Source organism: Gambusia affinis, linkage group LG22, assembly GCF_019740435.1.
Source record: "Gambusia affinis linkage group LG22, SWU_Gaff_1.0, whole genome shotgun sequence".
Taxonomy (NCBI): domain Eukaryota; kingdom Metazoa; phylum Chordata; class Actinopteri; order Cyprinodontiformes; family Poeciliidae; genus Gambusia; species Gambusia affinis.
Window position 1 is genome coordinate 3,720,551 of NC_057889.1, and position 68,523 is coordinate 3,789,073.

Sequence of the window (68,523 nt, forward strand, 5' to 3'; positions counted from 1 at the left end):
ATTTGACTCCACTGCGCCCACTAGGTCAATCAATCCGCTATATCTCCGCCGTAAATGGACCCGATCTGCGCCAGATTTTTGTGAGTCGTCGGAAGCGCTGCCGAACGCATTGCGTGTGTCGTGTGGCGGCGATCAGGCGGGAAAGGTTCGACGGCTCCGCTGCGGCGGTAGGGCGCCCGGCTCTGGAAACGGTGCGAGAGCTTCCGCGGCTGCTGTAACTCCGCGGTGGCCGGCGAGCCGGAGCAGCGCTTGCTGCGAGGGCCGCACGAGGCTGCTTGCAGCTTTAATTGCTTATTTTTTCTGATGTTTCCTTTATAGACTTTAGTAACATGATTTTCTCTGTTCCTTTAATATATTCTGGAGTTTAGATAATCTCCTGTGTTTTCTGATTGACATCTGATGGCGTTGGGCCCGGCGCTGTTCTTCGCCCACTTGTAAAGAGGCTGGCCTTTGGGAGCGTGTGGATCCGCTCCTCCCAACACTAGGGGCGTCCTGCTGATGCGGCCAGTGGGTGCAGGCCAAGCAGTAGTTTCTGTTTTTTGTTGTGATTTTGGCCTGGTGAGACCAGTTGTCCTATTTTCACTTCTTTCTGTGGCTGTAGGGTCTTTTTGACTTTTTGCTTTAGTCTGGTATTGGCAGAGGCTTTGTGGGCCCGGCAACGGGTCGGCCCGCTGCTGAACCTTTTCTGTTTGATCGTCTCATCAGCTCCACCCTTCTGTTCATACTTTGGGGTTTCGGTTTGGACACGGGAATTGAGGGTACCTAAATTTGTCTTTTTCTTCCAAAAAAGTTCAATGTAGCTGAACAAAATAAGGATTCAAAAAAAAGGGTAAAAAAAAGAAGAATGTTTGAACCCTAACTTTTGAATCCCAGCCGTCTCCCTGATGTCCGCCAGCCGTCTCCAATGTCCTGATGGGGCTGGAGGAATGGTGAACCTTGTGTGTTTGGGTCCAGAACGTCCTGCTGCTTCCTGCCACGGCTCAGTTTCACCACATCCTGGACTTCCTCTCCCTTTTCCTGTTGAAGCTGAAAGTTGGTCTGCAGTGCATTGTGGGCGAAAGAGTCCTTACAGCCCTTCAACAATGACAAGGATCTGTTTGTTAGAACAGCTGGAGGTTTACCCGGAGGCAGCTCCTGATTGGCTAACCTCTTGTCCCTCCCTCTGCAACAGGCGCTCTTCGTCCTCTTCATCCTCGCCTACATCCATATCGCTTTCTCCCGCTCCCCCATCAACTGCCTGGAGACGGTGCGGGATCGCTGGCCGCGCGATGGCATCCTGAGGGTGGAGATCCAGAGGAACTCCAGTCGCGCCGCCGTCTTCCTGCAGCACTACGACTCCTCCGGCCTCCAGGGGGAGCTGCAGGCCGAGGAGCGGCAGGCTGAACCAGGAGGAGGAGCAGCAGTGGCCGGGATCAGCCTGGGAGAGGAGGAGGAAGAGGACGACGAGATGACTGTGTTTGAAAACAGCTCAGTGCAGGTAAGTTACTGTCTCCTCACCTTCCTGTCCTCACCCGCCTGTCCTCACCTTCCTGTCCTCACCTGCCTGCAGTTTGAACTGGACATTGAGCCCCGTCTCCAGCCGTCTGTGATTGGAGGAGGCTCTAGAGGAGGAGCCAATGACAGCCAGGACGTGTCGTTTAGCCCCCCCTCTAAAGGTATGCAGCCGCTGCAGGACTCAGTGTCTGAGCTGGAGATGATGACCAGAGCAGGTAAACTCACCTTCACCTTCTGTCAGTCCTCCCCCTCACTTAGACTCCCTCCCCTCAGTCGATGGAGAGATCTTCTTTCTATGGCTGATTATTTACTTCGGGTTGTTGTTGTTTACACCCTGCTGCTCTCGTTGTCATGGTTACAGTGTGGCCGCAGGACGAGTACATCGTGGAGTATTCCTGGAGTATGGCTTCCCTGCGGCTATATCGCGAGAGCACCAGGCAGAGACTCAACATACCCGTCATGGTCGTCACTCTGGGTCAGCTGCCACGTCACGTGATCCCGCTGATCCCGCTGACCCCACTGACCTCTCTGCGTTCTGTGCAGATCCCATCAAGGACGAGTGCTTCGGAGACGGATTCAGTCGCTTCCTGCTGGACGAGTTCCTGGGCTACGACGACATCCTGATGTCGAGTGTCAAGGCGCTCGCTGAGAACGAGGAGAACAAAGGTACTGAGGCTCCGCCCACTCTGACCACCTGTGTGTAATCTACCTGGTACCAGGTAGAGGTGGCTGTCAGTAGCTCTGCTCTTCTCCGCAGGCTTCCTGAGGAACGTGGTGTCTGGAGAACATTACCGCTTTGTCAGCATGTGGATGGCCAGAACGTCGTATCTGGCTGCCGCGTCATCATGGTCATATTTGTACGTTTACTCTCGTTTCTGATGTTAAAATGCTGCTGGAAATATTTCGTCTTTCACTTTTTTACCAACAAGAATCTGGAAGAGGAGAAAACAAAAACTCTGTAAGAAGTAAAGCTGAATTAAAACTGCAACTGAATAAAAATTTAATAAACTACTAAAATTAAAATGATTAGAAACATGGCCAAAATGTTGGCCATTTTGACCTGTCAATCAAAAAGAAATCAAATTGTTTGTCCATTCCTACAGCGCCTTGTGAAAGTATTCAACCCCTTTGAACGTTTCAACCTGTTGCTCCTTTTCAGGCTTCAAACATAAAGATCTAAAACATGCAGCCGATGGTCTCAGGTTGTGCTTAAAGCTCAGAGAGCATCATGAAGACCAAGAAACACCAGGACAAGTTTAAAGCAGGATTTAGAAACAGAAAGATTTCTCCAGCTTTAAACATCTCAAAGAGCCCTGAGCAGGTCATCATGTTGAAATGGAAAGAGTGTCAGACCAAATCCACCGAGACCCGCCGTCCCTCTAAACTTTCATCTGGAACAAGGAGAAGATCAGAGATGCAGCCAAGAGGCTCATGATCATTCTGGATCTACAGAGATCTACAGCTGAGGCGGGAGAGTCTGACACAGGACAACGACCAGTGGACAGTGGATTAATAATTTTAACAGATTTTATTTAAAATCTCATTTAGAAAAAGATATAGAAAAAAAGTTTCAAAACTAAAAACCTAAAAGCTCATTATTTTATCAGCTGGTCAGAAATTATCATCCCAGATTTTACTGAATAAATATTCTGCGAGAAGAAGGAAAATATTTCTGTTTAAGATTAAAAAGCTTTGACTTAAGATTGGCATCTTAAGTCAACTAGAAGTGGACCGGCTGCGGCTAAACAACTCCTTCTGTTGTTTAGAAGAACAGAAGGAGTTCTTCTAGAACCCAGATCAGCAGAATTATTTGGATTCAGAACCGCTCACAAAATAAAGTCGTGTCTCGGTTCTGTCTTTCAGACGCTGTCGGTGTCGATGCTGCTCAGATACTCGCACCACCAGATCTTCGTCTTCATCGGTTTGTTTACGCTGCTCGGGCCATTCCGACCTGGTACAGCCTGGTCTGGTTCTAATCTGCTCTGTGTGTTTCAGTGGATCTGCTGCAGATGCTGGAGATGAACATGACCATCGCTTTCCCAGCAGCCCCTCTGCTCACCGTCATCCTGGCCCTGGTTGGTGAGTTCTGCATTGGTTCTCCTTCTGAACTGGTCTGGATTTACAAACCGTTCTGGTTGTTTTGTATCTGTGATGTCACTTCTTGTTCGCAGGCATGGAGGCCATAATGTCAGAGTTTTTCAATGACACGACCACGGCTTTCTACATCATCCTGATCGTCTGGCTGGCCGACCAATATGATGCCATCTGCTGCCACACCAACACCAGCAAACGCCATTGGCTGCGGTGAGTCCCAAGCAGGAAACCGAAAGAAGCAAAAGAAAATGGGAAACAGAAGAAACAAGAAGCAGCGGGAAATAGCAGGAAGCAGAAAGAAGTAACAGGAAACAGCATGAGAAAACAGGAAGTAGCAGGAAACAGAAGGAAGCAGGAGAAGCAGGATATAGGAGAAAACAGAAAGCAGCAGGAAACGATATGAAGCAGCATGAGAAAGCAAGAAATAGCAGGAAGCAGCAGGAACAGCCTGCTCTGATTGGTCAGCTCCCTTTCAAGACGCATCCCTATCATACTTGTGCTAAAACATGTGTGTGTCCTGATCCAGAGTTCTGACTGGTCAGCTCACCTGGTAACCATGGAAACTAGTTTCTGATTCAGTACAGATAAATGTCAAAATTGTGGATTTCTTCCTCCTGAAGAGAAAGTTTTGATGGCTCCGTTTGGTTCCAATAGTTCATATGGTTCCAATGATTCTGTTTGATTCCGATGGTTCTCTTGGCTCTGGTTAGTTCTGTTGGTTCCGATGGTTCGTTTGGTCCAGATGGTTTATTTAGTTCTGAGGGTTCCATTTGGTTCTGATGTTTCCTTGTGGTTTCGTTTGGTTTCATTTGGTTCTGTTTGGTTCCGATGGTTTGTTTGGTTCCCACAGTTCCGTTTGGTTCCGATTGTTCCTGGTGGTTCCCAAGGTTCCGATGTTCCGATGGTTCAGTTGGTTCCGTTTAGGTTCGTTTGGTTCCTATGGTTCATTTGGAACACATGGTTCCGTTTGGTACAGATGGTTCTTTTGATTTCATTTGGTTCCAATAGTTTGTTTGGTTCCCATAGTTCTGATTGGTTTTGTTGATTTGTTTGTATCCATACATTTGAGTGATGGGTGGCGGCCGAGTAAGGGGACCCTGACGGTCCGATCCTCGGTTGCAGAAGCTCTTGGGATGTGGAATGTCACCTCTCTGATGGGGAAGGAGCCGTAGCTAGTGTGTGAGGTCAAGAGGTTCCAGCTAAAACTAGTCGGTCTCGCCTCGACGCATGGCTCTGGTTCTGGAACCAGTTTCCTTGAGAGGGGTTGGACATACTTCCTCTCTGGAGTTGCCCAAGGTGAGAGGCGTTGGGCAGGAGTGGGCATACTTGTTGCTCCCCATCTCAGCACCTGTATGTTGGGGTTTACCCTGGTGAATGAGAGGGTAGCCTCTCTCTGCCTTCTGACTGTCATTTGTGCTTACGGGCTGAACGGCAGCTCAGATTGCCCACCCTTCTTGGAGTCCTTAGAAGGGGTACTGGAGAGTGCCCCTACTGGGGACTCCCTTGTTCTGCTGGGGGACTTCAACGCTCACGTGGGCAATGACAGTAAGACCTGGAGGGATGTGGTTGGGAGGAACGGCCCCCCTGATCTGAACCCGAGTGGTGTTCTGTTGTTGGAATTCTGTGCTTGTCACGGATTGTCCATAACGAACACCATGTTCAAGCATTAGGGTGTTGTGCACTTGGCACCAGGACACCCTAGGCTGCAGTTTGATGATTGACTTTGTCATCGTTTCATCGGATCTGCGGCCATATATCTTGTACACTCGGGTGAAGAGAGGTGCGGAGCTGTCCACTGACCACTACCTGGTGGTGAGTTGGCGCCGCTGGTGGGGGAGGATGCCGGTCAGACCTGGCAGCCCAAACGTGTTGTGAGGGTCTGCTGGGAACGTCTGGCGGAATCCCCTGAGCTTAAATTCCCATCTCTAGCATAACTTTGAACACACAGGCGGAGGTGGGGGACATTAAGTCTGAGTGGACCGTGTTCCGTGCCTCCATTGCTGAGGCGGCTCATCTGAGCTGTGGCCGCAAGGTTGTTGGTGCCTGTTGCGGCGGCAACCCTCGAACCTGCTGGTGGACACCTTTGGTGAGGGAAGCCGTCAGGCTGAAGAAGGAGTCCTATTGGGCCTTTTTGTGGGACTCCAGAAGCAGCTGATGGGTACCGGCGGGCGAAGCGGCATGCGGCTCAGGTGGTTGCTGAGGCAAAAACTCGGGTGTGGGAGGAGTTTGGAGAGGCCATGGAGAAAGACTTCCATACGGCTTCTAGGCGATTCTGGTCCACCATCCGGCGTCTCAGGAGGGGGAAGCAGTGCAGCAACAACACTGTCTACAGTGGGGATGGTGTGCTGCTGACCTCAACTCGGGATGTTGTGGGCCGGTGGGCAGAATACTTGGAAGACCTCCTCAATCCCACTAACATGCCTTCCATTGTGGAGGCTGAGCCTGGGGACTCTGGATTGGGCTCTCCAATCTCTGGGGTCGAGATCGCCGAGGTGGTTAAAAACCTCCTGTGTGGCAGGGCCCTGGGGGGGGATGAGATCCGCCCGGAGTTCCGTAAGGCTCTGGATGTTGTAGGGTTGTGTTGGTTAACGCGACTCTGCAATATCGCATGGACATTGGGGGCAGTTCCCCTGGATTGGCAGACTGGAGTGGTGGTCCCCCTGTTCAAAAAGGGGGACCGGAGGGTGTGCTCCAATTACAGGGGGGTCACACTCTTCAGCCTCCCTGGCAAGGTCTATTCAGTGTTTCCTGGAGAGGAGGGTCCATCTGATAGTCGATAGTCAGGAAGAGCAGTGTGGTTCTGGTTCTCGTCGTGGAACACTGGACCAGCTCTACACCCTCAGCAGGTCCTGGAGGGTTCTGGGAGTTCGCCCAACCAGTCTACAGGTGTTTTGTGGACTTGGAGAAGGCGTTCGACCATGTCCCTCGGGGAGCCCTGTGGGGGGTTCTCCAGGAGTATGGGGTACCGGGCTCCTTGATACGGGCTGTCAGGTCCCTGTATGACCGGTGTCAGAGTCTGGTCCCCATTGCCGGCAGTAAGTCGGGCTCGTTTCCGCTGAGAGTTGGACTCCGCCAGGGCTGCCCTTTGTCACCGATTCTGTTCATTACTTTTATGGACAGAATCTCTAGACCAGCCAAGGTGTTGAGGGGATCCGTTTTGGTGGCCTTAGGATCAAATCTCTGCTTTTTGCAGATGATATGGTTCTGTTCACAGCCCAGTGTGAAGTGGCCGGGATGAGGATCAGTGTCTCCAAATCTGACACCATGGTCATGAGCCGTAAAAGGGTAGAGTGCCTTCTCTGGGTCAGGGGGGGTGTCCTGCCCCAAGTAGAGAAGTTTGAGTATCTCAGGATCTTGTTCACGAATGAGGGAAGAAGGGAGCGGGAGATCGACAGGCGGATTGGCGCAGCGACTGCCGTCAAGCGGGCGCTATGCGGTCCGTTGTGGTGAAGAGAGAGCTGAGCCAAAAGCGAAGCTGTCGATTTACCGGTCGATCTACGTTCCCACCCTCATCTATGGTCATGAGCTTTGTGTAACCCACGTTGCATTCAAGGACTAACAAGATTTTAAATAATCCGATTTTAAATAGTCTAGCTAGGTTCGGCTACGAGAGGAGATGGCGATTTGTAAAACACAGAGACCGTAAGATGGTGCAAATTGGTGAGTTGTATTTACAATATATATATACAAATTAGTCCATAATTTGAAGCAAAAAAAAATTATAATAGAAAAATTAAAGTCCTTATGCCAAGGACGACCACCAGTCTTTGTTGATGATGGAAAAACCCAAAATAGTCCACTTCCTTCAATGGGGACTTGAGCTGATCCTCCAACTACTTCGGAAGAGTGTTTCCAGATGATAAGTCTTGTGTTTCTGGATCCGCTTATTGTAGCTCGCCAGTCTGGTCAGTAAACCAGACAATCCTTGCTATGGTCAAGGTTCCTTCAGCCACTCCTTTCGTGAGGGATCTCCAACGCACCTGGCCTGTATAAACAGGCCTAATTAATCAGTTACATGTACAGAAGTTTCATAAGTAAATATAACTTATGCAACTAATATTGTTACGCAACAAATCAATATACAATCATAATAGGCAGGAAGACTAGCGCTAGCATACTAGCTCGATCCACACTCACCAGTTCCTCTTGACTAACTGTGATTCTGGCAACGCGTTTGGTTGAGCGATCATCCAGCTGCATCAGAGTCCAGCGCTTTCTGGCTGAGCTGCGATTTGCAGCCATATCAACTGTGCTGTCAATTTAGGACGCTGACGTGCAGCTGTCACATGACGTCAGAGCCGCGCGAGAACACTATTGTTCTCGCCTGGTTGGTGTTAAACAAATTAAAGGGGAGAAAAAAAAAGATTTTAATTAAACCTTTAAATAAAAATAAATAAATAAAATTAAATCTAACAAAATGGAAAATAAAATAAATAAACTAAATCTAATACAGAAAAATTATCCTGGTTACATTTGGGACATGACCAAAAGAACAAGATTGGAGATATAAGCGGCCAAAATGGGTTTTCTCCGTAGGGTGTCTGGGCTCTCCCTTAGAAAGAGAAGCTCGTCATCTGGGAGGGACTCAGAGTAGAGCCGCTGCTCCTTCACATCGAGAGGAGCCAGTTGAGGATCATCTGGTCAGGATGCCTCCTGGGCGCCTCCCTGGTGAGGTGTTTGGGCGTCCCACTGGAGAGGAGGCCTGGGAAACCCAAGACACGCTGGAGGGACGATGTCTCTCTGCTGGCCTGGGAACGCCTTGGGATTCCTGGAGAAGCTGGAAGAAGAGACTGGAGAGGGAAGACTGGGCCTCCATACTGAAGCTGCTGACCCCACGACCCGACCAGGATAAAGGGAAGAAGATGGATGGATGGTTCATGTGGTTCCGTTTGGTTCCATTGCTTCTGATGGTTCTGAGGGTTATGGTAGCGTTGTTCCTGATGGTTCTGTTTAGTTTTCTTGGGTTTCATTTGGTTTCGATGGTTCTCTTGGCTCTGGTTAGTTCTGTTTGGTTCCGATTAGTTTTGATGGTTCATTTGGTTCGTACTGATGGTTCCGAAAGTTCAGTTTGGTTCTCATGGTACCATTTTATTCCGTTTGGTTCCCATGGTTTAGTTTGATTCCAATCGGTTCTGATGGTTCTGTTGGTTCTATTGGGTCCAGGTTCTTCTACCTGTACCACTTCGCCTTCTATGCCTACCACTACCGCTTCAACGGTCAGTACAGCAGCCTGGCTCTGGTCACTTCCTGGCTCTTCATCCAGGTAAGGTCCCTCCTCTTCTCCTCTTCCTGTCAGCCGTGAGGTTCCGCCCCTTCCTGCCCAGGTTGGCTCTGATTGGCCGGTTCTCTGTCTTCCTGCAGCACTCGATGATCTACTTCTTCCACCATTATGAGCTTCCTGCCATCCTGCAGCAGATCCGGATCCAGGAGATGCTGCTCCAGAACCAGCAGGCGGGTCAGAACCAGACTGCTCTGCAGGACAACCTCAACAACAACAACGCCAACCCTGGGCCGGATCCAGCTGGGACTGGTCAGTCAGCAGACAGCACCGTTGAGCCACCACAGGCCGAGCCGCTTCCATCATCCTCTGTGGCGGTGGGCGGAACCGGCGAGGTCAGAGCTGAGCTTAACTGGGTCGCTCAGACCGCCGCTGTCATCACAGAGGCACTCGGCTCCTCCGTCGACTCGGGAGAAAGTCAGGGATCAGCAGAGATCAATGTTGAGTTCTGGATGGGTGGGGCAGCAGGTGAAGCTCCTGACGGCACACTGGAGAATAAAGCTCCAGGGGGCGGAGCTGAAGCCTCACCTGGTGATAGCAGGCGTCAGGGGGCCGAGCCTTCTGAAAGCCCAGCCCTTAATACAGACTGCCCCGCTCCTCAGAGCTCGGGTACAGACAGCGAGTCACCTGGGCATCAGAGCTCCGCCCCCCGCGGCATGTCATGAGCGTCCAGGTGAACTGATGACTTCACGGCACTAGCTGAAGGCTATGGACCGTCAGCTGATCACTGAGCTGCACTTTACTCCAATTAATCAATTAATTAATTAACTGATCCATCAATTAACCAATGAATGAGCTGATCTGAGGTAGCCCCGCCCCACCCGACACTCAGCAGGATGACCTTCTTCGAGGTGTGACCAATAGGTGAGCTGAGATTCTGACCCTTCTGGACACCCACAGCTCTGAACCGGTTCTCCTGAGGGATGATTGAGCCGTCAGGTTCTGGTTCTGACCCGTTCTGTTGGACTGAAACCCAGATGGAACTTTAATTCTACTTTTATTGTGTAGAACAGGAAGATGCTGATTGGCTATTGCTGATTAAGCTCCGCCTCTTTGAGGCGTGTCTTGTGTTTACGTATTCAGGCTGCATGAGTTCACCTGTTCAGAACCAGAACCTCATCACCTCCATGTTCTGATTGTGACATTGAAGGCGGGGCCTCGTGGTGGGCGGGCCTGTGTGGTTCTTGATGCCCTGCTGGTCGACTGGAGTGTTAGGAACCAGTGGAACCAGTGGAACAGGTAATGCCTCCTGCAGACGGATCAGACTCACCTGAAGGTCAAAAATAAAGAGTTGTGGAACCAGCTGGCTTCCTGTGGTCTGTATCTTACCTGGTGACCGGGTCAGAACCGTGACCCAGTTTGAAATGGCTGAATGCTCTAGAAACAGATGACCCGGTTAACCGAGCTGGAACCAGGCAGAACCTGTTTGGATTGGGCCGGGCCTGCTAGGCCAGTCTATTTCTGATTCTGCTGATAGCCCAGAGATGAAAGTTGGTGAAGGTTAGGGGTTATTTAAAAGTTCGGGTTCATTTAAAGGGCCAGCACTGTGATTGTAGAGCAAAATCAGCTTCCTGTTGTAAAAATGCTGCATTACATGTGGCTGAAAGGGTCCATGATGAGTTGAAATAATCGACTCTAATAGGGAAACATTTATTTTGGATGTAAAAACAGTACAGTGATGCTGTTTTCATACATTTTAATAAAATATTGTCGCATGAAAGTCGCCATGTTGTTCGCTGCAGCTGGTGTTTGCTGCTGCTGCTAACTTCGGCTTCATAAATGAAACCATGAATGTTACGGACTGGGTGACCTGTGTTTCCCCATCAGATACCATTCCTGCAGTGACGTGCGGTGAGGTTCATGGCTGGTGAGGCAATCAGATTTACAAATATAGACCTCCAGCATGTTATTGTTTACATACCGAGATTTCACGCACGCAGACAACGCTGGAGCGCATAAACTATTCTTTTACATGCCATGCATATAGCTGCGCGGCCACGGTAAAATAATTCCGTTAATGAAACTCGGACATGTAGGCCCTCTAGTTCTGCTAACAATGTGGACCGGCTGCAGTCAGCAGTCCGATCATTAGAACATTCACACACCTGCTATAAACTTACTGCATCTCTGGCAGTGCTGTTTATATTATATACATGTAGGGATGTAAGTAATTGAGTAATCTATCGATTATTTTTATGATTAATCAGGTAATCAGATAAAAAACATTTTTAATGAAACATTGGTAAATCTAACATAACAGCAGTATTACTATCGCATATCAACATCAGTCCAATTTTTCACATTTGAGTTTCCCTAACAATAACTTTTCTGTAGTTTAGAAAATTAACCTGTAACAATAATAGCCCACTTTCAAAGTTAAACCTGAAGAAAAGTGACACAAAAATCAATAATGAAAAAGCAATAAAAATATAAAATTATAAAAATTGTCTATGCTCCAGCTTTCCGTTTATGCATTCATCTTTAGTCAATTTAATAGTTTAACTCTGACCTTGCCCAGACATTTATAGCTTTATGTTCATGTTAGCGAAAGTTTTTGACACCTTCGTTCGTCACACACAGAAACATTTACCAGATACGCGCGCTCCGCTACCCATTTGTTGACACCAGGAGGATATAAAATAAATGTTCCGGTTCATCGTAAAGCTACATTTATGCAAATTATCTAATGCGCAGCGTTCAGTCTATCCGCTCACCTGTATAAATACACCTGCAGCTCTTCCCCGCTGTTCGCTCTGAACCGCCACCAGGCAGCAGAAAAGCTGCTGTCATTTTAGTCATACATGTTGCTGGAGAAGCGTGCGGTACCTACCGTGGCCACCAGGGGGCCCCAAGAGCAATTTATAAAATTTGTTTTTTTTATCAATAAAATTATGATTTCTACATCATTATCAAATATATATTATTGTTAAAACAAATCATTCATAGTGAAATTGTGTGCGTTTGATATTTTAAAGACAGAGAAATTGTTACTATAAGAAAAAAGAATCCTCCCCTACGTGGCCTTGGGGCCCTAAGCGGTTGCTTAATTTGCTTATACCTTGGTCCGGCCCTGAATGTAGGTATTATTAATTTAGTGCTATGATCCACAGCAAATGGAAAAACCGAAGCACAACTCTCAATCACTTCTTTCTCACTCTGTGTTTTGGTCAAGCTACTCAGGTCTACTACTAGTTCTTGACGTCGGGGTGAACACCCTCACTTTTCCTGACTCCCTTTCCAATAAAGGTCTGAGAGCAGCTAGTCCCTTTTTCTGCTTCACTCTGCTGACTGGAACCTTATCCAAACTCCAGCTGCCTCACTGCCAGCTGCTCCCAGGTCAGTAAAGCTCACCTGGACAGGATTTTTTCCCGCTATATTGCAATTTGTGTTTTCCAAGGTGAAACAGGGTAGAATGTAAAACTGTCCCTGATTTTTTTGTGTCTCTGGTATGTTAGGAAACATTTTCTCTCACATCTTGGTGAAAAACTCGATTGATCTTGTTGTGAGACCTGTCTGATCTGAGTTTTTTCCACTAGCACCTCTACAGCTCAGCTGAACTCCACGGTTCAGGTGGTTTTCCACCATAGTTGCGCATCAGCCATGGTGCGCAACTATGGGGTAGTGGCTGGGTCCAACATGTAGTGTGGCACCCAAAGTCTGGAAAATAGTGAGATGTGATATTAACTCAACACAAAAACAAAGGAATCTGTGATAAACTTTCTGCTCAGTATGTGGCTTTTGGTATAATGCAAAAGAAAAGACCCAGGAAAGTCCTCAGGCAGCGAGATACAGGAGAATATGAGCCACTTTAGTGATACAAGCAGTGAATTTAATTTCTGGTCAGTCGTTGCGTTTTCTGCTTCATTCTGCATGCTTGTGTAACATAGTTAAAATGGTTCAGATTAAATCCTGCTAAAATGCACCATCTGCTGGTGTAACGGAGTATTACATTCACCCTAGAAAGAGCAGGGTATTATGGGTAATCCTCAGAGCCACGAGGATCACTGTCGAGGTAACGTGTCTCTGCAATGTGATAAAGAAATATTATATATAAAATATGTTTATGTTTTTTTTTTTTTTGCATATTATTGAAATATGTTTTATGTAGGTCACACTGTTTTGCTCTTATATTGTTTTTGTTGCGTTTTAGAAATGTTTAGTTCGTGAGAAAGTGTGGCGGGAATTTCCCACATATTAACATTATGGCTGCTCCTTGCAGGAGCCTGTTTTATGCTAGAGACTGACTTACCTCGATGTCCATGTGTGAAATACAGGTATGTTTTACTAAATCTTGTAGCAGATGGTTAATATAAGGCTGAGTTTTATTTTAACAGTTTTATATGAAGATAGGTTCATTTGTGTTTTTGGTTTTTCAAGATACAAGTTTATATAAACTAAAATATAAAAATGGCATACAGTAAATAAAATGTCAGCATTTTATTTTATTTATCAGAGCATTTTAGTTAATTGCTTTACTTTCTTTAAAAAATGACACTCGCTGGTTGTTCCTTTAGTGTAAACTAAATCCACTATGCGATCACTGTAATTTTAAATGATTTTATTTTAATTACTGTATTATGGGTAAACCTCCGAGCCACGAGGATCACTGTTGAGGAGTGTGTTTTATGCTAGAGACTGACTTTACCTCGATGCCCATGTGTGAAATACAGATGGAGAATTAAAGGAAACAACTGATGCCAGCTTGAGCTCCTGTCATTCATTGTCACACTGAGAGAAGCCACCAGATCCACAGAGGTCACACTTGGAACCCAAGAGAAGTAGGTTCTGAAAAAGAAGCTGGTACCAAGAAGCCATTGATTGAGGGAAACCTGTATAAACGAGTAGAGTCAGCACTAGGAGAGATGGGCTATTATCTAATCTCTTACATCTCATTAATTTGTTTTGACCAATAATCAAGAAATCTTTCTACTTGCAGAGAAAGGTAAAAACTCACTGTTTGTGGCTCATGACACTGGGGACTACATGGACTTCATCACACCTGGCCAGGTGACAGACAGTCATGTAATCATTAACATCTGTGGTTTCTCGTGCTTTGATTTGGTCACATCAGCAGGACCCAGTCAAGACATTGTTGGCTTTGTACTGCTATTTTTTCAGCCCTATAACTTCTCCGCCTTCGTGGTGCTGCTGCCTGCCTCTCTCAGGTAAACTGCCCCTTCCATGGATCCCACCCAGGAAAACATGTTCAATATTGGTTGAACTAGTAGTTATGGCTAATGATTATTTGTGTATCATATGATTTGGAAGCATTTATTGGGTGAAGGTTGGATGATTGGTTGGATGGTGGGACGTGTTAAAAGTCCGTCTGTTTGTTTAGAAGTACATTACCCAGGATGCATCTGTTCATTTTGTGGTTCCGTTTCACATAGCTGAGAGGGTTGTTTTTCTGTGCTTCTGTGTGGCTCAGTGGCATGGAAGTGGCATCTGCGGACATCCACCATCAATCCTCTGGTCTCATGTATGAAACGTGTGCGTTTTCATGAGGTAAGTGTGCAGTTTCATGTCTTATATTTGTGTTTGTGTTGGTTGTTGGCCCGGGAGGTGAGGACGTCCTCGTGTTTCTCTGGCTGCCAACAATGCAGGTGTAACCCAGGATTTAAAAAACACAAGTAAAACACAATATATGTTGATTTAATGTCTTCTTCTACAATAAGAGTTAAAAAGTATCCATCGATCTTCTTCCGCTTATCCGGGGTCGGGTCATGGGGTAGCAGCTTCAGAAGGGAGGCCCAGACTTCCCTCTCCAGTCTCTTCTTCCAGCTCCTCCGGAGGAATCCCAAGGCGTTCCCAGGCCAGCAGAGAGACATTGTCCCTCCAGCGTGTCCTGGGTCTTCCCCGGGGTCTCCTCCCGGTGGGACATGCCCGGAACACCTCACCAGGGAGGCGTCCAGGAGGCATCCTGACCAGATGCCCGAGCCACCTCAACTGGCCCCTCTCGACGTGGAGGAGCAGCGGCTCTACTCTGAGTCCCTCCCAGATGACTGAGCTTCTCTCTCTAAGGGAGAGCCCAGACACTCTGCGGAGAAAACCCATTTCGGTGCGGTGGTCCCCAACCTTTTTATTACCACGGACCGGTCAAGACTTGGCAATTTTGCTGCGGCCCAGAGGGAGGAGGAGGGAGACCGTCAGATAATGCTTCTGCATTTTGCCGTTCCAACTAAAGCCCTTTTTATGCCCTGATTTTTACTTTACGATAATCTTACAATGTCTTGCAGTGTGAGGTGTGTTACTTGGTGGTGTTTTTGAATATGTCCAATCTGTGGCTCTTTGGTAGAGTAGTCTTCTTGCATTTGGAAGGTTGTAGGTTCGATTCCAGTTTCCTCCTGCCACATGTTGATGTTCCTCTGGGCAAAGCACTTAATCCCAAACTGCCTACCGTATCGGTGTATACATAGAACGGACATATTTAATTATTTCTTGCGTGGCCTAGTACCAATTGGTCCACGTGGACTGGTACCGTGGGCCCATGGTGGCACAACTGGCGTAAAGTTGTGCTGTAGCTTTAAAAAAAAATTCAGGTTTGAGTGTCTGAGTCCTTCCTGCTAAGTCAGAGTTAGCTTTCCGATAGCGTTGAATTCACTCCATGAGAGACTGGCATGTTCGACTAATGATTCCAAATTGGTGCCTCAGTTAAACTTAAAGAAATCATCTCATTAGTAATTTTGTTGACATTAAATTATTGATCCTAATTATTAATAATCACACAAGCCAAAAATTGGTGCGATGCCTGATTCCTAACAATAGTTTGTTCTGCAGGTTATTTGACCAATTGACTAGACTAGAAAACTTAATGTCTCAGTAAAACCTGCAACGTTTATGGTGGCAGTCTTCTCCTGATGTTTGGGAACATCTGCCAGGTAATCAGGATAAGTCAGCCAGGTAGGCAAATCAGTGGAAGATAAAAGCCACCAAAATCAAATGTAGATTTTATTGAAACTAAAAGATAGAACAATAAAAATCTGACCTGTAGTAACAAATGTTTGCATATTTAAACATTTATCAACCAAATCTAAAAAGAATTTCAATGCCGAGTTCTTCAGGGCCGATGCCTCGACTCTTCCAGTTCATTCTGCCTGAAATGGTTGGTTCTCATTTACACAAAGGTTCCTACAACAACAGCTTCACACCAGGTCTGAAAAAAGAAAAAATATTCATAAAATCCTAAATTCAACGCAATGGGTATGTCAACAGGTGGGGTGGACCACCAGAGGGCGCCACTGAGGAATGTCATGATGGAGGCTGCGTTCACGTTTGTTCTGGTTTTAAAAATAAAATCTGTTGTCTCTCAGTCCGAATGTCTGTCCACAGGAAGTCAAGCAAAGGCATCACCTCCGCTGATTGGACAGCCTGCTGCGGAGGGGCGGGACTTTGGATAGCACCCTGTGAGGGGGGGCTGTCATGGTCATCACACTCTTCCTGTTTGGAGATAGACTTGTTGCCATGGTGATGGCAGGTAAGGTGGGGGACGGGATCCCTGTAGAAGTCACCAAAACTGGAGGTGGGCTGGTGGTTGCCATAGAAACAGGCTTGGCTAGGGAGGTCTGGATGTCCGCCCGGCGAGCCAACGCAGCCCTCAGCTTCTCCCGCATCTGATCAATCTGCTGCTGCAGCGCCGCCAATTCTGCAGGAAGGGGCGTGGCCACCACCGGAAGGGGCGTAGCCGTATCGGGAACGGGCGGGGTTGCATCAGGAAGGGGTTGGGATATTATTGGAATGGGAGGAGTAACACCAGGAAGGGGCGGGGCATTGGTCCTCACAGAGGAAGAGGAGGGCAGTGAGAGCACCAGACTGGCCAATGAAGCTGCCGGTCCCCCATTCTCACATAGCCGGCTGCTTGGCCCCGCCCCTGGTTTCATGGGTCCCGCCCTGTCACCCTTAGCCCCGCCCCCCTTCGCCTCTGAGACCGCCAGGCGGGCCAGCAGGCGCCGTGTGTTCAGGGTCTCCAGACTGAAGTGAACTCGCTTGAAGTCTCGAGCATCTGCAGCAGCTGGAGTTTCCTTCCTGGACTCGTCGTCCCACCTGGCAGCGGCAGTGGGTACTGAGGGTCCCGGGGGTACCCAGGGACTCGCGGGGCCCTGCCCTGCCTGGGTCTTCTCCAGGTTACAGCTAAACAGAAACAGGCAGATTTTATTCTCTTCATTTACTGATCTATAACATTTTCTGCTCAGTTCAGATTAAAACTGACACAAAAACATGGAGATAAAGTAAAAAGAACAACAAAAAAATGAAACTAAATACAAACTAAAATATAAATATAAAGTTCAACCAAATAAGAAAGTCAAAAATATAAAGTCAGTTATTAGTATAAAAGGACAAAATATATTAATATAGGTTCCAAAGATATGTGTTTGTTAAGCAGGCTTAAAAGTATGCAGATAAATTTTAAAATTCTTAAAAATGTTTATGATTTTATTCTGGGTCCCATCAGAGCCAGAACCTTTTCTCCCTCTCGGCCCGCTGCCTCTTCACATCGTCGTACGTCAGATTCAACGCTCGGTGGATCTTCTGTGGGAAAGAAATCAGGAACTCAGTTCTCCGTTCAAGGAACATGAAGTTCTTCTCTGAGGTGACATCATGACTCACCTGGGACGTGTGCAGCCAGTACTTCAGGTTCTGCCGGCGCCGTATGTGCGGCAGGATGAGTTGGTAAAACCCGTGTTCACCTGCGAGGGTCAGCAGAGCTCCGCCCACTCCGACGCACAGCAACACGAAGAGTCCAGAGAAGTGACTGATGCCCATCTGCAGAGTCTGACACAGACAGCAGTTTCCCAGTCAGCCTGCAGGGGGCGGTGTCAAGTCGGTAACCCCTAACCCTCACCATGCAGTAGGACACTAAACGCACCATGCATGAGGGTCAACAAACGTGTTGATCCCTACACAGGTAAACAAAAATCTGTTTATTTGGATCCCCATTAGCTGTCTCCATGACAACAGCTACTCTTCCTTATAGATAAATAGATACTTTATTCATCCTCAGGGAAATTGTAGTTCAGTCTCCCACACAGCACCAATACATCAAATACTCAAACAATTAACCCTAACCCTGCTCAGACTGACCTCGGTCACGGCGAACACTCGGTTCCCACAGGGAACCACCTTGTACCACTTGTCGTGCAGCAGGTCCATGTAGCCGTCGGACTTGTACCTGCTGATGAACTCGGACAGGTTGGAGCTCAGCGGAGAGTTCTGGGGGAGTCCGATGCCATAACCTGTCGGAGACAGACGGAAACGTTTGTTTCCATGGTTATTTTGAGACTTTGAATGAACTGATTACAGAACATGAATTGAAGAAACAGATTCTTCAGTTCGTTTTCTTGGTTCATTTAAGGTTGAAAATGAATGTGAAGGTAAACTTGAAATTCAATCGATATCTACATCTTTTCCACCTGCCTCAATTATCTATTCATCACTACCAATTAAACTTCCCTCTGTTATTACAAATCCTATAGTGCTCTCTACACTTAAGATCTGGTCACAATTTAGGTCCCATTTTAAATTTATGTCTCCCTCTAATAAAATGCCGTTTCCAAATTAGACATTGTGTTTCTTCGTTGTTCCCAAATTTTCCAACTCTTCCTGTTGACCCACTATGGGTCGACCTACTAGTTTTGAAACCCAATCTGAAATCACCCTTTCTAATATATATGGAAAGCTTATGGGAATTGATCCCGACTCATCGGGTAAATCCAGAACTCTTTGGGAACGTGAATTGGGTGTTGAACTGTCTGATTCATGGTGGGATAAAGTTATTCTCAGTATACGCCAAAGCACTCCATGTGCCAGGTTACAGCTTGTACAGTTTAAAGTGATAAACAGAGTCCACTTCTCAAAATCCCGTCTTTCTAAAGTTTTTCCTTCGATTTTGGACCAGTGTGACCGGTGCCGGACCTCTCCCTGCAACTTAAGTCGTATGTTTTTCTTTTGCCCGAGTTTACAAAAATGTTGGGACTGTCTTTTCCACACTCTCAGGGGTTTTTGGAATCCAGAATTAATCTGTCGGCCTGCAGGGGGAGCTCTTGGCTTTCTGTTCTCTGCTTGCCAGACGCTGCATTTTACTCTGCTGGAAATCTCCTATACCTCCATCTACTTCTCAATGGCTTAATACTGTTAGATCAGGTTTAAGGATAGAAAAGATTCTATTAACAGTAAAAGGTAATTCAGCAAAATTTACTCAAAAGTGGGCACCTCTTATGACATTCATAAAATCTCTGCCTTTATAATATATAGATTGATGTGACTGACCCATCGTGTCGTGACTTAAATTTACAGAATAATTTAGTGAAATGTTGTTGCCTCTTAGCTTCTCAATGCCGTCCAAACCTCCCTCCAAGCCACCCCTATTTTTTATTTATTATTTATTTTAATTAATTTATTTATTTTTTGGTTGTTAATGTATTCTTTTTTTATGTAATTATACTTATTTGGTCTCGTTTTTGTTATGTCAATACAGGGAATTATGTTCGCTACGGGGAAAGGGAAGGGAAGAGGAAAAGAAGGGGGAAAGGAGAGAAGGAAGAAGGAAGGGAAAAAAAACTAAAAAAGAAAACAAAAAATTATGTAAGCTTTGTAAAACGTATGTAATATCAATATATGTATGATCTCCTGATGAACAAATAAAAGATGCGCAGCAAAAAAAAAAGAAAATGAATGTGAAGACAGCAACTTGGCAAAGATAAAATTCCATAACATAAATGAAAAAAAAAAAAACAACTTGTTGGACGTGAGTTCTGGACTGCGTGTGGACAGCTCCTGTCCTCCACTGTCCTGTGCCTCTGTTTCAAGACAACGTGTCCAAAACTCTGTCCATTAGCAGGAGAACCTGCCTGGACACTGAGGAGGACATTCAGTCAATTGACTGAGGCATTATGGACAAGAGACACACCTAGAAACCGGAGGATTGTCTCCCACAGAGACAGGACCAGGAAACTGAGACACTGACCTTCGATGGCAAAGGGTTTCCCAACTGTTGCCAGTTTACACTCGGCATCAATGGAAACTTCGTAGTCCAGCAGGGCCTTGTCCATGATGAAGGCATCGAGCTGAGGAGGATCTGTCCTTCAGGACAGATGGACACGGTTAGTCCAGGTTACCATGGAGACTGATCATTAGAAGTTTGTTTGAGCACCAGAAGCAGACAGAGGAGGTTCCAGATCTATCAGAACCAGAGTGGAACTTCCTGTTGGACTCTGCATTCTTACTTTAGGGTGGCGACTCCTTCAGGCGTTGTCGGTTCGTTGAAGCGCCGCATGTACTCGTGCATTTCTGGGAAGCTCTTCTTCATGTAATCTTCAGCGCTGCTCTCTCTCACCGTCCCAAAGCGGAAGCCCTGCGATGGATGGTGCAGCTGGACACACCAATGAAGAAGAAATCTGCTGTTTAAAGTCTGCTGACTTTGAATCAACGTTTGGGAATTTTGAGTTACACAACGTACCAGGGGGAGGAAAAACATTAAGAAACAACCAGAACCAGAGTACCTGGAGAGAACCCGTACATCCACAGGGAGAACATGCAGATGGACCGAAGCGCTGATTCTAACCCAAGACCTTCTTCCTGCTAGGCAACATGTGCTAGCTTCAAAACAGTTAGCTGGACTTTCTCTCGTTTCCTGAAGATATTTCACTTTTTGGATGAGAGGCTGAAATAACTTCTTCTCTTCCCTAGTCCAGTTGACCTCTTGAGATTGTGATGTCATGGATGACTGAGAATCTACAACCTCGCCCAGAAACTTATTCCTAAACCATCAGATCTAGAAACATCTAGTCTGATGTTTATAGATCTGTCATCCAGACAGATTTTATCTATTCCAGTTGATCCAAGTTATCAATAAAATTCAGTTAATGATTTAAATGAGCATAAAAGCTTTTTGTGAAAGTAAACCGAGCAGAGAACTGAGTCGTTGACCTGCAGCGTTCACTCCTAATGGACCAGAAGGGGGCGACAGCAGACAATCACTAGCTTTGTGTCATTGATTGCAGCAATCCTGCTGGTTAGATGTTCTCATGTCGCCCCCCTTCTAGGCCATTTAATTACAATACAGTTTCATTCATAACTTCCCTTAGACCAGTGTTTCTCAATTCCGGTCCTCAGGCCCCCCGCCCTGCATGTTGTAGGTGTTTCCCTTCTGCCACACACCTGGATTGAATCTATGGGTGATTATCAGGCTCCTGCAGCACTTGATGGTCATTTCAATCATTTGAATCAGCTGCTCTGGAGTAGAGGTACATCTAAAACATGCAGAGCAGGGCTGAGGACTGGAATTGAGAAGCTCTGCCTTAGATGAAGGAGCCTGATGTCTAACGGATCTTCCTCCCATTCTACTGCTAGAACCAGCAGCCTGGTACTGAAGGGTTCTGTGAGGAACATCAGGTCTCTAATGGAGCAGAAAGCTTTTAGCTGTCAACTGTGAAGTTCCCGATAGTAAAGAGTTACAGTAGTCAAGACCAGAAGTAACAAATGCATGGATCATCACTCCAGGACAGGATGTTTCTAATTTTGACATTATTCCTAAGGAATGCCGTGAGTCACTACTTCTCTAAGAGTCAGTGTGAAGCAGATTCTGTTTCTCTCTCAGGTCTGTTTCTACCAAAGTCTGATGAAGACGGAAATTCTCCAAACGTGGGAAGGTTTGAGGAGACAGAAAATGTTGAGCTGCAGAGCTTCAGCCTCTGTACATTAAAAGATAAAAGCTCATCTCACACAGATGGACGGTCCAATTAAAGCCCTTTGAGCTCCCAGCAGCGCCGGCTGCACAAACACCCAGCAGTGTGTTTCATGCTTCAGTCAGCTGCAGAATTAAAAAGTAATTAGAGCAGAGCAGGTGATCCACAGAGCAAACTGAATCTGCTGTTGTTCCACTGAACAGATAACAAGTCTGCAGATCTGATTGAAATGATCAGATCAGCCTCCTGATCAAACACTGAGTGGTAATCAGTCCAGTCCAGTCCTTCTGCTGGTTCTGATTCTTCCCTGCACCTTTCCTCTGGTCCAGACTCACTGCAGCATGAAGCTGCTCTCTCACCTTGGCATCGTGGATCCCAGAGACCTCCTCAAAGGTCTTCTCCCCCACCATGACGGCTGCCAGGTTGGCGGTGTAGCTGGATAGCACCAGTAGGCAGAAGATGGCCCACAGGTTCATCAGGAAGCGGCCGGTCCAGCACTTTGGCGTCTTGGACGACACCGTTCGCCCAAACAAGATGGCGTAGCACAGATTCAGAGCCGAGGAGTAGGAGAACACCCTGACCCTGTTGCGACCGTGAGGCGTCATCCCAAACGGACTCTTCCACTGTGTACAGGGTGAGGAAGAGCGCGCGGTGATGTGGAGTGCCAGGAAGATGCCCACCCACATGGACCAGTGCAGGGGCCACATGAAGGCTCCGATAGGGGCCGCCGTGTCCTTGCTCCGCACCAGGATGCCCAGGCTTGTGGAGAAGAAGGGCGAGGTGAAGTCGATGACACGGCTGCGGGCGGAGTTGATGCTGAAGGAGGTGACGGCCATGTCGGCCAGGCCGCTCAGCAGGTCGCCCACCAGCCCCGTCCAGCGGCCGCCTTCCACGCCTCCGTACTTTCCATCTCCGACGATGTAGAGGTCAAAGTGGAAGCCCAGGTCCTCAGCCAGTTTCTCCAGCAGGTCGATGCAGTAACCATAGCAACACTTCCTGTACTCCAGAGGCAGTGAGCTGCCGTTCCCGGCCGCCACCTCCCAGAAGTAGCGCTCCAGAGTCTCTGAGCTGTTGGTGCCGGCGTCCAGGCAGAACTGGCCGGCGGGGCAGCTGCTATCGTCGTCCACGTCCCGCGTGAACACAAAGGGATGCTCCACCAGGGTCACCACCGGACCCGGGTCCCCGCCACAGGCGTCCCCTGGCCTCCAGCGGCCCCCCACGTCCGCCTCGACCTCGGCCCGGCGCCGGGGTTTGGGCCCCCGCCACACCTCCTGGTCCTCCACCTGTAGCTGGCCATCCTCCCAGCTGCCCACTGTCACCCAGGCCGGCTGACCCAGCGCGTCACGCCGCAGGCTCCAGATGTGGAACCGCTGCGAGGTCAGAACCAGAGAGCGCTTCTGGTCAACGCCAACCAGACCCGTTAGTCCAGAGAAGGAGGTGTTGGCCAGGAACCTGCAGGAGGAGAAAAACAGCTGAGAAATCCTGCAAACTCAGACCAGCAGCCAGGAAAGACCCAGCCACCATCCCTTCCTTTTAAAAGCAGATTAAATCAGTTTGTTAGCATATCAGGGTATGTTATTAATAATATTATTAATGCTGCTGAACGCCTCGGGGTAACACACTCTGCAGAACACTCTGAACTCTACTTCCTGACATTTTGTTGGCATTAACAGAGTCATTAAGGATATGAGGCCCTCCAGAGTGAAGCATGTAAAAATACCTCTGGCTGGAGAAACAATAATCTCTTTACATTTTCATGAGCTTCAATTGTTTCACAGCAACGTCTGATAGAATTTTAAAAACAAACTGATTCTTCCTCCTGATCCAGTTTTCAACCACAGCATCAAGCTCCGATCATTATTCACATTAATCACTCCTCCTGACCAGCAGGGGGCAACAGTGATAAGGAAAAACTCTGCTTTAGCAGGAAGGAACCTCCAGCAGAACCAGAACCAGGCTCAGTACCAACAAAGCAAACAGGAAATAAACCAAGTCTTAACTTCTGTTTTCAAACTTTATATGAATTAAACATTTGAATCAGTCCACTGCTCTGTGCTAGAAAACCAAGTCAGATTTTATCAGCTGAATCAGATGTTTTCTTTAAAACTTCGTGCTGCAGCCAACCTTGCATCCCTATTTCAGTGGTTGCCATGGCAAATCGGAATCAGGCTCCATTGATGATGACTTTTCACTTCAGAATTAAACATCCCAACAAAAATATCATATATTAATAAGAACGGGCCAAAAGAGCAATGTTTTGCAAAATAACAATTTCAATTTCAAAGAGAATAGAAATAAAAGCAGCTTTGAGGCGCCTAATCTAAAAGATTTCACTTTTAAATTTATGTTGTTCATTCCAACGTTGAACACTTACAGAAAACGACACACAAAAAAGAAAGAAAAATAAACAAATCCATCAACAGCCAAAACATTTTCTGTTAGCTTCTAAAGCTAAAACTCCATTCTATGCTAAGCAAGCGTTAGCCTAACGGTAATCTGTGGAGCCCCAACGGAGCATCTCAGTGTCTGAAATCTTGATTTTCATTTGGTTAATGAAGCCTGACATTAAAGGAATCCACAACTAGTCATAAAGATACATTATTTGGGAAATATTTATTTTAGATGTAAAAAAACAACAATACAGTCATAATACTGCAGGTTATTTAGTATTTATAAATTTTAATAAAATATTGCCACAGAACATCGCCATGTTGTTCACGCTGCAAAGCATTCTGGGTAAAAGACGTGTAATGGTCCAACTGCCTGGCTCCTCCAGCTACAACAGTGATGAGTAACGTTATTAAAACTTTTTAATTTGAACCGAAGTGCATTGAAACCGATCAGAACTAGAAATAACAAGAGGTGAAGATGAGGAGCAAACAGGAAGAGGAAGAGTTGGCCGTAGGAGCTGCTGCTGCCTTCAGGTTCACAATGAAACAATGAATGAGACTCACCTGGTCGGACTGTGTGGTCCGAAGTACGATAGCTCTGTCCGGTTCGGCATCATCAGCTGTTCTGTAGAGTCTGGTGTGGTGATAACAGCCACACCGAACTTTACCACCGACACCCGACCTCCATGGGTCTGACCGTGGTGATGTCAGTACCCTGTTAGTATCTCAAAGGACGTCCAGCTCTGCCTTTCTCAGCGGCAGCACGACATTTATTTATAGCACGTTAAAGTAACGATCACCTGCAGGGCCGGCCTGAGGCAGAAGCAAACTAAGCAGCCGCTTAGGGCCCTAAAAAACATACAATTTCACTATGAATGATTTGTTTTAACAATAATATATATTTGATAATGCATGTAGAAATCATAATTTTATTGATAAAAAGAAAAAATTAATAAATTGCTCTTGGGGCCCCTGGTGGCCGCGGTAGGTACCGCACGCTTCTCCAGCAACATGAGCTGCTGTGCAGAGCATCTAAAGGTCCAAAGCTCCGGTCAGAAGTAATAGGAAAATTCCAACATATTTAGGCCAACATGTTCCACTAGTCCTGGATCCTTTTAAATGTAGCATCTAATGTTCTGATTCCAGCTTTTGAGATTATTACAAAACAGTAATAATAAAATAAGTAAACGTTCTCCAGATGCTCTGCGAGGTTCTGTGTCGACTCCAGAAGATCAAACCCTGTCAGCTGGAAGTGGCCCTGTTGTGATCTGTTTTTCTCTGTGTGTTTACTTTGAGTTGTTCTGGGTTTCCGAGTCTCCGTGTTGTTCTGTCTCCCCTTGATTGTTTCCCAGGTGTGTCTCGTTTCTGTGATTACCCTCCGTGTATTTAACCCCACCTGTGTCCTTTGTTTCTCGTCCGGTCCTCGTCTAAACTGCGTTTACGTCTGTGTCACGTCTGTGGAGCTGGTCTCTTCGTCCTTCGTATCACCAGTTTCTACAGGTGTTGAGCCTTTGCTTCTGCTCAGCCCTGCTGCCTGGTAGTTTGGACTGTTTTGGATCTTTGGATATTTCTCACCATTAAATCGTCATTTCATTTATACCTTGGTTCTGCTGCGTCCTGCCTGCCTCACCACCACATCACCAATTCATGACAGGCACTTTCTATAAACGATTCAAATTTTTCTGAGTAAAAATCCTTGTTTTCATTTTATGGGATGAAGAAAAAGTTTTTTTGGTGAAAATTGATTTTTTAATTTTTTTAAGGAAAACAAATACAAAAATTAATTGATAGATGAACAAAAAAAAAAGTTTGGATGATGAGTTCACAGAGAAATTGGATTTATTAGGAAACCCAGCCGGGTCCAACTGGTCTAACCGTGACCTCTGACCCTTGACAGACGGTGTCTCACCTGGACAGGTACCACCCTGCTGTTGGTGCCTCTGGTGTGTCGTGGCAGCTCACCGTGTTCTGGACCAGAGCCAGGTCTGGTCTTACCACGGTCGCCGCGGCGACAGCTCTGGTGATCAGCTGCAGGGCGTCTCTGATGTAGAAGTCGAGCGGCTTCCTGTCCACCTCTCCGTAGGCCAGCAGGCCGAGCGGCAGGCCGAAGGTGTGGAGCACGTCGGGACTGAGTGGCTGGCCCAGAACCCAGTGGACCAGGGGTAGGGTCAGCCCGAGGTCCTGGGCGCTGCGCAGCACCGCCGCCGTGCACTCGGGGTCTGCTCCAAACAGCAGCACCGCCGCAGGCGGAGGCTGGTTCCGTCTGAAATGTCGGGACAGGAAGTCGTGGATCTGAGTGTCGTCATGGGCCGACTGGGTCAGGTTCAGCAGCGCCTGCAGGTGCCAGGTGACTGATCCGTCCCAAGGACCAGAGGTCTGCGAGTCCAGGAACCGCAGGAGGCCACCCGCCTCCTCCCAGCCTCGGCACAGAACCACAGTCCCTTCCCTCCAACCGGACCGCCGCAGAACCGCCAGCAACAGATCAGACAGCACAGATTCTGGAAACCCTGTCACCATCTGCAGGTGGAACCGGTTCTGTGGAGACCAGACGCATCAGGAGAACCAAGTTAGAACTTGACGGGCCTCATTGGATCTGGAAATAGGTCAGTAAAACGTTTATATCCACAAAACTGTTTCTGATGTTCTGTTCAGATCTGGACCAATCCTGGACACTGAGACCCAAACTGGGCAGATTAATCTGAGAACACAGTGAAACCAAAACCATTCAAAGTTCCACCAGCTAATAAAGATGGCAGCACCTGGTGATGTCATTGAGTCACCTGCTTCCTGCTGACTCCACCCCTAAGCTGCAGGTGATTGTTCTTCAACAACCAGAACCAGCGGTCCTAACAAGTCCACTGGTTCTACATCACGCACCAACCAAGTGAGTTTGCAGATTTCTGCAGGCAGGAGCTCTGGAGATGGAGGAACCTCAGCACAGGTCTAGGATCTGACCTTTCCTGACCCCAAACATTGTGAAGTGGAAAATGAGGCTGTTGAAGTCCTGACCAGCAGCCAGGGATCGGACTGGTATGATGCAGTCAGCTCTGACACCGAAAGACTGGACCAAGTAATGTTCTGGTGAAACTTCAGCAGAACTTGGAGGAAACCTCCAGGTGACCCAGACTGTCGGACTCAGTGAAGAGTGAAGAGTCTGGAGGCGAGGCGTCGTTGGTAGAGGTCAGGGGCCTCATTTATAGAGCGCATGTACACACAGAAAATGTGCGGTGTCATATTTTATGCACAAATTAGGAAGTACAAAAATGAAAGTTATAAATATACGCAAACTTTCTACCTGATGTGAAAGAGTTTTTCTGTTGACAGTAGCAAACTACAAAGGTAAAAGTATCCATCCTTTATCTTTTGTTCTTACACCAGAATTGTTTTCCATTCAGATTAGACCATCGGCCTGTCAGAGCTCGGCATTATGGGATACTTTTGGTTCTGCAATGTTCCAAGAACAGCCAACACGTGGTTTATGATCCTAACAGAGCCATGATCTCCACTCCAGAAAGTTCCTGATGTCTGATCCGGAGCGCCAGAACCCACCATACTCACTCCATTTCTCTTCACCAGAACCAAACCCAGAAGAACACAAAACTTCGGCTTAGAATGAATGAAGGCTTGTACGGGACAATGTTTGGTTTGGTTCTGTTTCATGGATCCAGGCAAATAATGGTAGTAGGTTCTGATCACAGGAACCTTTAAAGGCTCGTGGTTCTGACAGAACCTAACAGAACCTGGGTTCAACAACTGCACATTCCAACCCAAGCCCGACCTGAACTCCAACAGGACCGGATCTGACCCATCATGTGACATAGGAAACATCACACATCTGCCTGTCTCTGTTGCCATGGCGACGTAGGACAGATCTACCATCACTGTGACAACGTTCTGACAGATGGATGTCAAACTGTACCTCCTACTCCTCTTCCTCTTTCTCAGATTTTTTCCTTTGACCTGAATAAACTCAGAGTTCAGAGAAGCTGATCAGACCGTCTTTGTGATGTCACTTCCTGTCTGTGTCTGTAGGACTTGATTTGACTAAAACCCAAACCGATTGGTGCGTAATGGAAACTGGACACATTCACAGCCGGGATTCCATCCCTAGTCTGACTAATACCAGAACTGTTCTGAGTCTGGCCCACATTCAACCCAAACACTTCAGAACCATGAAAACACCAAACCCGTCTGGAAATCCTCCAGGAAAACAGCCTACAGACGTTGGACCCACAGATGTTACTTTCAGTATACTTCTGAGTGTCCTTTCTAAAATGAAAAGTAAGCTTTTAGTTTTAGTTCAAGTGAATACAGAATACATGGAAACACATTTTAAATACACTTCAAATGATACTTTTATCAACTCAAAGTTAAATTTTAATCCCAAGAAAGTACAGCATACTGCTAGTAAATGTACCCTTGGGGAAATGCACTACAGTGCACTGACGTATACTTTAGGGAATGCTTTCTTTTTGAGAGACTCCAGGAACAGTTTCGTCTTGTTGCGTCAGAGACGATTCCTCAGACAACCGGAGAGAACCGCTTGTTTTTCCTGCTGCAGCTCCATGATGATGACAGTTAAAGTGTTAAAGCAACAGTAACTATGGTAACAGCAGTTTTCATGGACCAGGTGAGTTCAGGTGAAATCAGGAGCAAATGGATCTGAAGATGAAATTCGCTTTGTTATTCAGACTTTCTGTAGGAATCAGATTCTGCTGCTTCGCTTCAGCGAAACTCTGAAGCTTTCACACGTTTCATCTGCTGCTGACGTCTGAGAGCCTGCAGGCAGCACAGCGCACGCGGTGGGCGCACGCTCACCGCGCGACGCCATCACGCGCCACTCACGCCACGCTCACCGCGCACGCTCACTCTGTGTGAACTATAATCTCCAAATGACGCAGAATGGGACTGAATTTATTACAAACTGTATCATCACAGCCCTCTGAGTGAATGAGGGTGTGTATGTGTGTGTGTGTGTGTGTGTGTGTGTGTGTTTACTAATCTGTCTCCAGCTGGTCTGGGATCAGTCTGATCAGCTGTATTTTCAGCTGAGGTCTCGGCTCTTATGAACTTGTTAAGATTGCTAACAAGATTTGGACCCGGTTCCGTCTGGGTCAGAGTTCTGGTTTCCTTCCAAAGGTCCAAAGCGGCTCAAATAAAGTCTGAGGAGAAACTTCTGATTCAGTGGGGTTCAGCTCGGTTCTGCTCACTGAAACCACAGAACCAAGCCAACTGGAGGTTCTGGTACCGTCGGGTCCAGATGGCTCAGCTGGAGGTTCTGAGGCTCAGAAAGAGAGCAGAGAGCCAATTGGAGCCTGTTTCAATAAAATGGGTCGGAACCGCCACCACTGGTCTTCTGGATAGTTTGGTACCAGAGTTTTGGTTCTGACCCGCTGAGCTCCACTCTGACAGAGGCCAAACCAGAGAACACAGTCTCATCCCACCAGTACAGACTGAAGGATTGAACTGGACCCTCTCAGGTGAGGTCAGAACTTTTCTTTATTTATTGGCTCAATCTGAACTATTATTATTATTATTATTATTATTGCTGTTGTTGTTATTATTAATGTGTGTCATCTTCCGGACCCGGCTCTGACCCGGTTCTGGTTCTGCTGTGCGCTGATGGAGGAACATCTGAGGAATCCTGCGGGGATTTAATGAGATTGTTCCGGAATGGAAATGAAAATCCCTGCAGAGTTAATCCCATCACCACGCTCAGGCTTTTATTCTGAAAAACCATAGGAAGTGATTCTCCTCCATCATTTAACTGGTTCCACGTGAAAAAGTATTCACACCCTAAGCCCTGTCTCTATCATCCTGTAGATGACCTTTGACCCTCTCTGAACTGGGAGAACAACCTACTTAAGGTCAGGCTGCAACATCTCAGTAGGATTTAAATCAAGACTTTGACTAGGCCACTCCTAAAACTGGTTTTTCATTTTCCCAGCCAGTCAGAGGAGGATCTGCTGCTGGGTTTCCATCTCCTCCAAAACCCAGCCGAGCTCCGGGTCCATAACTGATGGTTCTGCTAACTGACGGGTTCTGAGGCAGTCAGTTACTGTTCCAGTAGGACAGGGTTCTGCCTGTACTGGTTCCAGTCCAACATAAAGAACTGGAATTTGTTTGTTTCAATAGGAATCCTCTCATGGAAGAGGTCAGAGGTCACAAGGCTCCATCCTAGGACACCTCTGATTCAATATCTACATGCAGATGCCGGCCCAAGGCATAAGCAAGCTAAGCGGCCACTTAGGGCGGCTGGGCCCCTTTTTTTAACAATAATATATTTGATAATGTATGTAGAAATCTTTGTTATATTAGAGAAAAAGGAAAACATTAAAATAAATTGCTCTTAGAGCTCCCTGGTGGCCGCAGTTGGTACTGCACGGCACAGTAATATGATCTGCTGAGCTCAGGTGGAAGAAAAGTTATCGAAACAATGTCAGAAAAAAACTTCAGGAAGAGAGAAAAGAATAAAAAGAAGTCTAAATAAAGGATTGTTTCAATACACAGGTGAAACTTCCTGAAGGGCTGGGTCCCACCAACAGACTGGACCTACAGACAACCAGTTCCACCCTGGTTTTAAAGTGTTGGTAATGTTTATTACTAATAGAAACGTAGCTTGGTAGCGACATGAACGGTCCAGTTCAACAGCCAAACATTTAAGCTACAATGTTCTTTAACGAGTTTTAACTTTAAATGAGTCGATTCTCCAGGTTGGTCCGAAATGTTTCTGAAATGTTTCTGAGGTTGTTTTGGCTTCACAACAGCGTGTTTGATAAGGTTTGAGAACAATAATTAAAACTTCTCGATGTTTGACTTTGCAAAATGTTTTCACATCAGGCTAACCCTAAATCAATACTATAAGCTGTTAGCTGCTGATCATTTATTATTTACATATAATGTGGAAATAATGTTTGATCACTGATCTGCTAACGATGCTTCCTAATGGACCGGTGCGGTCCACATTCTCAGATGAGAAAGACTCACCCAGTATAGATGACATTTTAACTATTGTAATTACACCTAAGATAAATTAATTTATTCAAAGAATCTCATGAATAAGTGTGTAGAGCGGCACCGATTGGAGTTTTCTGGTCGATTCCTGGTTACCGATTTTTAAAAATCCTGACCTGCTGATTTGGATTTTGACCGACACCAATTTCTTTGTCTGAAATGTTGCTAAATGTAGCAAGAAAGTCAGCGAGTTGGCAACAGTGGAGTGAATGTTGTTAACCTGGTGGTCAAACAGCAGCGGACTGAGGAAGATCAGACCAGGGGAAAAGATCGGCCGATCCCCGATCCCCCAAAGTTAAGAAGATGGCTGCTGACACACGTGTCCTATATGATCCGTGCATAAAGTGCCAATATCATAACAAGTGAAGCAGGTGTAACAGAGTTACAAATGTCAATTTTTAAATTATTTCTAATTCATTTTATATTGAGAAGTTGTGAATGTGATCTTTTTCAGTTATTTTTGTTTGTTGTTTTTGCCTTTCTGAGCTCTGCCTCGTTTGTGTCTCCTGGGCTTCCGTAGTTCATCCCAGCCCTCCTAGATCCTCCGCTTGCTGCTGTGGGTAAGTCAGAGGAAAGTTTGTTTTTCTGTGTGGATGTTGTTCATGTTGAGGTCAAATCAAAATCAAATCAAACTTTATTCGTATAGCACATTTCAGCAGCAAGGCATTTCAAAGTGCTTTACATCAAATCAAACACAAAATACAATGCAACATAGAATCAACAATAAAAACACAACATCAATAAATTTGCAATTGATTACGTTTCGAATACAACTCTAAACAAGTGGGTTTTTAGTTGAGATTTAAAGGAAGTCAGTGTTTCAGCTGTTTTACAGTTTTCTGGAAGTTTGTTCCAGATTTTTGGTGCATAGATGCTAAATGCTGCTTCTCCTCGTTTGGTTCTGGTTCTGGGGATGCAGAGCAGAACCAGAACCAGAACCTAAGAGGTTCTGGAAGGTTGATAAAACAACAGCAGATCTTTAATGTATTGTGGTGCTAAACCATTCAGTGATTTATAAACTAACAACAGTATTTTAAAGTCTATTCTTTGAGCTACAGGGAGCCAGTGGAGGGACTTTAAAACTGGTGTTATGTGCTCTATCTTCCTGGTTTTAGTGAGAACTCCAGCAGCAGCATTCTGGATCAGCTGCAGCTGTTTGATTGATTTGTTGGACAGACCTGTGAAGACGCCGTTACAATAATCAATACGACTGAAGATAAACGCATGGATGAGTTTCTCTAGATCTGGCTGAGACATTAGTCCTTTAATCCTGGAAATGTTCTTCAGGTGATAGAAGGTCGTCTTTGTAACTGTCTTTATGTGGCTCTGAAGGTTCAGGTCAGAGTCCATCACTACTCCCAGGTTTCTGGCCTGATCGCTGATTTTTAGTTGTAATAACTGAAGCTGTGCACTGACTCTAGATCTATAACTCTAGATCTATGACTCTAGATCTATAACTCTAGATCTATAACTCTAGATCTATAACTATAGATCGTTCCTCTTTAGGTCCAAAAATAATAACTTCAGTTTTGTTTTTGTTCAGCTGGAGGAAGTTTTGGCACATCCACACATTTATCTGTTCTAAGCATCTGTTCAGTGATTGGATGGGTTCTGAGTCTCCTGGTGACATCGTAATGTAAATCTGTGTGTCATCTGCATAGTTATGGTAGCTGATATTATTTCCTGTTATAACCTGAGCTAGTGGAAGCATATAGATATTGAATAAGAGGGTCCTAGGATTGAACCTTGGGGTACCCCACATGTGACCTTTGACCTCTTTGATGAGAAGTTTCCAATTGAAACAAAGAAATCCCTGTTCTTTATGTACGATTCAAACCAGTTAAGCACTGGACCGGAGAGTCCGACCCAACTCTCCAGTCCATTCAGTAATATGTCATGGTCAACAGTGTCAAAAGCTGCACTGAGGTCCAACAGAACCAGCACTGTGGTTCTCCCACAGTCCGTATTTATATGGATGTCATTGAACACTTTTACGAGGGCAGTTTCTGTGCTGTGGTGAGACCGGAAACCAGATTGGAAGGAGTCAAAGCAGTTGGTTATCGTTAGGAAGCTATTTAACTGTTTACATACAACTTTTTCAATAACTTTGGTGATGAATGGGAGGTCAGAGGTCAGAGGTCGGCCTGTAATTCTGCAGTAGTGATTTGTCTAGATTGTTCTTTTTTATCAGTGGTTTGATTACTGCCGTTTTCAAAGCCTGGGGGAAAACACCTGATGAGAGCAATGAGTTACTGTTTGGATCAGATCAATAGCAACAACAGGCAGACCTTTCTTAAAGAAATGTGAGGGTAGAACATCCAGACAGCAGGAACTGGAGCTGAGTTGACTTATAATTTCCTCTAGGGTTTTATAATTAAGTAGTTGAAATTGGGTCATTTTTCCTGTATTTGTTTTGTTTGGGTTCAGTGTTGGTTCTGACTTTATAGAGGATGTGCAGATTAATCCTCTGATTTTTTGAATTTTCTCTGAAAAGAAACTGGAAAACTGGTTGCAGGCGGCAATAGACTGAAATTCAGGTGGTAACGTGATAGGAGGGTTTGTGAGTCTGTCAACTGTTGCAAATAAAGCTGGAGCATTGTTAATGTTTTTGTTTATGACATCTGCAAAGAAAGCCTGTCTTGCATGTTTGAGTGTTAAATGATAGTAATGTAGTTTTTCTTTATAGATGTCATAATGAATGTGAAGTTGAGTTTTACTTCGTTCTGCCCTACGGCAGAGTTGTCTTGCAGATCGAACTGTTTGTGCATTTCTCCATGGAGATTTCTTCTTACCAGACACAACCTTCATTTTAATTGGGGCAATGGAATCAATGAAATCTGAAACTTTAGACTGAAAATCATTTACCAACTTATCTACGTCATTACAGCTTAAGGGTGAGGAAGAAGAGTAGATTTGATGAAATGTTTCTGCTGTGTTTTCAGTGAAGAACGTTTTGTGATGGTTGCTGTTTGTCCAAGTGGATTAAAGGATAAACAACTTTCAAAGATAACAGGAAGTGATGCGACAGGGCGACATCAGTTACAGAGACATTGGAAATATTCACACCCTGACTGATAACCAGGTCCAGTGTGTGTCCTTGAGTGTGTTGCTTGTTTGACATGTTGTGTTCGACCAAAAGTCTCTAAGATATTAGAGCTTTTTAGCCCCTCTGTCTTGGGGTTTGTCAACATGAACGTTAAAATCACCAACAATTATTAAACAATCATAATTAATACATACGAGAGATAGAAGTTCATTCAACTCAGTAAAGAAATTTTCCACATATGTTGGAGTTTTGTAGAAAGTTAGTGTTAAAGTCCGTTTGAGGTCTCTACCATATGTTGTTTATTACTGTTGTTACTGTGTTATTTTGCAATTTGGACCGCCATTGTGGGTTTTCAGAAACAGTTTTTTAAAATAATTTCCTGATTTTTATTTTTCTGCGAACGAACGGTGCTAGTCCAGCGCAGCTCGGTTGAACATTTAGGGCTGGAGTGAAGGAAGAGGGAGGTGAAGAGGAGGTCGATTTGTTTTTACTCTTCTCCTCCAGAGTAAAAGATCTGATGGAAACCTTCCTGAATGACCTCTAGACGTTCACTGATACACGGCTGTGTGAATCACCGGATCATCTGTTGGTTGCAGTCAGGAAATATTGTCAGGACTATAGGGGCCCCAAAACCAGACTCTGTTGTGGGCCCCATGGAGGCTTGGGCCGGCCCTGCTCCCCCATAAGATTGGCTACCATGACAACACGGATGATACACAACTCTACCTTATGATGACACCAGGTGACCTTTGAACCCATCGGCACAGATCAATGTGTTCAAACTCTTTAAGGCTGAGAATAAAACTTCAAAGTTCGGTTCGGTTCAGAATCTTTAATCAACAGACAGAGAGCACGTGCGTGCGCGCTGCAACCCGCGTCCCTCAGACGGAACCAGGTCAAGGTCACAGCGGAAGAGCCGAACCTTGACCGGAGGAGGGACGGAACAAGTGAGCGTGCACGCGCCCAGGTAAACATGCGCTTCTTACCTGCGTGCGCAGCGGCTCCGCGTGCTCGATGAGGCTGACGACGGGCACGCGCAGCGCGGCGGCAAGCAGATCCACTTGCAGCAGCTCCTCGCGGCTCTGCGGGAAGGCGAGCGCGGCGGAAACTCCGCGCTCCAGCACGCGCTGGCACGCGCACCGGATGAGGGACTCCGGGTCCGCGGCGGCCAGCTGCCGGGACACCAGCTCCACGCTCAGGTTGTAGGGCAGGAAGTTCACCCGCTCGGGGTCCGGATCCTGGTCCCGGTTCCGGTCCCGGCTCAGAGCGGCCGCCGTGCGGCTCAGCGCCGCCTGGACCTGGAGACGAGCCTCCCGTTGCGCCGGCAGGAGCGCACCGACGCGCACTGCGTGTCCGATCTGCGCCAGGAGGTGGCAGGGCTGCGGGTGGAGGTGGCACCCCGGACCCAGGAAAAGCTGCACGACCAGGAAGGTTCGGAGAGTTCGGAAAGTCCGGAACCAGGACAACGAAGAGGTGAGAGACATCCTGCCGCGCCGTCAGCATCGCTCTGCCGCTCCCGCCGCTCCAGCGGAAAACAGAAACAGATTGAGGAGGGGGCGGGGGGGGAGTACCGGGGGATCCTGAAACTAGGAGAGAGAGGAAGAGGAGGAGGAGGAAGAGGAGGAGGACGAGGAAGAAGAAGAGGAGGAAGATGAGAAGGAGGAAGAGGAGGAGGAGGAGGAAGAAGAGGAGGAGAAAGAGGAGGAAGAGGAGAAGGAGGAGGAAGAAGAAGAGGAGGAGAAGGAGGAGGAAGAGGAGAAGGAGGAAGATGAGAAGGAGGAAGAGGAAGAGGATGAAGATGAGGAGGAAGGGTAAGCTGCTCTCTGAGATCAAAGCTCTCCTCTAGGACAGACTAACTGATCACCTAGTTACCTGGTTACAGGTTCTGACCCGGTTCTGGTTCCACCTCAGTTTGGAGAATATGTTACAGAACCGCCATTAGGACAGAAACCCAACTGGACCCGAACCGCCTGCCTACCTGGAGTCAGAAACACTGGATCCTCCTGTTCTCCTGATCAATGATTACTGATCATTGATCAGTTCCTGATCAGCCTCTGGTCTCCGATGGGTCATGTGACCAGCTGCTGTGATCTGAATGTTAAACTGCAAAACATTTAAATCAGCAGTGCAGCTCCAACTTGCAGCGGGAAGCCGTGTGCTCCTGACTGAAGCAGCGATCCTCCTGTGAGCGTTCACAGGAAGTGAGCCGATCTCTGCTTCCTGTCTCACCGATGCTGCAGCTCCGACATGAAAGGAATCATTTTAATCCTGTTTTTAATATTTGTATTGTGTCGCCGTTCTCCTGTTTATTTATAGATCACATCTGGACGGATTGAACATCTGGCAGCCAACAGAAAGATCCAGAACGACGGGATCCGATTTCTGAGGAGGAAACGGCGGCAGATGAACTGATTCACTTAGACGAACCGATTCACTTAGACAAAGTGATTCACTTTCAGGTGCTCGTGATAAAATTAGAATATCATAAAAAGTTGATTTAAATGTTTCACAAAGTAAAACATTTATATTATGTTCATTCACTACATACAGACTGAATTATTTTAAATGTTTTTGTCTTTTACTGTTTGATTATTACTGACAACAAATAAAAACTACAAATTACATATCTCAGAAAATTAGAATATTGTGGACAGATTTAGAATTGAAGACCTCTGATGCTCCACACTAATCAGATTATTAATTTAGTGCAAACAGTTTTAAATTGTCTCTAAGTTCAGATCTGCAGGTCACATGACTGCTGACCTGACGGCTGTCCAGAAGACGACCTTTGCTAAAGAAGCTGTTCAAAGTTCAGAGACCTTCATTGAGGTGAAGGGAAAGAAACCGTTTAAAATATCAGGGAGATTCAGAGAGAAGCCTGCAGCTGGAGTCAGGAGCCACACACACACACACACACACACACACACACACACACACACACACACACACACACACACACACACACACACACACACACACACACACACACACACACACACACACAGGTAGCAGCTGTCGCATTCCTCAGGTCAGATCTGAACCAGAAACAAACGTCTCACCTGGATTGAACACAAACTGCTGCTCTGTTCTCTGGATTCTCTGAATTCTTCATTTTCTCTCAGAGTCTGGAGGAAGAGCAGAGCGGCAGAATCCGTGTTGCTCGAGGTCTAGTCAAAGTTTCCACAGTCAGTGATGGTTTGATGCCATGTCATCTGGTGCTGTTGGTCCACTGTGTTTTCTGAGGTCAAAGGTCAATGCACCTACCAGTACTTCGTGCTGCTGACCAACTTTATGGAAATTAAATTTTTCAGCAGGACTTGGCTCCAGAACACAGAGTCCAGAACCCGGTTTAAGATCCGTGGTGCAAACTGGTGACCACCAGACCGACGACTCATTAGAGCTGAAGGCCACAAGCTGGCGCCGTTGATTTACTGAAGATCATTTTTACATGATGTAATTTTATGAGCAGCTGTAGATGAACTGGGTCCCTTTATTAGTTAGCAGAACTGCTGAGGTCAGTCAGTCACCTGAGGCAGGTGTGTTGGACAAGGTCAGGTCCAGAAGTTGGACATAAAGCATCCCAAAATAACCCCGTTCAGGTGGTCGACCTGCTAGAAGGTGAAGCTCCGCCCCTTTAACATGTGCGCCATGCAGAAAGGCGGAATAATCCCATCGGAGGTCACTGACCCCAACTCGCCTCTAGAACAGGGGTGTCAAGCTCCAGTTCTCAAGGGCCGCTGTCCTGCAGTTTTTAGATGTGCCACAGGTACAAAACACTGGAATGAAATGGCTTAATTACCTCCTCCTTCTGTAGACCAGTTCTCCAGAGCCTTGCTAATGACCTAATTCTATTCAGGTGTGGTGCAGCGGAGGCACATCTAAAAGTTGCAGGACAGCGGCCCTTGAGGACTGCAGTTTGACACCCTGATCTAGAATCACTGCTGACCTTCATCGCCTTCATCATCATCAGTGGTGAGTCTGTTGCTTCTCGTTTTACTAAAACTTGCTAAATGCTAAATCAATATCTGATTTGATATTAATCCTAAACAGGGAATTAGAAATTATTCAGATAAATTAATATTAAATATTAATTAAAGAAGCCGAGTTATTAGAGGTCAAACTGTCTAGATCAAGACACATAGAAGCTGTTTAGAGAAAATGGACGGAGCTTTGGCGCAGGCACGGAACACCACACGTCACCGTGCCGACGCTGTGACCTTTGCCCCTCAACCCGCTCTCCTGACCGAGACAGCCGATCATTTCATCAAACTTCTAGTAGAAACTTTCATTTCATCTTTTCTATTGTCAGATAAGAAAAGAAAAAGGGAAGTTGGTCCTGGTTGGTGTTAAGGAAAGACACACAGGAAGCTGATACAAAACAGGGCTTTTATTTTGTAGGACAGGAAGTGCTCATGTGGGCTTGGTGAGCAGCTGAGATGAAAACTCAAACAGATCTTTGTTGACCTTCTTCAGCGTCTGGACTTCCTCCTCCAGCTCAGCGACTCGCAGCGCCGAGTTCTCACCGTCACCACAGAGCGCCTAGGAAGGGAACGGGTCAGAGGTCACCATCACCTTCACCATTATCACTGTGATGGGACTTGAAGTGCATCGGGTCAGAACCAGAACCAGAACCTGAAGCCCTGCCTTCTCACCTTGTCACTCACGGCGTGCATCAGGGCGTACAACCTGTCGGCCTTCTGCAGGTACGACTCCTCCTCCTCCTGAAAACAGGAAACATGTCACAATAAAAGCACAAAAACCATGGCAGCATGCCTGACTTCAAAATAAGATGTCAAAGGAAAGGAAACAGACAAGTTTATTTTCAGAATAAAAGACTTTCGTCCAGCAGGACCATCCATCCATTTCCTGTTCACCCTTCATTCCTCGTGGAATGAAGGGTGGGTTGGGAGGGTTGCTGGTTCCTCCCCAGCTGCGTCCCGGGCGAGAGGCGGGGTCACGGGGTCACCCTGGACAGGTCGCCAGTCTGTCGCAGGGCAACACAGAGACACACAACCATTCACACACTCACACACCTAGGGAGAATTTAGAGAGACCAATTAACCTGACAGTCATGTTTTTGGACTGTGGGAGGAAACCGGAGAACCCGGAGAGAACCCACCATGCACAGGGAGAACATGCAAACTCCATGCAGAAAGACCCCGGGCCGGGAATTGAACCCAGGACCTTCTTGCTGCAAGGCAACAGCTCTACCAACTGCACCACTGTGCAGCCCATCAGCTGGACCATATGTCCTTCAAATTATTAATCTGGAAAAATGAGGTCAGCAGCACACCATCCCCACTGTAAACAGTGTTGGTGCTTCACTGCTTCCCCCACCAAGACGCCGGATGGTGGACCAGAATCGCCTCGAAGCCGTATGGAAGTCTTTCTCCATGGCCTCTCCAAACTCCTCCCACAACCGAGTTTTTGCTTCACCAACCACCCATGCCACTTCGCCCCCCGGTACCCATCAGCTGCTTCTGGAGTCCCACAGGCCAAAAAGGCCCGATAGGACTCCTTCTTCAGCCTGACGGCTTCCCTCACCGAAGGTGTCCACCAACGGGTTCGAGGGTTGCCGCTGCAACAGGCACCGACAACCTTTTGGCCACAGCTCAGATGAGTCGCCTCGACAATGGAGGCAGGAACACGGTCCACTCAGACTCCATGTTCCCCACCTCCCCCGGGACGTGTTCGAAGTTCTGCTGGAGATGGGAGTTAAATCTCCGCCTCACAGGAGATTCCGCCAGATGTTCCCAGCAGACCCTCTCAACACGTTTGGGCTGCCAGGTCTGACCGGCATCCTCCCCCACCAGCGGAGCCAACTCACCACCAGGTAGTGGTCAGTGGACAGAACCTCTCTTCACCCGAGTGTCCAAGACATACGGCCACAGATCCGATGAAACGATGACAAAGTCGATCATCGAACTGCGGCCAAGGGTGTCCTGGTGCCAAGTGCACATATGGACACCCTTATGCTTGAACATGGTGTTCGTTATGGACAATCCATGACGAGCACAGAAGTCCAACAACAGAACACCACTCCAGTTCAGATCGGGGGGCCGTTCCTCCCAACCACGCCCCTCCAGGCCTCACTGTCATTGCCCACATGAGCGTTGAAGGGTGGGTAATCTGAACTGTCGTTCGGCCCGTAAGCACAAACGACAGTCAGGACCCGTCCCCCCACCCGTAGGCGGAGGGAGGCTACCCTCTCGTTCACCAGGGTAAACCCCAACGTACAGGCGCCGAGATGGGGAGCAATAAGTATGCCCACTCCTGCCCGACACCTCTCACCTTGGGCAACTCCAGAGTGGAAGTATGTCCAGCTCAAGGAGACTGGTTCCAGAACCAGAGCCATGCGTCCAGGTGAGACCGACTATTTCTAGCCGGAACCTCTCGACCTCTCACACACTAGCTCCGCCTCCTTCCCCACCAGAGAGGTGACATTCCACGTCCCAAGAGCTTCTGCAACCGAGGATCGGACCGCCAGGGCCCCCTCCCTCGGCCGCCACCCATCACACATTGCACCCGACCCCTTTGGCCCCTCTCACGGGTCGTGGGCCCATAGGAGGGGGGGCCCATGTTTCCTCTTTGGGCTGAGCCCAGCCGGGCTCCATGGGTAAAAGCCCGGGCCCCCCTCCAGGCCTGGCTCCAGAATGGGGCCCCGGTGACCCGCGTCCTGGCGAGGGAACACCGAGTCCAAAGTTTTTAATCCTCATCGGGGTCTTCAGGCTGCACTTTGTCTGGTCCCTCACCTACGACCTGTCTGCCTTGGGTGACCCTACCAGGGGCATGAAGCCCCAGACAGCATAAATTAAGATGAATGGTTTAAATTCGACTCCAGCGGAGGCAGAGCTTCACTTGTGGACCCTCACCTGTGCCTGGAGGGCGGGGCGGACCCAGGCCCCACTCCCCTCGGCGTCGGGGCCCTCGGGGGCTTGCAGGTGTCGGCTGAAGCGCGGGAGCGGGACAGCAGGCCGACTGTCCGGCAGGAACATGTTAGCTGAGACGGCCATGATGACGGCATTGGTCACAGGACCTGAACACATAGCAGGAAGTAACGTCACAGAGGGACATCCTGGCCTATCAGGAGCCAGGAGATGAAATTGCTTTATTAAACATCAGTTTAATTTATCAGGCTGTCGATTGACCCTGATTGGCTGATTGGCAGATTATTGATCAGTTTGATGGTCAGATTAGCAGAGTGAACTGAACTGGACAGACTGGTTGGAGCCCAGTTCATCTTCATGCTGATTTCATTGTCTGTTTCCATGGAGATGAAGCTGCAGCAGCGTCACCTGGACCTGAAGCAGCTTCCTAAGTTCTCTCAGCTGATTGGCTGCAGATTCCAGGTGAACCAGCTAAAGGTGTGCCGTCCTCTCTGTTCTGTTAGGGTCTAATGTTCTGAGGCATTTTTGGGTCAGAACCCCACAAGAACTGGTCCTTATGGGATGGCCAACTGGACCTCCAGCAGGAACAGAACCCCTGGTTCCGGTTCTGGTCCAAATGACCAGGCTGACCCACTGCCTGACTGCAGGAAACTTCTCGATTCCGATCCGGTTCATCCATCCAGTGGTCTGCTGATCACACCACTGCATGGCGTTCTGCCGATCCAGAGTAAGAACATCTGGACTAGGGCTGTAAAACAAATATTTTAGTAATCGAGTAATCTATCGATTATTCTTATGATTAATCGAGTAATCGGATAATAAAAAAATTTATAAAGTAAAATATTGGTAAATATTGCAGCAGGAACTGAAACTCAGTTTTTACAGACGTATTAAAACTTATGCTGTCCTAACATGAGATAGATAATCTGTGAAAAATAAAATGGAGCTGCTCTGCCCCCTCCGGATGTTTTGCAGAATTACGCCGCTCAGCCGGAAACAACCAATCAGAAAGCAGCTAGCTGTGCTGTCGCTAACAGGCAGGTTGATTATTTTAATGCAACCTGCATTTGACTTTGAATAAATGTTTCCTTTTTACTTGACAATATTTGATACAGGCAGTGTTGTATATAATTTAGGCTTTGAGAGCCTTACAGTGAAATAATGTTTTACTGATGGCAGATTTTTCATGTTGTCTTTTTGAATGAATCGATGCTGCATTGGGCCTGCAGGTAATTTGCATGTTTTTGTCTAATTTAGGTGAATTTGTGGTTCTGTTTTGCCAGATCACACAGCAGCATTTATACCTAAAGACAAACATTAACAGCCATGTGATCGGTATCGGAATCGGCAGGTGAAAACCCGATCGGAGCGTCTCTAGCAACACCCTCACTGCCAGCAGCAGAACCGGGCCGGGGAGCAATGCTGGGTCCACAGGGATTATGGGAGTTCATTAGAAAATCTGACCCGCTCTGATCCTGTCAGAACCAGAACCAGATGAGAGAGGTGGGCGGGGCTTACCTTTGTGTGCAAGGCAGCGGACGCTCTGCCGGCTCTGGACGTCCCAGAGGCGGGCCGTCTCGTCCTGCGAACCGGACAGCAGCAGTGTCCCATCCATGGACACGGAGAGGCAGGTAACGAGGCTCCTGAGGAGAACCCGGTCAGAACATCCCACAGGCTAGAACCGGTAGTGGCTCTGCTGTAACCATGGTTACTGGCCTGGCTCACCTGTGGCCCTTGAACACCTGGTTTCCCTCGCTGTCCGACTGGAACGACTTCTCCCGGTTCAGACTCTGCAGACAGGAACCGCAGTGAGACCCGGCAGAACTTCCAGAACCAGTCGGGTCCATTCTCGTCGTCAGGCAGAACCCGGCCTGACTCGGACCAAACTGGGTCAAATTAGTTTTATTGGACCAGACCAAACTGGACCTACTGGTGTGTCGCCACATGTGTTCCAACCGACCAGCAGAGGGCGCCCATGTTCCTGCTGGGAATGTTCCAGTGGATCGTTCTGGGAACAGTTAATCCCGCCTCAGGCTCGGACAGCTTGAATATGTTGTCATGGCAACGTGCATGCGTCTCACGTTCTTGCTTCAACGGACCGACTGCAGCAATAATCGGTTCCCCTTATAATCCGGGACGGGCTTTTCCATCAACTTTAGCCAAATGGCCCCAGCACTAGAACCGAACGCCGGACAGTCGGACCCGGTGAGGAACGCGTGGGAAGCTAAAGTCCCATCAGAATGGTACCGAGTCGAGGGAAGGTTCTGCCTGATCGGACCTGGCTGACCAGTGGCTGACCCCTAGGTGACCCCTTCCTGCCCTCAGGGTCACTCACCTGGCTGCAGAGAGACACCTGAAAAATGTTCCCGTCACGTCCTCCACAGAACAGGAAATACTCTGAGGGGTCAAAGGTTACCGACATGATCTCCACGTCAAAGAGGACGGACAGCAGCAGCTCACCTGAGGAGAGCTCCCACACCTGGACAGATAGATGAAGAACAGTCCTGTTTCCCTGGAATAATCCTGTAATTTAGTGTGTGATCTGAATAGAATCCCAATCTAAAACATATTTTCTCCCAAAACCAACATAATCTCAATTTAACACCAATAATCCAGATGGAAACCTGCCTGGGGGCGGGGCTACGCTCAGCCTCACCTTTGCGGTCTGGTCGAGCGACGACGTGGCGACTCTGGCCTGAGCTCCCATGTGACCACAGTGCAGGTCTGTGATTGGCAGAGAATGGCGGGACAGTACATGGCGCGGTTCGGGGGTGTGGCTTAAATCCATCTGGACCACACTGAGGGACAGACACAGGTGAGACAGGAAAGTGACCTGTCGGGCAGGTGGTGACCACAAGATGAGCTACCTGCACACGTTCCACACCAGCGCCAGGTTGTCTTTGCCCGCAGAAACAAAATGGCTGCTGTCGTCGGTGAACTTCAGGCATGTGACGTCCTGATAGTGTCGACTGAGCACCGCCAGCAGCTTACCTGTGCACACCTGGACCAATCAGAGCACATAGTTTATAAACACACTCAACGGTCAGCAGAAGCGCATTGCTACCATGGAAACCAGTGGGCTCACCTCCCACAGGTAGACCGCCTCAGCGACTCCTGCAGCGAGGAAAGCCCCGTCAGGTGAGGCGGTGAGACAGGTGACCACACCTGGACAGACGATCTTCTGCTGCAGCTGGTCCTGCAAACACAGCAGGGTCATGTGACTTTTACACCGCCATCAGAAACGCCTCGGAACACGGCGGACCCGTCCGCCACAAACAGGTCCAGGGCAACGGAACGCTGCAAGATTTCTGCTTGTGCACCAGGTAAGAGACGGTGCTTTCAGTTACAGTTTATATTTATATTTTTTAGATTTATTTGTAGTAAAAGAAAAAACATAATTGATTCAGAATAAATAATCATATCATTTTGACATGAGAAAACATTTAAATAATCATGTTAAATCAATCATAATTTAAATATAGAAAGAAAACAAAAACAGTCATATTTCCAGTTCATCAATTTATGGTGCACCTTTGAAATCTCAATAATCAGTCATCAAAAATGAAATAAACCCAAACATGGGCGGAAATAACAGGTGGTTCCGTAACAGGTGGTAATTTTTAAAAGTCTGGAATCCCACCACATGTTCCCATTGGACCCGATCCACATGTTCCCATTGGACCCGATCCACATGTTCCCATTGGACCCGATCCACATGTTCCAATTGGACCAGATTCACATGTTCCCATTGGACACTATTCACATGTTCCAATTGGACCCGATTCACATGTTCCCATTGGACCAGATTCACATGTTCCAATTGGACCCGATTCACATGTTCCTGCTGGACCAGATTCACATGTTCCCATTGGACACTATTCACATGTTCCCATTGGACCAGATTCACATGTTCCAGCTGGACCAGATTCACATGTTCCCATTGGACCCGATTCACATGTTCCAATTGGACCAGATTCACATGTTCCCATTGGACACTATTCACATGTTCCAATTGGACCCGATTCACATGTTCCCATTGGACCAGATTCACATGTTCCCATTGGACCAGATTCACATGTTCCAATTGGACCCGATTCACATGTTCCTGCTGGACCAGATTCACATGTTCCAATTGGACCAGATTCACATGTTCCCATTGGACCCGATTCACATGTTCCCATTGGACCCGATTCACATGTTCCTGCTGGACCAGATTCACATGTTCCAATTGGACCAGATTCACATGTTCCCATTGGACACTATTCACATGTTCCCATTGGACCAGAGAATCATCAGGTTCTGTTTCTATCTAAATTCCTCTGTGGAAGCAAGCGGGATTTTTAAAGTCCGGCTCATCTGGTACTGGGTTGGACTCTCCGGTGTTTTTCGTGAGTCTGAGTTTTCGCGCTATATGAGGCTCGATATTCAGTGTACTGGTCCGGGAACGCTTAGCAGGGCTGTTCGGCTCGGTTCGTCTCTGCTCGGCCGGGTCCTTACCTTCCTCTGGATCTCCCACACATTGATGAAGTTCTTCCCCAGCTGCGCGCTGAGCAGAAACTCCCCCCGCAGGACGACGAGGCTCCGGGCCGCAGAGTTGCCTCCCCGGTAGGAGAGCAGGCTGGAGCCGCTGTGGAGGTCGAAGACGGTGCAGTTCCAGAGCTGGGAGCCCGAATCGCTGCTGATTACCACCTCCAGAGGAGCCGCCATGTTTGCTTGAGCGAGGCAACAAGAAGGAGAAACTCTTTCTCTTTTTTTCGATTTTTAATGGCGGGTGACATCTGACGTTAAGATGCCTTATCGCCATCTACTGTGCTGGAGTATGGACCAGAGTATTTCCCCCCCTAAATTCTCATATTGAATCCTGTTTCCTTTCAATATTTTACAACTGCTTTATTTATCTTATTATGTTGAACTAATGTCTTATTCATTCTTCATCTTTTTCTGTATATGAAATAAATGACGACGTTTAGTTCCTTCCTCCCAGTTATTGCTATTCATATTTAACTTTGCTGTTGATACTAGATTTTATTTCAGATTTACAATATTTCCATAATTCTACCTTGTTTTAAAGACATCTTAGCTAAATGATCTGCCATATCGTTCCCCTCTGTATCTTTATGAGCAGTTATCCACATAAACCTAATCTTTTTTTTTGGGCTTGTGTCATTCTAAATATAATTTCATAAATCTTATATATCAGCTCCATACGACTTTCACATGAGACATTTAAGATGTACATTAGTGATGATAATGAATCTGAACACATAAAGCTTCTTTACCGCTAACATTTTCACTGTATACATAGCTAAATGGTCAGCTGCTTCCGGACCCCCCCAATCTTGGAAAAGTCTAGAATTCCCCCATCTCAACTGTAACAGACATAAACATACAGTGAATAAATCGATTTTCAATCAGTTATTTTGCACCAAAGACTTAATAATAATAAACAGGTTTTATTATTATTATAAAACACGACATACTAAAGGGCCGAACTGGGTTAACTCTGGAATCTCATCTGAGATTTAATCTCACATCTGATCAGAATCTACAGCAGTTTGAACAGTTGGACTTTCTCCAACACTCCAGAACTGAGCCTTGCTGCTGGTTCTGGTTCTGCTCCGGCTGATGATGGACAGGACAGTCCTGACCTTTACCCTTTACCCTAACCTTGGCTCATCAGAACCTCAGTGATGGACTCAGAAAGGTCCGGTCCGGTTTCAGATGTTTCCTGCTCCAGCCAGGTTGACTCAAATGATTGCATGACTTCCTGCGCATGTCTGCAGGTGCTGCAGCCTGTTGGTCTAATCCTGGTGTGCGGCAGCACAGAGCCGGTTGGAGGCGGCTAGTCTACAGGAACCGAGTTTTAAATGAAACTGAAGCTGTTGAACCAGGAAGTTCCAACGGTGCCGTGATCAGCACACAGGTTTGTATTTCTGCCCATATATCTAACCCCTAACCCAAACAAGAAGGTCAGAAGGTTAGCAAATATGAATTATAATATAATATGAAATATAAATTGTAGAACTAAGAAGAATAGTTCTGCAAGAACACACACACACACACACACACACACACACACAGACGCTGAGGTAAACACTGTATCTCATCAGGTTAATTAATCCTGAATAGCAGCTTTGTTTAATCCGGCTTCCTATTACTCTGACCAATCAGGGCTGCTGATGTTATTCTCTCCCTTCCCCCACCATGCTCTGTGTGTGTGTGTGTGTGTGTGCGCGCTCTGTTCTTGTAGCAGCATCAGTGTGAGGAAGAAGCTCATATGAAGCGTCTCTGTTTTCCTTTGAGGGGTGACCACAACCTGCTGACCCCTGACACACACACTGGGTGAGTCTCACGCACACACACCCACACACACCCACACCCACTACATGAGTAAAAATGTGACTTTTAATAATCATCTCAGCGCAATCAGGGTTTCAAGTGCTGTTGAGCCTACGATTAATGAATGTCTGAAACAGGAAGCTGCTCCAGGTCCACAGGATGTGGGAACGTCATCATCTCTGCAGACAACATGGAGTTTGCAGCCTGAATCAAACTGGCAAAACATTTTCCCTGCAAACTTGTTTCATATTGTCAACACAAGAAGTTCTTTGACCTGCCACAGAGATGAGTCCAGCGTCTCACCAAGACGCTGGTGAGACGTCTTGGTGAGACTCAAACTTTGGTGAGACTCAAACTTTCTTCAGCAACACAAACTGAGGCTCTACTATTATTTACTATTATTTAACCTTTGACCTCTGACCTGCTGCTGTGTCACTACAACCAGAACCGGATCGGGCTTTAAAAACGGTTTAATGCAAATAAAAGAAAATAAAATCCCCCAGCAGTGATGGGGTTAAACCCAGAGAAGTGGGTTTAAAATGTTGAGGATTCTTCCCCAACAGGTGAGGGGGCGGGGCCGTAACAGACCCCACCTCCAGGTGCGGACAGAAGTGCTCAAAGACTCTTATATCTTATAAGACAGCGGCAGGACGGCCTGAAGGCCCCAAACCAACCAATAAGCAACTGGATCCCAACACCAGCTGCAGTTGGAGCTGCTGGTCCCAGTCTCCTCCAGTAAAACCTACTGGGAGCCAAACGGCTCGTCAGAGTTGCTGCAGAGTTTCTTTATTTCTCTGACATTCTGAACAAACATGTCTTGCACTTCTCTTCTAAGTACCTAAAAGGCAGGCTGTGCTACACCAGAACCGCCTGATTCTGGTCCAGAACCGCCTCCACCCCTCGGGATTTATAAAGGAAAGGTGTCTGTGTGTGAGAGCATGTATAGCTTTAAACATCTGAATTTGTTTGTGCTCCAGGTTTTAGTGTGAAAGCTGCACAAGAGTTTTTAAATCAGCAGATATCTAACCTCTGAAGTGTATTGATTGATACCCATCAATCGCTGTGTGAAAATGTAAAGCTTCAGTTACTGCGTTCTACGTCTGTATTTCTGTGTTTTTATGATGTAAAGCACCTGAACTGCCTTGTTACACAAATAAACCTTACTTGACTAGAACCACTGGAACCAAAACCGGTCATTCCTCGCTGGACTCTCACTCTCTACCTGTCCTCTGTCTACAGGTCGGAGGGCAGGGCCTCGCTGCCAGGACACCTGAGCAACCTGTCCACCAGGTGGCGTCAGTCGGCGTCTCCGACTCGCCGCCTACGATTCGATGATGAGACGGAGACGGAGGCGGAGTCTCGTTACCTGGAGCGACAGCAGGGGACAGGTGTCCAGGTGTCCAAACTGGACCTGAACCAGCTCAATGTGAGAGGAAAACCGGCGATGATGGTGGCGATGTCTGGAGCCCAGCTGGACCGTCGCCTCGCTCTGCGTCCACCTGTAGCCAAGGCGAGGGGGCGGGGCCGTAACAGACCCCACCTCCAGGTGCGGACAGAAGTGCTCAAAGACTCTTATATCGGCTGCATCTCACCTGCTGACTCAGGTGAGGGAGGGGGCGGGGCTGTCTGCAGAGTGGATGAAACAGGTACAAACCAGGTGACAGCTTCACAAGCCCCACCCACTGTCAAAACACCTGCCAACCCCTATGCCTTGTACCCGGTGGGCACAACGTCGCCCCGCCTGCCTACCTGCCACCATCATGACCATAAACGTCCTTCCCCTTTATCCCTTCATTCTGTGACATCACTGACGATGTCACAGAACGGAGGGCTTCATAACACAATGATAGGAAACCAGCAAGAGAAGAAGAAATCCTCTGATCCCCAGCCTGGCTCCGAACTGAAGAAGAGGAGGGACTGCTCGTCCTCAGGTGAGAACAGGACTCACCTGTAGACGCAATGAGCTCAGACGTCTTGTTGCTGTTGCTCACCTGCAGACCAGGTGAAATCACCTGGACCCTCAACCAGGATGATTTAGCCACCTGGGAAAACGTCCAGGTGGTCAGGCAAAACGAGCTGCAGGTAATCAGAGGTAAAGCTGTTCTTTAACTGGTGGCCAGCTGATGCTGGCTAACCTCAGGTGGCTAACTGTTGCTGGCTAATATTTGGTGGCTAACTGTTGGTAGCTAACTACTGGTAGCTAACTGTTGGTAGCTAACTATTGATGGGTAACTGTTGCTAACTAAATATTGGTAGCTAACTGTTGCTGGCTAATATTTGGTGGCTAACTGTTGGTAGCTAACTGTTGGTAGCTAACTGTTGATGGCTAACTTTTGCTGGCTAACTGTTGGTAGCTAACTGTTGTTGACTAAATGTTGGTAGCTAACTGTTGCTGGCTAATATTTGTTGGCTAACTGTTGGTAGCTAACTGTTGCTGGCTAACTTCTTGGTTAATATTTGGTAGCTAACTGTTGCTGGCTAACTTTTGCTAGCTAATATTTCGTGGCTAACTGTTGGTAGCTAACTGTTGGTAGCTAACAATTGATGGCTAACTTTTGGTAGCTAACTGTTGCTGACTTAATGTTGGTAGCTAACTGTTGCTGGCTAATATTTGGTGGCTAACTGTTGGTAGCTAACTGCTGGTAGCTAACTGTTGGTAGCTAACTGTTGCTGGCTAATATTTGGTGGCTAACCGTTGGTAGCTAACTGTTGATGGCTAACCTTTGCTGGCTAACCATTGGTAGCTAACTGTTGCTGACTAAATGTTGGTAGCTAACTGTTGCTGGCTAACTTGTTGGTTAATATTTGGTAGCTAACTGTTGCTGGCTAGTTGTTGATAGCTAACAGTGTTTCCACTAAAAATCAGTAATTTATTAGAGGAACTATAATGAACTGAATTGAACTATAATAGGTTTTAAATCTTTTTTCCATTTAAAACAAATAAATCAGGTAATTTTTGGAAATTCATTTCCTCCATCTCATCAGCAATACCTTAACAGAATGATAATTGACCTTAAAGAATCAATTATAAAGGGAGGTTTAAAGTAAAGACACTCAAGGATCAATCTGATAATGCTGTTTTTACACAGAATGTTGCTGCTTTTTGTTTTCTAAAATCTTTACTTTTCAGTTAATGACAAAATGTGAACTCTGTCATCAAAAGGCAGAACGTTTCTCCTGACCAGGGGTCAAAATCAAGGAAAAATTGCTGGTAAACCAGAACCAGCAGGTCCATTTCAAAACAGAACTGGGTTGAACCTGCATGAACGATTCTTTGCATTTATTAGGACACAATAAGCTGAATAGAGAGGAGAGCAGTAACATCATGCAGTCATCGACTCAAGCACCGACGTGTCAATGTTACTGTCAGCAGTCCAAAACTGTTTATAAACATAAAATATTTGCCAGAATTATAAATAATCCAATCATCAGAAGGTGGAGAAAACTGAAAAACTCATAAGAGAAAATAAATTTCAATGCATTTTACAATATTTATAAAAAACATAAACATTCATTGGTGACATCACGTTTCTGGTCCACAGCTGAAGACAAAGCCCCGCCCACTTCAGGTAGCCCAGATGGACACCGCAGACATCCAATCAGAGAGGAGCTGCACGGTGTTGTTTCACTTCCTGGGAGGTGAGTTTAAACCCTGACTGATGACATCTTTAAAACCAGACTGATGACATCATCGTTGCTATGTGACCCATAATATTCAACAATTATTTACTGATAGAGTGGGGAAATATGACTACAGAGAAAACCTCAACTTCAGAACTTTGAATGTTCCAACAACAATGAAAACATTTCTGTCATTGGAGTGAAGATCTGGAATAAACTCACTAAAGAGCTGAAGCAAAGTCCAAGCATAAGGTATTTTAAGAAGAGTCAAAATGGTTACTATTCAAAAGTACAAGAATGAACAGGGGTGATGAATTTGGCTGAGAATTACAGCACTGTGGATGAATTGGACAATTGGTGCAGGTTTGTGTATGTGTGTAAATATATGTGGGTGTGTAAAGAGGCACATATTTATGTATATATGCAGACACACATGCATATATATATAAATATATGTGTATGCGTATGTGTATATATATATATATATATGGGTGTATGTATTACTTTCATCTGGTTCAGGAAATATTATTATAGTTATTATTATTGGTTTTTTTTGGAAAGGACTGTTTATAAATTAATGAAAAGAAAAGGGTTATGATTAAATAAGTTAAACTTCATCATACTCCTTTTCAGACTCACTGTAGTGAAACCTCTTTAATTTAATGTTATTCAATGTTGAGTTCATCTATTGAGGCCACCTAGTGGTAAATGTTATAATTTTGTCTATTACCGGTTAACTGACGCCATCTTGAGGTCACTTTGATTACTACGGTTTGTTTACCGAAAGGAAGAAGGCCTGTTGATCCGTCTTGCTCTGAAAGAAGTCTTTTTTGTTGTGTTTTCTTTAATATGAATCCAAAAAAAGGAAAAACGGCATCGTCTGTAAGTACTGTTCTAATGTGCTTGTCATATAAATCATAATTCGTAACCGTTGACATATTTTATGTGAAGCTAGAGATTTTTACATGTGTTAGCCTAGCTAGCATTCATTTTTTCTGTACCTTTGTGTGTTACAGTTTTACACGATTCTCATTAAACCCCGCTAAAGAACCAAATGGAGTGCTTCTTGGTGGACGGATGAGAAAGTGTTTAGCTACCTGTATAGCTGAGTTACTGCTAAAAGTGACAGTGCTTAGCGAGGCCAGGACACTCACAGTCACCGAATAAATGGTGTATTTACATGTATTAATGTAAATTTGATAGTAAGGTATTGTATTTACACTTAGAAACATGAAAATCTTTATTATTAAGTTTTGTTGGTGAAATGTTTGTCTGACATAAATTATCATCAAATCAAATGAAGCCCAGTGTTGCTGTCTTGGGGTATTTGGGCTGGAACAATAAATAACCAGGGAATGAAGAGATAAAAACCGGAGGGTTTAGTTAGTTTTATTCTTCAAAAATAATCTAAAATAATCTTACGTGTGAAGGTGAGAATCTAGGAGAAAAAAGGGGAGAGCAACGACAAAATCCAGGGCTTCTAGCGAAAGACAATCCTCCATCAAATCAGCACAACGCTGCAGCACACATGCTGCCCAGTTTGCCAAGAGGCACTGAACTCAGTTCCACCCTAGCATGATACTCTGCTAATCAAGAGGCAGAGTGAAACCAGCTAAAGCTACAGGAGCTCAGCAGCAACCTGGGTGTTTCATGCTCCACCACTGCATGTAGCGACCAGGTTGACCGGGGTTAGTGTTCCACTGCTGCCTCCTTTGTGTCCTTCAGATGCTCGTTCATGTTGCGTAGCACGTCCCAATTCTCCACTTCCTGCTTTAGCCCCGCCCCCTTTCGGGTCCTATTTCCATACTTCTGCTAAACCTGGATCCGGGCGGACTTCGATGAATTATGTTACCCACAATTCTTTGCTGCATGTGTTGTTTTGAATTAAAAGGTGGAAATATAGTTACAAAAAAATGGTTTTCAAATGTAAAGGATTGGAATAATTGTTTTACTCTGCTGTACATTTTGTGAGTACTATCAGAACTTGTTCAATATTCAGCAACTCATAACAAAACACATCTGAACAACCAAATATCTCCTGCAAAAAAAAAAGTCTACTGTATTCTAAAATTGATTAGCATGTTGTAACTTTTGGAAAATGCCTGAATGGTGACCGGTCGGCCATTTTGGATACGGAGGTGAATTGTTCTAATTCTCACTTTTTAACTGATTGTAACCTCAAACCCTGATGTGCACTTCAACTGAAGTGAGTCCACACTTCATAGAGGGCGCACGGCGAGTTTTGGGACCGGACTCAGTCTGAGCCACCAGAACCTGCAGCTGCTCTGATGATTCTGCAGAACCAGCTGACGTTTTGGACTCCGATTGGTTTAATCTAAAACTGAAACTGAGGTTTAAGTGGTTAACGTTGATGAATCCGATTCAGGCCGGTACTAACATGTTCTTCATAACCTGCCTTTAAACTGCCGATCTATCAGGAGCAACTTTAATAAATCTGAAATTAAACTAACTGACAACAAAGAAACAGAAAAAAATTGTTGTCAATATTGCAGATAGAGGTAAAACCAGATTTCCGTATTTATTTCTGTAGTGAAAGATATATTTATCTGATGAATCCATCTCCAGTGTTCTGATCTCTGATCAGTTTTTCTTTGAAATGAACCGTCTGTTCTCTCTTCAGTAGAGATGGACCCTCTCGTCTCTCTCTGCATCGCCTTTTGTCCTCGGTCAAACTGAGCAGGACTCGAACTGGCAGCCTTGACCGACTGGTTCCCCCGGTTCCTGAGCGTCTTTCCAGTGACGGCAGGAAGTCCTGCAGCCTGTGGAAGAAATCTCCTTCTGCTCAGTCTCTCTGTGTGGGAAGATTTTCTGTTTTAGATCTTGATTTTTAAATACTAGATTTGTTCTTTTGCTGAGTGGGTCTTCTGTCTATCCTACAGGGGGCGCTGGAACTCCAAATGAAGAAGTCGTCATCAGTGCAGAGTTTTGGTTCTGAGGAGAGCAAGAACTGCAGCGTAGATTACGGACCTGCTGATGAGCAGTAAAACAGACGCTTGTATCAGCTTATCCCGGTCCCACCCACTCAGAGCTCAGTTTCCTCCATCAGGCTTTTCCATCCATGTCTGAGGTCAGAGGTCATCGGCCGGCCACTCAGGGAGATTGGTCGGTCGGGTTGTTCAGGTTTGTTCTGATGGACTGATTCTGTTGGGAATTAGTTCGCCATCAGATCAGAGTTTTGGAAACAGGCAAGCCACAGGGCAGAGCGAGCGTCCAAACTGGAAACCACTGAAACCAGTTTAGTTTGCTTCCAGATTCACGTCTCAGCTTCTGTTCAACGGAGCCGACGTCAGAGAAACCACCAAGAAGGTTCTGATCCAGCTGGTTCAATCACCCAGCCCTGTTAGTGGAGTTATGCTAACACCTAGCCCTGTTAGCATGCTACACTAAGGTCTAGTCCTGTTAGTGGAGTTAAGCTCAAGACTAGCCCTGTTAGCACAACTTTTGTGCTAATTTTAAAGAATCTTTTGTTTGCATAAATTGAGTGTATAAATGAAGCTACTTTCTAGGAATGTGCGATCTAAACATATACAGTAGAAACGTTAGAAACTTGTCTGACGATATAAATCTGCAGTCTGCCGGCTAACTGCGGTAAAGCTTGTTGATGATGTAACCGGTTACATCGATTCGCGTTTCCCCATCAGATACTGTTTGTCAGTGTCTCCTCGCTGCCCAGGTGGCAACATTTTCAACACTTGTTCAGCGATCTTATTTAGCGCGCCTTGCTTGCGCCGCTATGGAACTATGGACACTGTGAAAGCTTAAACAATGAGTTTTGGCAGATTTGTTCTTCTTTTTTCACTGTTTGCAACTGCATTCTCATCAGACACACACACACCCCCACACAACCCCTTAGTGGTCTGCGCGCTGTATGAAAGGTGTGTGAATAATGATTGGCCGAAACCATGTGACTTTGGGACTTTTACTCAGCTGAAATAAAGCGAACTGCTCCTTTATTAAAGCTGGAGTTCCCAACAAAATGCTTTAATAAAGTTGATCAGTCAGAAATGAAATGGTTCATTGATGTCACATGACCAAACTGCTGCCACCTGTCACACCTGATGATGTGTAAAGCCATGATTGACTGCTTCTTGGTCAGCTGTTCTCAAAAAGATAGCTCATTTATCAGACTTCCTATTGCTACTTCAGAATAAGAGTCTGTCAGAAGCGGCTGCTACCTCTGAGCTGACAGTTTACCATAGAGCGAGGCTTTTATTGTGAAGGAGCAGTAGGAAGTGTGGTTGATGACTCAAATCTAAATCTGAATTCAAATGTCAACATGACGCTTAAATAAAACTGTTTAACAAACTAAAAGCTTTCAGTAAACAAAACAAACACAAACAAAATTTAGTGTTTTCACGTGAGTTCCACCAAATTAACCAGTTAAAATGAACCAGTTTAAACTGACCTAGTTCAGAATGAGGTTTGTTTCGGTTCTGGAGAAAATAAAACAGATGTTTGGGTCAGGGTTCTGGTTCTGGACAACCAGACTTCTGTTTTTGGTTCTCTAAGAAACATTATTGAAAGAATAATGCTTCTTGACATTTTTACATTTTATGAAACTGAAAACTGTTCAGTCTAAAGGTAGAGCAGAGTTCAATTTCAGGGTCCAGTCCACCAGAACCTCCAGAACTAGGGGTGCACTGATTTATCGGCCAGCCGATTTATTGTTGCAGATTTCCTTCGTTTTGGGAGATTAGTGATCAGACGATCTGATCTACATCAGCAAAGCTCTAGAAATCAGCCACTGTCCTCTGCTGAGGTAATACTGTTAGCCCCGCCCACCAGGTTAGCCCCGCCCACCAGGATCTGTCTGCATGTCCGCAGTAACAATAGCCCGCCCACTGTTAATAAATAAATAATTAATTGTATTTATCGACATTTCAGAGAGAGAAAGTTGGAATCGGCAGCTCAGGCTTTTTAAAGATGGATTATCGGCCATCGCTCAGAAAACTGCAATCGGTGCACTCCTATCCAGAACCCTGCCATGTTCCTCCTGCTGCAGTCAGGAGCCAATCAGATTGAAGCTCAAACAGGTCAAAGTGGTTCTAAGTGAACAGAACGGACCCAGGTTCTGCTGAGTCATCAGGTCCATGTTGGACAGGAACTGGTTAGACTGGTTAAACTGGTTGGTTTTAGAGTTATTCTAGGTACTTTCAGAATATTAAATAAAAAAACAAAAACAAACTGAACAGACTTTTTTTCCTCTGAAATAAAGTTCAACATGCGAAAATCACAGTAGGAACATGTTGGACTGGACCGGACCAGGTCCAGAGGGCTGGGATCAGCGGTTTGGGTCGATGTGACGCTTCAGTCAAAGGATGAAGAAGAGGATGATGACGACCAGCAGGATCAGCAGCAACACTCCAATCGCACACCACTGGCGGCGATCTGAGGAGAAACCAACCAATCCCTGATCAGATAGATGGACACGCCCCTAAAACACACAGCTCTGTCCAATCAGAGCCCAAACTGAGCTTCTGAATGAGTAATGTGTTGCCAGGCAGATTACCGCTGTTCATGTGTGAGACTTTAGCGAGTTTCTTCATGACGTTGTCCAGGCGGGACTGAGTGCTGTCCATCTCATGTCCAAAGTCGTCCAGCATCCTAAGGGACAGACAAGACTTAGCAACCGGACCGGACCAGAACTGGACCGGAATGGGACCAGAATTGGACAGGAAATAGGGTTGTTGTAAACCATAATTTTAGCAATCAAGTATTCTATCAATATTCTGATGATTTCTCGAGTAATCGGATAAAATAAATTATAAAATAAAACATTGGTAAATCAAACATAACAGTAGAGTTACTCAGATATCAACATCAGGACAATTTTTCATATCTGAGCTTCCCTAACAATAACTTTTCTGTAGTTTAGAAAATTAACCTGTAACAATAACAGCTCACTTTCTAAGTTAACCTGAAGAAAAGTGATACAAAAATCTGAAATTATATTCAATTCAATAATGAAGAAGCAGGCTCACAAATACACTTATAAAAAATGTCTTCAGCACTAGCATCTTTTTTTTACTCTGGTCTTTAGTTTTTGATTCATCTTCACTCAGTTTAATAGTTGAACTCTGACCCTGCCCAGACATCTGTAGCTTTGTGTTCATGTTAGTGACGGGATTTGACTTCTGCATTCGTCACTCAGCAACATCTCTCAGCTACCTGCCGCCGCGATGCGCTCCGCCACCCATTTGTTGAGACTTGGATGATATGAAATTTATGTTGCACTTCATCCCTAAAGCTACACTTGTGTTAAGAATCAACTACAGAACAGGCGCCGGCCACGTCCAGCCAGCAGGCAGCAGCTCCGGAGGAGAGAAGCTGCCGTACTCCAGGCATCGCGCCCGTCAATGTAAGAATAGTAATTGGTCCCCCAAAAATGATAAAAGCCCAGACATGATCATAAATGAATAAAATAACTCTAACCCTAACTTGAAAACTGGATGTTATGCTGCTAGCATTGGCTCTTAGCTGGAACATGATGCACCGGATAATAAAACTTGTTTACCGAAGGCAGATAAAAATTTCCTTAAGGAATTTTAATAATCGAGGAACTCGAATCATTTGAGCAATCACTACAGAGCTAACCAGAACCAGAACAGAACAGAACCCGACCAGACTGAGTGCCATCCATCTCATCTCCAAAGTTGTCCACTAGACTGGTACCAGGATCGGTACCGGAATGGTACTGAAACCAGAACTAAACCCATCTGGACCAGAACGATACCAAATTAGACCCAAATGGACCAGTTGGTAGTTCCACAGTCAGAACTGGGTTCTTACCCAGCCTGCTCGTCCAGCTCCAGGCCGATCCGCTCCGACATGTTCTTCAGAACCCCAATGGTTCCGGAAACCCGCTCCAGCTGCTCATCCTGCTGCTCCGCGATCAGCTGCAACACAGAGCGGCGGGTCAGGGCAGGTCACAACTGGAACCGGCGGCTGTGGTTCTGAAATCGGCGACCACAACCACAGCAGCAGGTTCTGGTACCTGCTGCTGTGTCTGCTGCTCGCCGATGAACTGGGTGTTTGCGCTCTGTGGCCGGCGGTCCGGTGGGCCGAACCGATCGGAACCAGGCTGCCAGATGGGATCCCGGGCGTCTCCCAGTAGAACCTGCAGAACCGAACAGAACCAGAACCCGTACAGATTGCGATCAGGAAGAGACTCGACCAATCAGAAAGCTCCAAATGAGTCGCAGCAGCTGATTGGTTGTTGAGGGCCTGTACCTGTTTGCCGTGTCTGTCAGCAGAACCAGAACCAGCTGCTGGACCCGACATCTGTTCTTTCATGTCCTGTTAAACAGAGAACCAGCTGAGTACCGGGTCGGACCAGCTCTGAGGACCCGGTAGGGGAAGGTCAGACCTACCTGGACGGTGCGGCGGGTGTCGGTGATGAAGGCCTTCCTCTTCGTCAGCTCGGCGGCATCCAAATGGAACTTCCTGGGGTTGGACTCCACGATGCCTTCAGGGATGTCAAGGAGAATGGAGACATGGGACGGGGGAATCGGAGACAGACTGGGGCACAAGGATACTGATGGTCTCGTCCAGGTCCTCCAGGTCCCACTCAATGGACCGCAGGCCATTCCGCAGCTCATTGGTCGTCCAATCCGATTCCTCCCTGGAGGCTCCGCCCACTTCCTGCTGCAGCTCCACCCAGCGGCGATGGAGATTCTGGGCAGCGTTGACCGCCTTCTCCACCTCCCTGCACACACGGAACCAGAACCGAGTCAGAGCCAGAACCAGAACCGGGTTTGATTTCCCTTTGGGATCAGTAATGTATTCGTAAACTGGACCCATTCAGTCCCACTGGATCTCTGGCGTGTTGGTAGGACCTGCAGGTAGGGTTACCTGCTCAGGTGTGTCTGAAGGTGGGTCAGTTAGTGCAGATTACCAGGCTAACCAGCTGGGCTCAGGTCACGTGCTCATCACGTGACCCTCTGTGGCGTTCCAAACATCAGGTCCAGTTTCAGATATTTTATTTTTCGTCTAAACCTGAGCACCGCCATGACACCTCGATGCATTTCTGTTGTTTCTATTCAGTCATCACGCGACCAGGTTAGCAACTGATGCTCCTCAACCAGCGGAACTGGTTAAACTGGTCAGACTGGTGTCGCTCTGGGTTCTAGTATGACCAGTTTAACCGGTAACTAGGTGTTCGGACTCGGTTCAGGATCGGTTTGATGCTAACTGCTGTGGCTGCGGAAGTTCTGACCCTTTAACGACGAAGAACGGGTCTTCCATGGACATGGTGCCGGTTCTGGTTCACTCCATCCCTAAGACGTCCCGGTCCGGATCCACCGATTCGGCTTGGTTCTGATTACTGCCCAGTTGTCGTCACCGGGGTAGCCGCAGCTAACTGCGCTTTGTTTACATGTAGCAACGGAAACCACGCAATGACGTCACATCCTAGTGAACAGATCAAGTCCTTCTACTGGTGGACTGGAAATGGCAGCGAACGAAAGAAAAACCTGAACATGTTAATTTTTAGTTAAACGTTTCATTCATTTCCGTTTCGGGAGCAGAGCTGAGGGGACGGCCCAGAATCACCTTCAGGGATACTCTGGTTCTGATCCAGACCCTCTGGTTCCACTGGAGGAGATGCAGAAACATAAAAATGATTTATTCATGAATAAACAACATCTTAGATTTTTGAGAAAATGGCAGATCAATAGAAAATATGATGTCACACAATCCAAAAGGGGGGCAGTAACGGACCTACAAGCCGTTCAATTTATTTCAGTTCATTTATTCAGCACCAATTCACATGTGAGGTCCTCTCAAGGAAATTTACAAGAAAATAATTTAAATTCAATCACCTATTCATTCTGACTGGTCCCTGGTTATCAAATAATTCACTAAATTAATTATTAAAATTAGTATAGAAAGTTTCTATCTGCAGATTGCATTGAGTCGTTGACCCGCAGCGTTACTCCTCCTGACCAGCACGGGACAATGGTGGAGAGAAGACCACCCCTTAAGGAACCTCCAGCAGAACCAGAGCAGGAGCTGGGTCAGTACCAGCTGTCGTCTGACAGAACAGAAGATCTGAGCCAGGAGGACTTTCTATGTTACAGTAAAAAGTTAATATCAGGAGAGGGAAAATGACTAAATAATGTCAGCCAATGGCCTCTCTCCAGGAAGTAACCACAGCCAATCAGAATGCCAGACCAGGTGTTGCTTATCCAACCTGAAAGCAAAAGCAGGAGGCTGAGGATCACATAGCATCAACTAATTCAAAATTCAAATAAATGAGAAAATACTTTATTGATTCCAAAGAAAAACTAAATGTTGTCGTAACTCATATCGTCCCAGCATCTTCCAACAGTTGTTGTGGATCTCCCGTAGCAGTCAGTGTTGAAGTTAATTGGAAGCGGTATCTGACAGTGTCATGACAGCTCAACATCCGAGCAGCAGAGACAATAATCCACAGCAACAGGTCCTGGATAACTCCATCAGCTATTGGCATGATCTGGTAATCCACCTCCTTTGCTTTTGCTGCTCCTCTGTAGTTCTCTGCCCTTATGGTTACCGAAAAAGTTGATAAAGGTAACTGTTGTTTCTGGAGCCCTTTACGTTATTGTACAGCCAAGGATAAACAGCCCTGAGCATTATCTCCACCAGACTGTCAGAGAATTCTCCATGTATGCTGCAACACAGACCTCTACAGGAGAGCCTTCCTGCCCACAAACATCCTCATCTACAAAGATTTTTGATTAAACTTATGCGCTACAATAACACTTAATTTCTCCCCAAGATCAATAAACTTTGATTTAAATCAATTCCAACTAAATTGAATGTTTGAAATACTATGTTTAATTTTAAAAAAATTAAACATGTCACTTTAGCTCATTAACTGCTGTATGTTAAAGTCAAGTTGATTTATACAGTAAATTTAGAAACAGCTGCTGACCACAGTAACACCAGGAAAAGATTAGTTTTTAGAGAACTTTAAAATAAGATCTTTTAAAATTGTAGTTTCTCTGCCTGTCCGGCAGAGGGCAATAGCTTCTGCCAGCTCCCATATAAACACAGAAGAAGCTGTGTTCTCGCGAGACTCTGTTTCTTTGTGTTGAGAGGAGCGTGTCAAGCTGCAGATTTTAAACTTCGTGTCTAAACTAAGCGAACCATCGGTCGAATCTGAACCGAACCTGTGTACTGCTGGGTCTTATTCTGCTTCATCTGTGCCGCCTGTCCAGGTGAGCTCTATCAGTGAACCTGTTATCTCCCGCCGTTAGCTTCTTAGCACTGTATTAGCTCCGCGTGCTCAGTTTGTGTCCTCTCACCTGCTAATTTGAGAACCGTTTCGGTCCGTTTTGGCTTGGTTCGGTTATTGATAACCTTGTACAGCAGAAGTTTATGCTCTTTAGAACCGAAACTGGTTCCGTTTAGACATGGATGACGTCATAATCCGTCAAATGGCCGCTTGGTTCGAACCTAGTTAGAATCAGAGAAGAGTGACTTTTTTCCCGGGCAGAGGAAGGGTTAGGGTTCCAGGTGGATCCGGATCAGTTGTGAGGAACCTAATTATTGCAGCTGAAGGTCAGATTAAGTGGTTGGGGGTGATCAGGTAGAACATCAGGGGCGGGAACCTTCACTGGTCGAGAGGCAGCCATGTTGGTGGAGTCATGTGATCAAAGTGTTCTGAAACTGACCGATTAGCTTCCTTTTCCAGACACAGTAAAACCAGCTGACCTGTTTCCATGGCAGTGAGACGAGGACACATCAGGTACCTGAAGGTGAGCCCACCACTGATGACACCTGCCAAACGTTTTCTTGGCAACCAGGATGCATCAGGTTCCCTAAAACCTGCTGCTTCAGGAAGTTAGGGAACATTCAGAGTTTGATTCACCATCAACTGGTTCTGTTAGTGCCCTGCAGAGAAATGGACCAGTACTGGAACTTATCAGCTGACTGGTACCGATCTGTACCGGTTCCATCTAAGCCGATTAAGCTGATCTCATTATTATGTTTTATAATCGTGCCTCCTGATTGGCCGGTCCTTTACCTCAGAGTCTCATTATTTCAGCTGACTTAAATCTCAGAACCAAAACAGACCCCGTTCATATCCAGAACCAGTTCAGTCCCAGAACTTCTAGCTGGATCCTGGTTCTGACACCAGGCTGTACCAAGCGTAGCATTATGATCTTTGACCCTACTTATGTGTGTTCAGGTGTGTGAGGTCCAGCCGACTCAAGGTGAAGTCAGAGACACTCAGATTTCCTCCAAAGGAGCAGCTGTGAAAGTAAGCACCGCTTTCTGATTGGCTCCCTCTGGCTGCTCTCTGATTGGCTGATATGTGTTCACCTGATACGTTTCCCCACCTGTGTCTCAGGAGCTGTACGACAACGGCTTCACCGAGACGATGATGGAGGAGGATGACGACTCGCGGACCAACCTAATAGTCAACTACCTGCCGCAGAGCATGAGCCAGGACGAGCTGCGCAGCCTGTTCAGCAGCGTGGGCGAGGTGGAGTCGGCGAAGCTGATCCGTGACAAGGTGGCAGGTAACGCTGGCGCCGCTGGCTAGGGCCGCAGTACCACTGCCGAACGCTAGGGGCCGCAGTACCACTGCCGAACGCTAGGGGCCGCAGTACCACTGCCGAACGCTAGGGGCCGCAGTACCACTGCCGAACGCTAGGGGCCGCAGTACCACTGCCGAACGCTAGGGTTATGAACAATGATTTATGATTTTAACTTAGGGATCATGATTAAAATTGATCCAGTTCTCTCTAAATGGACTGGTTCTGTGTGAGAACTAAGCCCTGCCCCTCACACATTTAGGATTCACCAAGAAAACATAGGGGCGTGGTCAGATGGAGGAGCGTGACCAGGTGTCAGGGCTGAGGTCAGAATGCGGAGGCCCTTAGCCGCTCCCTGTTGCTGTTTGTCGCTATATTTAACTTTTTATCCAAACCAAGAAATAACAAATCTGGAAATGTTTTTCTGTTTGAGATTTTACGGCAACATGCTCAGCTGCCATGTGGAGGCCTCCCTCAGCGCTGCAGGCAGAGCGGATCGCTGCGTGTTGCTGATCAATCACACATTGATAAAGCAGGGTATCAATCAGGTATAGTCGGCTCCTTACTCGCCACTAGAGGGCGTTGCTGAGTGACGGAAGGTGGAAGCTTTAAATCAATAGAATCAAACTGCAGAGGCACCTTTTCACCTGAAGGGGGCAGCACTGAGATAGTTTTAGTCAAAATCATGCAGAACGAAGCAAATTTACACAAAAATGTCAACATTAGCTTAGAAATGTAAAGATTGAACCCTAAATAACATAATTAGTATCTCAGCAAAACCAGATGATTTGTTAAATGTTCTGCTCCAGCAGTTCTCCCAGTATGTGGACCAGTACTGGGACCCATCAGCCTCTCCATAGGAAGCGTTAATTATGAATCCTGCTCTGCTTCTAACCCAGTTTGATCAGTAGAACCAGTGGTTCTGTGTCTCTGGTTCTTTTTCTCGGCTGTTTCTTTTTTTTTTTTTATTGACTTTGTGATTTTTTTTATTTATTTTTTTACAATTTTGTGGATTTGTTTTGCCTGGATGATTTTTTTTTTTGCTGTTGAATTTGTAATGTTTGTTGTTTTTGCTGCGGCGCTGGCAGGTTATCGGTTTTCTGGTTCTGCTGGAGTCTATTGGGCGGAACCAGTTCTGTTTACATTCAGAATTTATTTTTTTAAAGTTTTTTTTAATATTTGTAAAAATGTTTTGATGTCTTTATTTTTTTTCAGGAGTTGTAAAATTTTCGGAAAAATGTTTAAAAAATGTTTTTATTCTGAACAAGTTGAGAAAACGGAGCAGTAAAGGTTCTGTCAGAACCCGGCCCAGCTCAGGTCCAAACTCCAGCAGGAAGTTCTTCATCTGATCGGATGCTTCTGTAGTCACCGGGTCAAAGCTCTGATGGCTGCACCTGGTTCTTGTTGGCACAGGAAAAAGTATTCACACATCAGGGTTCTGATGGGTCGGTGGCGCCGCTTCTCCTCCGTGAGGCGAGTGCACTTCAGATTCTAGGGACCGGGCCCGGTTCTTCTGTCGTTCGACATCGTCTCGGGTTTTCAGACTTTGTTTCAGTGCTTCCAGTTTAAAATAAACACTTGTTGCCACGGTTATAGCCAAAGCAAAAACAGTAAAAGTCTTTGCAGCTGCCCACCAATGGGGAAATGCTTCTGTGGAACCAGCAACCCAATTGGGTCGGTTGACCTCAATCCTGATCGGCCCTGCAGCTGATTAGTCTCCGTGTACCGGCCAGGCGCTGCTGCTGCTCCCCCAGGTTAAAATCTGTTTATTGTGATTTTAGTCTCAAATATTTTTTTAGGCTGCCTTCACACTGCATCCTGGAGTGACCCAATTCTGATCTTTGATGTAAAGCACTTTGAAATGCCTTGCGGCTGAAATGTGCTATACAAATAAAGTTTGATTGATTGATTGATTTTTGACATAATGAGACCTGTATTCGATCTTTTTATGACAGTCTGAACAACACAGGTCAGATTCTTGTCGAATGCGACCCGTAACCGATTCAAATGCAACCTAACGTCCAGGTCGCATTAATCCCACCTGAACGTCACTGATATTTGACAAATGTCCCTATTCTGCATCCTGATACATACAAGCAGGAATAAAAACAACTCTGACTGACTGTAATGAGGATCAAGTTGTTAATTTTCTGCTCTGGTCGGACAACAACTTCAAGTGTGTAAGCTACGCTCCACTGTTGGCATCCATGTTTACTTCAGCAAACACTGAAGACTTCTTTTCACGGTGTTTGGCAGAAGACTGAGAACAGAAGACTTGTCCCGTTCACACTGGAATACATACAGGTCACCTTGTGAACAGCATTGGGTCACTTCAGGCTGCAGTGTGAACGCAGCCAGAGTTTCCTCAAAGTTCTGGGAGGTCGATGTTAAGTCTTTGCTCTCCTGCATGTTCTTGTTTTTATTTGATTTTTGAATGCAGAATATGGTTCCCCTTCTGTCACCATGGGAACCACGGACTCGCCTGTCCCTGTAACCTTAGCTACCATGGGTTCTCCTGTTGGCATAGTAACTGAAACCCTCCTGATCCGAGAACTTTCAGACCAGATTAAAAAGGTTCTAAGTAGCTCCTTCCGACCAGTCAGCTGTCAGAACCTAACCTGCTCACACAGAAGCATCCAATCAGAACCCTCCTGCTGGATCAGAACCAATGCTAGTTAAAGCTGGTAACCAGTAGCTAGCCAGTAGTTAACTACAAGCTAGATGTGAGTTAGCAGCAGCTAGCCAGAAGCTAACCATGAGCTAGCAAGGACCTAATAATGAACTAGCCAGCAGTTAATCAGTAGTGAGCTAGCAGCTAGCCAGAAGCTAAATGAGTTAACCAGGCACTGAGTGGGTCCAGTTGACCTTACTGAGCCGTTCGGACCTCCCTATTGAACCACCATCTTGTTGTTGTTGTAAAGCCCGTTTTCTCAGTTTGTTCAGAACCGTTTGGGTTTGTTTTGTGGATCTGATCAGACTCTGTTCTGCGTTTTGAACTCTGTGTTTCTTTCTCAATGTGATGCTGTAACCGAGAGTTTTGCTGTTATTTTGTTGTTTTCCTTTGTGTTTCTCTAGGCCACAGTTTAGGTTACGGCTTTGTTAACTTTGTTAACCATAGTGATGCAGAGAGGGCTATCAGTACCCTCAATGGCCTGAGGCTACAGTCTAAAACTATCAAGGTAACGCGCCACAGGTGCTCTTTGATTTTCCTCTTTCCACTGATAGATGTGTTATGTTTCCCGGACAGTAGGGGGCGCTCTCAGCGGCAGCGTCTGAAGATTGAAGGTATTTTGTTCTGACACACGTCAGCACTGAATCTGTCGCTTCCTTCAGTTCAGTGAGACGATGTGCCAAGATTTAACTTTAAAAACGGATGCTTTTATTTTGAAAAACTCAACATGATTTGATGTCTTTTATTTTATTTTTTAAACAATTATGGTTAAATGTAAACTTTATTTTACTGTTTTAAATTTAAGATACCCTGTTTTTTATTTGGACACTGACTGTAACTCTTGCTTTGAAAGTTTTCTGTAATTTTATTTGAATATTTCTTTCCTGTGAGGAAGAGGAGCTGACATCTTCCTCTCTCCTTCCTGCAGGTGTCGTTTGCTCGCCCGAGTTCGGACACCATCAAAGACGCCAACCTGTACATCAGCGGTCTGCCCAGAACGCTGAGCCAGCAGGACCTGGAAGACATGTTCTCCTCCTTCGGACGAATCATCAACTCCAGGGTCCTGGTGGACCAGGCGTCAGGTGAGGTCATGTGACCTGACACTTCCATCGGTGCTAGAGAGAAACAGCTAATGGCTTCAAATTCAGGTCCAACATTTTCACCAAGAAACCAACTCTGTCAGCTGCTGCTCCGTCTAGACCAGGCTGCTCAAGTCCAGCCCTCCAGAGCTGCCATCCTGCAACTTTTAGATGCATCCTTACTCCCGACAGACCAGGATCAGCTCTGAACAGACCTGCTAACAAGCTCTTCATTTGAGGTGTGTTGGAACAGGGAAGCATCTGGAAGTTGCAGGATGGCAGCTCTGGAGGACTGGACTTGATCAGCCCTGATCTGGACTCAGATCAGTTAAGGTCTGGTTGCGGTCCGGTTCTAGCCCTGATGGGAGCGTCTCTCCATAGAGGACATACGGGCCCAGAGCAACGCTCAGCAGAACGGGGAAGTTCTGATGGACTCAACTAAATCCAAATGTTTCATTTTGTCTTTTGAAATGTGTTAATGTCATGGAAACGGCTCAGATTAGCTGGTTATTATTTCATATTAAACTAGATTAATATGAAAAAGCTTCTGGATTTAAGTCATCAGAAGATGTAGACCAATATCCACTGATAAGGAGATGTATTAATTAATCTTATTTTGATATGAGACGCTGTTAAACGAATCAAGAAACAGAATGCCTTCTATCAAAATTTAATTCAAAGGTGAAAGAAAAGACTGACCATATTCTTTGCAAATCCAAGAATAAAGAAACAAACAGATACCTAGCTTTTTAATATGCACCACTTATGTAAGCATGGGACTTCCCATCACCTTATAGCAAAGATGACAATCTTTTTCCATCTCTGGTGACCCTGAACAAGGTTCACCTGGGCTCAAAAACAACTTCTCAGAAAACTTCTGTTATCAGTTTCTGTTTCCCCAGTGAATAAGTCACAATATCGCCCTTTAACTTCATTTAAAAGAAAAACAAAACAAGCTCCTTAAAGTTAAACTGTTGTGTAGTTCTGGAGTTTCACACTAGGTGGCGCTAAGCCGAGCCAGGTGTGTTGGACCGATCGTCTCCATGGACCCTAACCTGAAAACTTTCTCTATTCTACGTCGTTTTCATCCACTCTCTTTTATATCTGCTTTCATTTCACTCCAACACCCATAATGCCTTGCTTTGTGTCAACTTCAGAGTTGTTGAACCTCCTTTCCGCTTCGCTAAACACTTGTTCTCCTCTGATTGGTTGCCAGGTCTGTCTCGGGGCGTGGCCTTCATCCGCTACGATAAGCGCAGCGAGGCCGAGGACGCTGTGAAGCACCTGAACGGACACGTCCCGCCCGGCGGCTCTGAGCCAATCACAGTCAAGTTTGCTGCCAACCCCAACCAAGGCCGGAACCCCATGGTGATGTCACAGACCTACCACGGCCAATCACGACGCTTCGGAGGCCCGGTCCATCACCAGGCGCAGAGGTTCAGGTGAGTAATCAGATTACGGTAACTGCGACAATGTTCTGATGGGCTGTCTGGTTTTAAATTTCTTCCACTTCCTGTTTACCTCCAGGTTTTCTCCAATGTCGGCCGACCACATGGGCACGGGGGGCGGAGCCTCGGGAAGCCCCTCCTCTGGCTGGTGCCTGTTCATCTACAACCTGAGCCAGGACGCCGACGAGGGAATGCTGTGGCAGATGTTTGGGCCGTTCGGCGCCGTCGTCAACGTCAAGGTCATCCGAGACTTCAACACCAACAAGTGCAAAGGCTTCGGGTTCGTTACCATGGCGAACTATGAGGAAGCCGCCATGGCCATCCATAGCCTGAACGGCTACCAGCTGGGGGACAAAGTCCTGCAGGTCTCTTTCAAGACCAACAAGGGACACAAGTAGCCGGCAGCAGAAGCGGGTGGGCGGGGCTAAAGGTCACATGATGTAGTTTCTGTTTTTGTTTTTTTTTATTAGCATGCACAGCTTTTTTGTTTCTGAGCTGAAACTTGTTCTGAAACGATTCTCTGGACTCTGACACCTGATTGGTCCGTCTCCTGCCGGACCGGACTGTAGTTTCCTCCAGAGATGGTTGGAGTTTCCGTCTTGGTTCGGTTAGTTTCTTAGTTGTTTTTTTTAGAAAGTGTTGATCTGTTTTAGGAGAAAAATTTACACTCTGCAGTCGTTGAATGAATCATTAAATGTTGTTCGGTTCTGGTCGGTTTAATAATCCGAGGAGGTTCTGACTTCATGTCGGACTTTGAAACGATCAGAACCGGTGCAAGCTGTTTGAGCCTCAGTGTGATGTTGACTCTTCAATAATAAATCTGTTGATGAAAACATGAGCAACGTAAATAAAGTCACTTTATTGAGTGAAGTCAGAGGGACCCATATGGGCCAGCTGGGCCGGGCTTTAGAAACCACAGACCCAGGTAGTGATGATGGT

General features: G+C 46.4%; 6 protein-coding genes and 1 long non-coding RNA gene across 9 annotated transcripts; 4 read left to right on the forward strand and 3 right to left on the reverse strand.

Annotated features, from left to right (window-relative positions):
- Positions 1–1,165: 1,165 nt before the first annotated feature.
- Positions 1,166–9,667, forward strand: LOC122825068 (membralin-like; the record flags this gene model as incomplete). The annotated part of the gene is given in 11 exon segments (XM_044106137.1): positions 1,166–1,477; positions 1,550–1,655; positions 1,856–1,969; positions 2,038–2,160; positions 2,252–2,329; positions 2,332–2,351; positions 3,358–3,415; positions 3,490–3,573; positions 3,666–3,798; positions 8,752–8,851; positions 8,950–9,667. Coding segments are annotated over 11 exon segments (1,710 nt in total), but the record flags the coding sequence as incomplete, so codon positions are not given.
- A 1,773-nt stretch (positions 9,668–11,440) lies between these two features.
- LOC122825075 lies at positions 11,441–16,967 on the forward strand. Its single transcript, XR_006369577.1, has 4 exons — positions 11,441–13,644; positions 13,803–13,873; positions 13,985–14,031; positions 14,295–16,967. It is a non-coding gene; the product is annotated as an uncharacterized LOC122825075 (long non-coding RNA).
- LOC122825069 (glutamate receptor ionotropic, NMDA 3B-like) lies at positions 15,338–35,550 on the reverse strand. 2 transcript variants are annotated; one of them, XM_044106139.1, is made up of 9 exons: positions 34,983–35,550; positions 25,846–26,471; positions 21,906–22,998; positions 20,086–20,231; positions 19,827–19,942; positions 17,945–18,096; positions 17,471–17,635; positions 17,325–17,392; positions 15,338–16,993 (listed from the first exon to the last, which is right to left on the reverse strand). In XM_044106139.1, the coding sequence occupies exons 1-9, from the start codon at positions 35,478–35,480 to the stop codon at positions 16,213–16,215; spliced, it is 3,645 nt and encodes a 1,214-aa protein (XP_043962074.1). In that variant the 5' UTR covers positions 35,481–35,550; the 3' UTR covers positions 15,338–16,212. The 2 variants fall into 2 exon arrangements, with proteins under 2 accessions (XP_043962074.1, XP_043962073.1); XM_044106138.1 differs by having other exon boundaries at positions 17,325–17,635.
- LOC122825071 lies at positions 30,485–56,220 on the forward strand. Of its 2 annotated transcripts, XM_044106142.1 has the most exons (10): positions 30,485–30,526; positions 31,471–31,510; positions 36,313–36,455; positions 37,853–37,968; positions 46,667–46,806; positions 47,134–47,225; positions 48,462–49,153; positions 50,765–50,861; positions 53,485–53,659; positions 53,744–56,220. In XM_044106142.1, exons 6-10 carry the CDS (start codon positions 47,161–47,163, stop codon positions 53,846–53,848), a joined length of 1,134 nt encoding a protein of 377 aa, XP_043962077.1. In that variant the 5' UTR covers positions 30,485–30,526; positions 31,471–31,510; positions 36,313–36,455; positions 37,853–37,968; positions 46,667–46,806; positions 47,134–47,160; the 3' UTR covers positions 53,849–56,220. The 2 variants fall into 2 exon arrangements, with proteins under 2 accessions (XP_043962077.1, XP_043962076.1); XM_044106141.1 differs by lacking the exons at positions 30,485–30,526; positions 31,471–31,510; positions 36,313–36,455; positions 37,853–37,968 and adding an exon at positions 43,116–44,206.
- Positions 38,364–45,648, reverse strand: wdr18 (WD repeat domain 18). The gene is made up of 10 exons (XM_044106140.1): positions 45,381–45,648; positions 43,969–44,079; positions 43,751–43,884; positions 43,540–43,681; positions 43,219–43,362; positions 42,609–42,673; positions 42,402–42,526; positions 40,869–41,032; positions 38,649–38,717; positions 38,364–38,535 (listed from the first exon to the last, which is right to left on the reverse strand). The coding sequence occupies exons 1-10, from the start codon at positions 45,588–45,590 to the stop codon at positions 38,407–38,409; spliced, it is 1,293 nt and encodes a 430-aa protein (XP_043962075.1). The 5' UTR covers positions 45,591–45,648; the 3' UTR covers positions 38,364–38,406.
- stx6 (syntaxin 6) lies at positions 54,770–59,424 on the reverse strand. Its single transcript, XM_044106144.1, has 8 exons — positions 59,080–59,424; positions 58,400–58,569; positions 58,235–58,329; positions 58,095–58,160; positions 57,859–57,981; positions 57,654–57,760; positions 56,374–56,468; positions 54,770–56,252 (listed from the first exon to the last, which is right to left on the reverse strand). The coding sequence occupies exons 1-8, from the start codon at positions 59,112–59,114 to the stop codon at positions 56,176–56,178; spliced, it is 768 nt and encodes a 255-aa protein (XP_043962079.1). The 5' UTR covers positions 59,115–59,424; the 3' UTR covers positions 54,770–56,175.
- Positions 59,425–60,865: 1,441 nt separating this feature from the next.
- Positions 60,866–68,422, forward strand: LOC122825072 (ELAV-like protein 1). Its single transcript, XM_044106143.1, has 8 exons — positions 60,866–61,063; positions 61,540–61,603; positions 62,038–62,109; positions 62,200–62,371; positions 65,462–65,565; positions 65,986–66,139; positions 67,353–67,578; positions 67,664–68,422. The coding sequence occupies exons 2-8, from the start codon at positions 61,568–61,570 to the stop codon at positions 67,980–67,982; spliced, it is 1,083 nt and encodes a 360-aa protein (XP_043962078.1). The 5' UTR covers positions 60,866–61,063; positions 61,540–61,567; the 3' UTR covers positions 67,983–68,422.
- Positions 68,423–68,523: the final 101 nt, after the last annotated feature.

Excerpts from the sequence above, each read along its gene's own strand:
- LOC122825069 (XM_044106138.1), bottom strand. The coding sequence starts at position 35,480 with ATGTCTCTCACCTCTTCGTTGTCCTGGTTCCGGACTTTCCGAACTCTC. Across the intron at positions 20,232-21,905 it reads CTGGGATCCACGATGCCAAG|CTGCACCATCCATCGCAGGG; the intron begins GTGAGAGAGCAG and ends TGGTGTGTCCAG. Across the intron at positions 17,636-17,944 it reads GAGTGTTCGCCGTGACCGAG|ACTCTGCAGATGGGCATCAG; the intron begins GTCAGTCTGAGC and ends TGTCTGTGTCAG.
- wdr18 (XM_044106140.1), bottom strand. The coding sequence starts at position 45,590 with ATGGCGGCTCCTCTGGAGGTGGTAATCAGCAGCGATTCGGGCTCCCAG. Across the intron at positions 43,885-43,968 it reads AGGCGGTCTACCTGTGGGAG|GTGTGCACAGGTAAGCTGCT; the intron begins GTGAGCCCACTG and ends TGATTGGTCCAG. Across the intron at positions 43,363-43,539 it reads CGCTCGACCAGACCGCAAAG|GTGTGGGAGCTCTCCTCAGG; the intron begins GTGAGGCTGAGC and ends CTATCTGTCCAG.
- LOC122825071 (XM_044106142.1), top strand. The coding sequence starts at position 47,161 with ATGAAGCGTCTCTGTTTTCCTTTGAGGGGTGACCACAACCTGCTGACC. Across the intron at positions 50,862-53,484 it reads GTTGTTTCACTTCCTGGGAG|TAGAGATGGACCCTCTCGTC; the intron begins GTGAGTTTAAAC and ends TTCTCTCTTCAG. Across the intron at positions 53,660-53,743 it reads CTTCTGCTCAGTCTCTCTGT|GGGGCGCTGGAACTCCAAAT; the intron begins GTGGGAAGATTT and ends TCTATCCTACAG.
- stx6 (XM_044106144.1), bottom strand. The coding sequence starts at position 59,114 with ATGTCCATGGAAGACCCGTTCTTCGTCGTTAAAGG. Across the intron at positions 58,570-59,079 it reads CCGTTCTTCGTCGTTAAAGG|GGAGGTGGAGAAGGCGGTCA; the intron begins GTCAGAACTTCC and ends CCGTGTGTGCAG. Across the intron at positions 56,253-56,373 it reads AGTCTCACACATGAACAGCG|ATCGCCGCCAGTGGTGTGCG; the intron begins GTAATCTGCCTG and ends GTTTCTCCTCAG.
- LOC122825072 (XM_044106143.1), top strand. The coding sequence starts at position 61,568 with ATGGCAGTGAGACGAGGACACATCAGGTACCTGAAG. Across the intron at positions 62,372-65,461 it reads GATCCGTGACAAGGTGGCAG|GCCACAGTTTAGGTTACGGC; the intron begins GTAACGCTGGCG and ends GTGTTTCTCTAG. Across the intron at positions 66,140-67,352 it reads CCTGGTGGACCAGGCGTCAG|GTCTGTCTCGGGGCGTGGCC; the intron begins GTGAGGTCATGT and ends ATTGGTTGCCAG.